Here is a 72,089-nt window from a genome sequence, read left to right on the forward strand (position 1 = left end):
GATGTCATGAGCCACATGACTTTAAACAAGCTAGACAAGGAGAGCATGGCCAGAAAGAAGGAGGCTTGAATCAGTGGTTTGGGGCAGAGAGATGTGGATGATGGAAAGGCACAACTATGACTGTGTGTGTGAGTGGCTAAGGTGACTGGAGAAGGCTTTAGGGCATTAGGAGATCAACAAACTGAGGTGTGTGTAGATATTACAATCACCTAAGATAATTGCAGGAATTGGCCAGGGTACCCTCTAAGTCTCATGCCAGGAGCTTTATGAATGAGGGAGAATGGCATGGAGGTAATTCCTCTGCAGTAATAATATTTCAATAATTATAAGGAAAACTATAATATGAATATGTAAGATCTACTGATCACTTTTTCTCTGCCAGGAGTTAATAGCTTTATATGCATTATCTCCATTAACCTTTACAATAAACTAAAGACATTGTTATCCCAAATTTAGAGCTGAGGAAACTTAAGAATGTTAGATCAAAACAAGGATCTGTCTCAATAGGGAACTCACAATATTACCCATTATTTTATACTGCTTATTCAATAAGCTATTGCAAGGATTAATTGTGATATGTTCACGTGAAAAATGTATGTGGTTGTTAAAACTCTAGAGTGAATACAAATGTGAAAATGCAAGGCATTGTTAATATGACTACAGTTTTTGCTTTTACAAGCTAATTTCTCCTCTCCTGAATGCTCAAGTAATTAAACCCATGCTTGGGTAACCAAAATCATGACCTATTAGTCTGCAGTGAGAACATGGGCTTTGGTCAAAACAAATAGAGTGCCTGGATTCATAAAGAGAGTCAATGAGAGTGTCTGTTACATTCACCCCAATAGTGTGCTCACAGGCTTAATTCACATGCTGGGCCTTTTCTTGTGATGCCATACAGCTGGGGAAGATGAACAGACCCTGAGTTCCAGAGAACATTCTCTCTCTCTTAAACAAACGAGCCAGAGAAGCAAAAGTAGCCTCTATGAAAAACTGGAAACCAGTAAGATGCACACTGTGCTCATAAGCTGTAGGCAGGATTGTGATGCAGAGATGGCGGATGGGGGTGGGAAGAAGTCTGGAAAGGCTTCATGGGTAAGATAGATCTTAAGCTGGACCTTGAGGGTAAGAAGGATTTCGGTAAGTCCTGAGAAGCAAACAGGGCTGTTAAGGCCATCAGTGAAATGGTGCTGTGTCTTATCATAGAGTATCTTTAGTATATTCTTACTGCTATATAGATGAAATGAGTACTGTAACAGTTTCTACGGAATATCTAGATGTTCCCTAAGCTCTTGTAGAGATTTAATAAATAAGTGAGACGACATTTCTGTATGATCATTAGAACTCGATAGACATTGGGTCTATAGTGGTATCCTTAGTTTAAATAGTATATGATAATGATATGCATAGTTTTGAAAGTGGAGAATAGACAGAGATGAGCTGAAGCCAATAGGCTTTTTTTTGTGTCTAGACTCTGAAACTATAGGTTATATTTTTCCTTCAGACCGTCATGTATGAGAGGAGATATGAGAGACGGAACAGAAGAATGGCTTGAGAAACATGGAAGTGAGTTCTTACCCACGATTTGCCTATTTCTATTTGATTTTATTTTTTCTTGCTAATTCTACTTTTTATTTTAGTTTAGTTTATTTTTTAAATTGAAGTATATTCAGTTTACAATGTTGTGTCAATTTCTGGTGTACAACATAGTGTTTCAGTCATACAGATACATAGTACATTTGTTTTCAGAAGAGGCTGGGCAAGTCCCATGGCCTCTCTGGTCTCAGGTTCTTCATCAAGCAAATGAAAATTAAATCTGGACACACAGTTACATGGTTTTGATTCTGTGCAGAACATCTGTGAGCCTGGAGTGAGGCTGGGAGGAAGCAACCCCTTTAAATGGTTTCATATAATTTTCCTGGGCTTCTGGGATATTGGACAAGGCATGTCTGAGACATACACATTCCCTCCTTTGTTGAAGACTAATGGACCATAGGTGTATCGGTTTGTTTCTGGGCACTCTATTCTGTTCCATTGATCCATATGTCTGTTTTTGTGCCAGTATCATGCTCTGCTCTTTTGATTACTGTAGCTCTGTAGTATTGTCTGAAGTCTGGGAGGGTTATTCATCCACCTTCATTACTTTTATTCAGTATTGCTTTGAGAATTCTGGATCTTTTGTGATTCCACATAAATTTTAGAATTATTTGTTCTAGTTCTATTTAAAATGTCCTGGGTAATTTGATAGGGATTGCATTGCATTAAATCTGTAGATTGTTTTTGGTAGTGTGGCCATTTTAACAATATTAATTCTTCCAATCCAAGAGTATGGGCTATCTTTTCATTTCTTTAAGTGAATAATCACTCTTATTTAAGTCAACAATCTGACAAGGGTGAATGTACCACCTGATTGACTTTCTGTACAGAAAAGATGTGTTTACTGTGACATTGTTTGCTCATTATTGAAAAGTCTCTTTCATGAATATAGGACAAGATCACTGTGATGTATGATTGTAGCTTTATGGTGACAATTATGCAAGTATTTCCTTTATGTAGCTTATTTTTCAAGGGATTACACCTTTTCAGGTCTACTCTTAGCAAATCTGAGACGTGGGATCTCAGCTAAGGATATTTAATTTTAGAATGTTGACAGAGAGCTGCATGGTACTCTCTCTCACCTTCTCTCTCTCTCTCTGTCTCCGATTCTCTCTCTCTCTCTCACACACACACAGACACACACATACACACTCCTAAACAAATGCAAAACAAAAACATGAACCCATGGAGGATGCAAGAACTAATTCGTTTGTACTACAGCTGCACAAATAATTTAAATTAAACTGAAATTTGCCAAGACCTTACTTCAGAACAGTTTTAATGATGATGGACACATAAATGAATATGACATTTGAAGAATTCAAATTTAAACATTCAGAGGCTTCATTCTCTGAGCTATTACTTTACTGCAATTTGAAGCATGAAACCTAAAAAAAAGAAGTGTTTCTTTCTCCTTAGAAACAGACACATAACTCCCATTAACTCCAGGAGAAATTAGACATGAGAATGAGGACAGACGATAAACAAATAAGAATGCGTGTTCAGTCGCCAGGTTAACCCACGAGCCAATGGTAGATCTCTGAGAGCCTTTAGAGTCTATGAGATCAATAATCCATTAGAGCTTATACTGGTGACTAAATGACTTTGGGGACTGGTAATGGCATCTGAAGTCTTTTACCTTTAAGCCATGGCTTGTAATAAATCCTAAATTCTGAAGCATCACTGCCTGGTTGCAATAAGGGTATCTTAGGTTCTGCACTTCGACACAAATAATGGCAAATAATAGGCACTCAATACATATTTATTGAATGAAAGGATCAACAAAGAAAAAATATTCTTTACTCCACACTCAGATCTCTTCTGATCCTCACCTCTTTCTGGGCTTGGCGTGTTCGAGTTCTGCCTGATACCTGCTTTCCTCTTCTTCTCATCTCTGACCCTATCAGTGCTGGTTACACCTGTTTCTCTTCTACTCTTACTTCTGTCATCATGTTTCTTCTGCTAAAGCTCAATAGACTTTACAGTTATCTGGAATGCTAATCAATGGCTATTTTTGTATATATACATTTTTTTTATTGAAGTATACAGTCAGTTTACAATGTTTTGTCAATTTCTGGTGTACAGCATAATGCTTCAGTCATACATATACATGCATATATTCACTTTCATACTCTTTTTCACCAAAAGTTACTGCAAGATATTGAATATATTTCCCTATGTTGTACAGTATAAACTTGTTGTTTATCTATTTTATATATAGTAGTTGGTATCTGCAAATCTCAAACTCTCAATTTATCCCTTCCCACCCCCTTCCACCCCTGGTAACCATGTTTGCTTTCTATGTCTGTAAGTCTATTTCTGTTTTGTAAATAAGCTCATTTGTCTTTTTCTTTAGATTCCACATATGAGTGATATCATATGGTATTTTTCTTTCTCTTTCTGGCTTACTTCACTTAGAATGACAATCTCCAGGTCCATTCAAATTGCTGCAAATGGCATTATTTTATTCTTTTTTATGGCTGAGTAGTATTCTATTACATAAATATACCACAATTTCTTTATCCAGTCATCTGTTGATGGACATTTAGGTTGCTTCCGTGTCTTGGCTATTGTAAATAGTGCTACTGTGAATACTGGGGTGCATGTATCTTTTTGAATTAAGGTTCCCTCTGGATCTATGCCAAGAAGTGTGACTGCTGGGTTATATATTGAGTCTATTTTTAGTCTTTAGAGGAATCTCCATATTGTTTTCCATAACAGCTGCACCAAACTACATTCCCACCAGCAGTGTAGGAGGGTCCCCTTTTCTCCACACCCTCTCCAGCATTAATCATTTGCAGACTTTTGAATGATGGCCATTCTAACTGGTGTCAAGTGATACCTCATTGTAGTTTTGATTTGCATTTACCTGATAATTAGCGATACTGAGCATTTTTCTTGTGCCTATTGGCCATTTGTATGTGTTCTTTGGAGAATTGCTTGTTTAGGTCTTCTGCTCATTTTTGGATTAGGTTTTTTTTAAATAATTAAGTTGTATGAGCTATTTATATATTCTGGAAATTAAGTCTCATCTTTTGCAAATATTTTCTCCCATTCTGTAGGTTGTCTTTTTGTTTTGCTTATGGTTTCCTTTGCTGTGCAAAAGCTTGTAAGTCTAATTAAGTCCCATTTGTTTAGTTTTGCTTTTATTTCTGTTGCCTGGGTAGACTGTCAGTGGGTATTTTTGAGGGCGAGAGGGTTTGAGGGGTTAAATCATCATACTCTATGGAAGCAGACCATGGATAATGGCTCTTAGCATTTGGAATTATCATTTCTAAAGTATGGGTGAGAGGAGAGGAAAGGCCAGTGTCCCAGTGTGTTGCATGAAATCTGGAAAATAGCAGATGTTAAAATAAGGTTTGATGAATGTATAATTGAATAGAAACAGGAATAATAAACTAATATGCTTAGAACATCTACATATGACACAATGTTAAACATTTCACTCACATTTCTCATTAAGTCCTGTCAAGAGTACTAAAAAGTATGTCTCATCTCCATTTTTAGAGATAAGAAAACTTTGAAAGAAGTTTAAGAACTTTCTCCAGACCACCTATCTCAGGTATCACTGAGCCAGAATTCTGTTTCAGGTCAGTCTGACACAGTTTTGGTTTTGCCGCTGTTATATTGCTCTGGATTTTTTTTCTCACACCGTTTTTGTGTTCTAACCTTGGAACAGTGTTGACACCAACAGCAAGAGGCAGTGCCTGAGCCTTACTTGTACTTTCCTAGTATTTATGATACCAGGCCCAAGCTATGCCAAGTCATAATGGCAATGGCTAACAGGCTTAGAGATACCGTATCCATTAGCTTACATTTATATAGTTTAACATACGTGATACCATTTGATCACCATGACAAGCCTGTGAGGAGTAAGGGATGCATTTCTCATCATCACCCTCTTCACAGTTGCAATGACAAAACTGAGGTCCACAACACTGACAAACAATAATCACCCCAAATTCATAATTTACGCTAGGCTTATTCTTGATATTATAGGTTCTATGGGTTTGGACAAATGCAGAGAGGCATGTATCTATCATGAAAGTATGCAGAATATTTTCACTGCTCTAAAAATCCTCTGTCCTCTGCCAATTCATCCCCTGCCTTCCAAACTCCTAACAACCTCTGATTTTTGTGTCCATCTAGAAGCAGAAAATACTCTTTCCAAAAATTGTACCTCTGAAAAAAAGGGAGATATGAGTACTGAGGTCAATGACAGATCTTTATTTTTCTTTATAATAAGATAAACTATTCTTTGTTTATATGTTAAATAAGAAGAATTTGAATATACAGAAGAAAAAAGCTAATGAGTAGAGAGAGAGTGCAGCAGAAGTAGAAGGTACAGAATTTGTATCAGGAAGTCGAATTATTCTTTATCAGGAGTTTACTATGAAGAAAGAATTTCCATAATAGTCATTTTCCAGACCCCCCCCCCTTTCACACACACACAAACACACACACACGGAGTCACTTGGACCTTCTGTCAGAACATGACATTATGTTGCCACATTTTCTAAAAACATCTGAAGGATTCTTTGACCTTTTTGATCTCACCCCTCATCTGATGATGGAACAAATAAAGCTTGGTTACAAGCTTCCAGCTTTGTTCTCCATTTGATTCCTGTGATTTGCAGAAAGTGACATGTAATCCGGGGAGTCTTATAGATAAATGGATAGATAGATAAATAGACGGAGCGATCGATAGATAATATATATCTATTATCTAGATATTATATATCTCTATCTATTTTCCTTCTCACAACAAAGGAAACCATCACCAAAATGAAAAATCAATCTACTTAATAGGAGGAAATACTTGCAAATCATATATCTGATAAAGAGGATAATATCCAAAATGTATAAAGAACTCATACAACTTAATAGCAAAAACAAAAAATCCAATTAAAAATGAACAGAAAATCTAAATAGATATTTCTCCAAAGGAGACAGACCAATGGTCAAGAGGTAAATGAAAAGTTGATTGACATTGTTAACAGGGAAATGTAAATCAAAACCACAATGAGATATCATGTCATACCTGTTAGAATGGTTGTTATAAAAGAGACAAGAAATAACAAGTGTTGGCAAGGTTATGGAGAAACGGAAACCGTCATTCACTGTGGGTGGGAATTTAAATTGGTGCAGCCAATATAGAAAAAAAGTATGAGGGTTCCTCAAAAAATTAAAAATAGAACTACTATATGATCCAAAGTTTCCTTTTCCTAGGTATTTATCAAAAGAAAAAGAAAATGCTAACTTAAAAAGATGTTCACATCTTCATTATTATAGCATTATTTACAATAGCCAAACTATGGAAACAATAGAAGGGTCCATCAATGAATTAATGGATACAGAAATAGTGGTATGTATCTATATATCTATATCTATATATACAATGGAATATTATTCAGTCATAAAAATAATGAAATCTTGTCATCTGCAACAACGTGGATGGACTTTGAAGGCCTTATGCTAAGAGAAACAAGTCAGGCAAAGAAAGAAAAATACTGCTATGATCTCTTTTTTTATGTGGAATATAAACAAAATAAAACAAAGCAAAAACTAAACTCATGGGTACAGAAAATGGACTGGTAGTTGCCAGAGGTATGGTTAGTGGGGGAGAAATGGGTGAATTTTTTGAGGGGTGGTTACATTAATTGAATAACATTTGTAAAAAGATAAAAAAAATGCAAAATAATACATCCACTTTGGAAAACTGGACATTTATTACAAAATGAAAGATTTACCTACCATATGATCCAGCAATCTTACTTCTAATAGTTTATTCAAGAGCAATGACACCATCTGTCTACACAAAGACCTGTATGTGAATGTGCATAGCACCTATCTGATGGGAAGAATGGGAAACAGCCCAAATGTCCACCAACATATAAATGCTTAACCAAATTTTGTAATATGGATACAATAACTGGTACTCCACAATAAAAACAAAGTAACTATTGATACATAAAATCACATGGATGCTGGCAAATCATTATGCTAAGCAAAAGAGGCTAGAAGTAAAATGCTGTATGCTCTGTGGTCTCTTTTACATGGCATTCTACAAAAAAGAAAAACCGTACAGATGGAACACAGACCAGTGATTGCCTGGGATTGGGTTTGGGAAGAGGAGTTGACTATAAAGGGGCAATGTGAGGGAATTTAGGGGATAATGGAGCTGTTCTATATATGGAACTGTGGTGATGGTACACAACTCACTACATTTATTAAACTTATGGGGGAAGAAGGTGTAGCTCAAGTGGTAGAGCGCATGCTTATTTAGCAGGCACAATGTCTTGGATTCAATCCCTGTCACCTCCTCTAAAAATAAATAAATAAACAAATTCCAACCCCCCCTCAAAAAAAGGTTAAATAATTCCTTTTAAAAACTTATAAAATTGGGTGTCACAATGAGTAAATTTCACTGTATGAAAATCGTAAACTACCATATTGTGGACTCTGAATAGGTACTAAGATGAAATTCAGACTATGACATAGGAATCTAACTATGTTACAAATAACTGACATAACCTCACCTAAGACAGTCAGAAAGAGAGGAACCAACTAAATAACTTTGAAAAACAGTGTTTTGACTGGAAACTGAGGGTTAAAGACAAAAAAGAACTGTCCACAAATGCTGTACTCTAGTTGGTAAATTTATTTTTCAGAGGTGTATGGTTTAGCAATTCTGAAACTACTTTATCTGTGTACTAGGATTGAATGAATGAGTAAATATTGTAGATAATAAGAGCCACATTTCTCACTGTCCGAGAAAGAAATTACAAATAAGGATAGAGGTGAAGGTGAGAAGAACCTTGTGGTGCTGGGTTGGAGTTATCAATAAAGCACATGGATATTTAAAAAATATGTATAAGTTAGATGGAATCAGAGATGAGTATAGATATGCATATATGTCTGCATGAGTTAGTTATCCATACACGTAGTTCCTAGTTCTACCTACTGACAGAGCCTAAAAGCAGTCACTCTCCAGTAGAAAAGAGCACTCCCAGGACACAGACTTTGGTTTTTAAATACCATTATCCATTATAAGAAATCAAGGCTTCTTGGAGAATTGATTGATTCCCTGGAAGAATGGAACCTCTTAAGCACCTCTGGGCTAGGTAGCTCCATCAGCCAAGGGCGATTCTGAAATGGGTGCAAATATGAAAAACAACCACCACCATCACCACTCATCTGTTCTCTGTACCTATGATCTTTTTATTGTCTCCATAGTTTTGCCTTTTCTGTGATGTCATAGTGTTGAAATCATACAGTATGTAGTCATTTCAGATGGGCTTCTTTCACTTAATAATATGCATTTAAGGTATCTTCATGTTTTTCACAGCTTGATAGCTCACTTTTTTAGTGCCTAATTAAATTCCATTTTCTGGATGCACTACAGTTTATCCATTCACCTACTGAGGAGCATCTTGGTTGCTTTCAGGTTTTGGCCATTATGAATTAAGCTGCTATAAACATCCTTGTGTAGGTTTTTGTGGTCATAAGTTTTTAACTCTCTTGAGTAAACACCAAGGAGCCTGATTGCTGTATCATATGGTAAAAGTATGTTTAATTTTGCAAGAAACAGCCAAACTATCTTCTAAAGTGACTATCATTTTACATTCCCACCAACAATGTGTAAGAGGTCCTGTTGCCTACAACCTTGCCAGCTTTTGATGATGTCGGTGTTCTGGAGTTTGTCCATTTTAAGTGTGTAGTGATCAGGGCAGTTTATTTTCTTTTCTGAAATGACAGAGATAAGAAGTGGTCTTCTGACACTAGTTGTTGTGCTCAGTTTACTACACCAGACCTTCCCTCTGGTAGGTCATGGTCACTGGAAGTACTATATCTCTTGATAACCACATTTGCTTCTTCTTTGACTCCTCCCTTTTCTCCCTTCTATAATCCAGAGTTTGAAATAACTTTTCATTATCATATTTCTGAGAAAAGAACATAAGTTAAGTAGCCAGAGACTTTAACTATGACTCCAGATCATGCAGTAATAACCTGTGTGATTCATTTGGAGAATGTAACCCTTCTGAGGCTAGGTTTCTCCATTTGTTAAATTTTAAAAGAGTGTTTGTTCCACCCAGTAGGGGTGCAGCAAAGATAAAATGAGGGGAGACATCAGAATATGCCTTCAGGTACTAGAATCACCATGTCAATGTAAGATATTCTCATTATTTTCAAAGGGCAAGAGCAAAGAACAATGAAATGTTGTTTTAGATGGGATACCCAATATCAACTCTTTGTTATAATTTAGATTTCCTGTTCTTCCAGGCAAAGTCAGGTTGTCTCAGGCTGGAGCTTCTGATGATTCCCAATGTCCAAGGTTTTTAAAGGCAAGGAATGTGTCTGGATCATGCCTGTGTCCTGGACTGTGTCTGTGTACAGAGAGGACTAAGTAAATGTGTGTGGAATGGAAGGAATTTGATTCCCTAGAGGCTGGTTCTATTTTTGCTAAAATAAAACAAATGTTTCTCAACCAGATTCTAATCCAGATAATGGGTGATGTAATAAAAAATGGGAAGAGGGGTAACTCTATGGAATAGAAATGGAGAAAAAAACACAAAAGGAAATAAGCTTCCCCTCCATGTTAACATTTCCATATTGATATCATTCATTTATGCAGGAATTATGGACCTGGTATACACTACTTTCCTACTAAGGGGATTCACATCTCAACAATCAGCCCTTTGATCCTACAGAATTTACAGTTTTGTTACAGAGATAAAATATGATCACATGAAGCCAGGAAAAAAGCAAGATAAATAAAAATTACTGTTTATTGTTTACTGCTGAAATACTGTATGAGCTCTTATATACATGCACACACATATGTATACATGGACACAATTTCCAAGGTAACTACCCTAGTTACACTGATCAATATCACAATTGCCCTAATCATACAGATGGAGAAACAGGGTAAAAAAGGTTAAGTGATTAATCCACAATCACTCAACTAGCAGATGGAAGATCTGAGATTTAAATCCAGGCCTGCCTGCGACCAACTTTGCAAGTTCTGCTACGGTGAATAAGTCTCACATTTTGTGTTCTAATTAAAATAATAGTGACAGTACATGGTCTGAGTCATCAGTGAATGCTTTCAACTTCAGTTTGTCCCTAAAGGAATAATATATTCTGGATAGGCTGGTAAGAACATTCCTATTGTGAGGGAGGGTCATGAGAACATCCTTTCAAAAGAGAAAATTGTCAGACTGTCTAAACATTTTCAAACTAAAGGTACAATTTTCTGAATTTAAATGACATCATTTGAGTTGGCATTCTTTCTTCTTTAATATGTATCCATCCAATCATCAAATCAAGAATCAGCATGTACCAGCCAGGCAGACATCTAGGTGCTTGAAACCCAGCAGTGAATAAAACGTAAAATCCCTGCCCTGACGTAAAGAGGTCCCACTTTGGGGCAACAGATGTGCTGAAAGTGATCAACTGACCTTGGGAGACAGGTGGGAAACATCTGTCTCCCTGACTCTTCACTCCTAGGAAACAGCCTTAAGACTCCTGGGGGCCGGTGTAGCATGACACATCCTTTTACCCCGAAGGCCGTTGGAGAAGGGATAGATGCAAAACTCATGTGCTTCTGGGGACGGACAGAAAACACTCCATGTTATACCTGCTATATTAGAGTGTTCCAAATATAGTTGGTATAAGAGATACAGAGAGGTATTGGACTCATGCCTGCAGAATTGACAGGTCTTAAATGTACCCTCTTACCCCAAAGCAACTTTTGAAGGCACGGTGACAGCTCAGGTGGTGTGACAACACCTTGCAGAACTGTGTTGTTATATAATGTAGTCAGCCACCTATGTGTGGAACCATTTATCCCATCACCAAAATACGAGGATCTAGGGAACAAGAGGTAGAAATGAGAGTGGCTTTTCTCCCTCTTACCTCTAATTGATCCATTTGCACAAGAATTTATGGAATTTAAAGTTGTATTAGGAGAAGCCATTATTTCTCTGAGAAATTACAGGCAGATTTGTGAGCAGCTGCATGAGTTTTTCAGCAGCTGCTTGCCAAGGTCCTGCATATCACTGGTGTCTACACCACTGGGACCCTTAGTGGTTGTTTCCTGGAGACTCTTAACATTTGCAAAGCCTTGTGGGAAATGTTTTGAGAATTGCCCACTTCTGTGCCACAGGCAGCTAGGATCTTCGGGAGCCACTCTTTCAGCCTTTGTTCTCAGCCCTTCCAGTGGCTCTAATTCTGTATCAAATCCCTTCTGCTTGGAATACCTTGAAATGGCTTACATTTTTCACCTGAACTCTAGTTCATATAGGGTCTTTATGATTTGTATGTATTCCCAGTCAGGGAAACAAACTGCCAAAGTGGGTAGAGATTAGGGGATTGGTGTCAAATAGTACATGCAACGAAGTGGGAAAAAGCAAACGTGTTTAGGTAGTCATTAGAAGCCTAGTCCAGTGGAATGACGTCTTAAGGAAATCTTCATATCCTGGATAGGATAACGTCTTTACTTATATGAAAGTTAATAGTAAATTTGGCCTGTAGAGAGCCATTTAGTTTACAGCATACTTTCACACACATTAATCCTCTTGGATCTGGGGAGAGATCTCAGAGTGGGAAGGTGAAATGTGTATCCTCTTTCACCTGAGTCTACCTACCACTTAATTCCAACACCATAGCAACCCTGTGAGTGGCAAGGTAGGCACTGGTATTTGCCCTTTACAGGTGATGAAACTGAGGCTTTGAGCTATTACGTCCATTTCATTCACTTATTTATTGAAAAAAAAATGCACATTAGTCATTTACTGTGTCAGGCATTGTGTTAGGTTCCAGGGATAAAGGAATAAACAAGACAACATCTCTTGGCCCCCATGCTGCTGCTTTTTTTTTTTTCTAATTAAAGTATAGTTGGTTTACAATGTTGTGTTAGTTTCTGGTGTACAGCATAGTGATTCATATATACACACACACACACACATATACACACACACCCGCACACATACATATTCCTTTTCATATTCTTTATTTAGTGAGGAACACTGACATTAAATAAATGACTTCCAGTGCGATAAATGCTTTTACAAAAGGGAAAGCAAAGGGTGCTATGGAGACCTCAGTTTAGTGATACTCAGGGAAGACCTCCCAGGGGAGCTAATACCTAAACTGTTACTAATGTATGAATGATGACTCAGCAGTGGTGACTGGTAGGAAATGGAAGAGCCAGGAATGTAATTTGGATCCCCTGACTTTTGCTCCAGTGTTCTCTTCACTGCATAGGGTTTGGGTTTGACTGCTCTCCTAACTTGGAGGAGGGAGGTTGGACAGTATTTGTACCAATCTGAAAATAAATAACTTACCTAATCCTCTATGGTTCTGTTGGTTTAACTGTTGCTTCCTTATAGGGTATGTATCTCAACAGAATATTTAAAATCCATGTGGCAGGGCCTAGGCAGTCCTAATACTTCATAAACTCTCATTTCTTTTCTAGGGTATATAGAGAAACACTAAACTATTAGACTGAATCCTATGGAATTGCTGATGTTTAATCATTTTGACTTTAAAAATGACAGTTTCATATGGCTCTTACCCAATGCTGACCTACAGACCCAGTGCACGGTTGGAGTGTTCTAGCTAATTCTTTCAGCTCCTTTGCAAACACAAGAGATTCATCAATAAAACATAATTGCTGTAGACAAAAACAGTGTAAGACCCAGATAACCATAAAATCTGGGAGAACTCACAGCAGTTCAAAAGCTACCACTATAGATATGGAGAGAAAGCACTTTTTAAAAGTTGTCTAATTACAAATTGACTTTACCAGATCAATAATTTGAGAACTGAAGAAGATCTGCAGAATATAATTGACTATTCTGGTTGAATTAATAGCAAATTGACTTAAAAACAGTCTAAATTATAGTGAGAACCATGATGACACTTAGAAGCACACTTTCTAAATGTAAATTGCTTGAAAGTTTTGAAATGAGCCATTGTCCATTAGTAGTGGGACAAAGTCTGAAATAAGTAAATATTTTCATTCCTAGCATTTGGTGCCAAGGAATATTTATAAGTAACATAAGTAATTTTAAAATTTTCATTGAGAAACTTCTGTTTAAAAAATTTTATGTAGTTATTTTACAAACACTATGGTTGCTTTGGAGTGAAGAAACTTACTTCTGCCTGTCACTAATGAACCTTGAAATTGATAACGACTTTGAGGAGGAGACTTTGATGATGTGTACTAAAAACCAACAAATGTTTACATCATGTGTTTATTTTTAAAATTTTTTGTTTTAATTTTTTTGTTTTAATTTTAATTTTTAATTGAATTATAGTCAGTTATGAAGTGTCAATTTCTGGTGTACAGCATAGTGTCCCAGTTGTGCATGTATATACATATATTCATTTTCAATAATACATCATGTATTTTCAGTAAGGGTGATAACACCTCGAAGGGGGAAACAAATTGGTTGAGGAGGCATCTTATTCTTTTAGTGTATAAAGTATATTGATACCCAGGTTCCAAAAACAGAATATGATTAAATAAATTGTGGTATATTCCTACAGTGGAATGATGTGCACTCACTGCTAATGTGGAAGAAACTTGTTTGCTATAGAATATTTTCATAAGTTTATAATTGGAAAAATTGGATACTGTTATCACTTTCTCAAAATGTACATTAGCATTTATATATAGAACAAAATTGACCAAAAGAATTCACACCAAAATATACTGATTATCAATGAGTGGAAAACTACAAGTAATTTTTTCCTTTGCTTTTCTCATTCTGTTTTCTTTTCACTAAATATTTATTTCTGTCAATTCAATACCTGTCCATAGCTTAAAATTTCAAACAATACTAGATTAATTAAAAATTTTAAAAAAAGATTTACCTTACCCACTCCGTTAATCGATTTCCCTGAGGCAACAAATTTCAACTATTTTTTCTCACGGTGACCTCCATGTAACCTGCCTAACTTACTGTATCTTATCTTGATACCTTGATTTTTTTATTTTGCTGATTCCAGGTGTTATCTATTGACTTCTATAATATATTAGGATTTACCCTTTTTATGTTTCCCTCAACAATGAGAAATATTTCCCCTTCCATCAATCATATCAGTATATTTATATTATATTATAAATTTTGAATGCTCAGTATTCTGTTTAATGTATTATATTTAAAAATATTTGATAAATTGCATACTTTACTATGATTATATTTTCTTCCTTATTTATATATTTTTCTTAATGCTAATAGTTGTTTGTTTTATTAATTTTTCTTGAGCCTAATCATTGAAATTCTCTGATAGAAATATAAAACTTCACTTTATATGATCAGATATGATTACATATCAGTTTTACTTTTTTCTTGCAGACATCACTCTGGAATCAGCCATCTTCCTGTATTAATTGCTATTTACCACGTGGCAATTATTCATGGCTGTTGTCTTGGAACTTCTCATTATTGGTATCATCGAAATTCTCTTTATTTTCTCCTACTTTAGTTTTTTTCTCTCCTTTCTTACCTTGCTGTTTGTGTTAGTAAAGCACAAACTTTAGTTGTTTTACATCAAAGGACACATAGGAGGTAAAACAATTTAACTCTGACAGTGCTGCGATTCTGCTCATATACTTGATTGATAGTTTGTCTGGGTATAGAATTTCAGATTTTCAAATAATTTTTCCTCAGAAGTTTGAAGACAATGCTTAAGTTTCTTTCATCTTCCATTATTGGGATTGAAAAATCCAATGGTATTATAATTTCTTATATGTTGCCTGTAATATTTTTTTCTCTCAGGAATCTTTGGAATATTTTTTTTTTCCTTAAATGAAGATGTATTAAGAAAGAGATTAGATGTCAGGTAGCCACAGAGCCTTCATACTTTCAAAACATAATAAAAATACCTGATTATGGACAAATTAGGGAAAATAGTACAAAGGGTCCCATAACCCCATCAACTAGTTCAACAACCATCAATGTATGACCCACAGTGCTCACATATGAATTGTCCTAAGAAAATTCCAGGCAACATGTTGTCTCAAAATTTCAGTATTTATCACTGAAATACGGGCATTTTAAAAAGTTTGCCCACAGTACTGTTATGATAGCTAAAACAATTACTTTTTATATCATCTAACTGCTAGCAATGATCAAATTCATTTTCATATTCTTTTTCACCATGAGCTACTACAAGATAGATACGACTTTCTTTGATCATTTCTGTTCTAACAATGAGTCTGTTTTCCTCTGTAATTAAATAATTGTATTTATCTTAAACTTTGAGAGGTACACAACTTGAATTTACTGTCTGTCAGATCAGCTGGAAAAGGAAACAAAACAAATTTCTTCCTCACTATCTTTAGCAAGAAGCAGGGGTAAAAGTTCATGGCAAAAGTTGTTGCCTGGTCAGAAAATTTGGAATATTTCTTTTGTCTCTTATATTCTGGAATTTCATAGTTGTATATCTGGATGAGAATCTTTGTGCTGTTGTTTTCATTTACTGTGTTGGGTACTTTGTGGTCCTCTCAGTCTGAAAAACATGTCTCAGTTAAAAGAAATTTTCTTGTATCTACCTTCTCTCTTTCTGAAATTGTTATATGACTTAGATGATGAACCTCTTGAATTGAGTCTTTAATTTTCTCCTCTAATTTTCATCTCTTTTTATTTTTTCTGACTTCTGGTAGGTTTCTTCAAGTTTATCTTCTAATCCTCTATTGACTATTTTAGTTTGCTCTTATAATTCTTAATTCAAGAGCTCCCTTTTTATGCTGTGTTTCTTAAAAACAGTATTTTCTTTTTAATTCATATATGTCTTTCTGGATATATACAGAAAATAACTTTGGAAATTATCTCCTACTCTCTGTATTTTCTTTTTCTTCCTTTCTTTTCATTTTTGTTTCAATCTGTCATATGTTAAAGACTTTCAGATATTTAGGCAATATGCCTATTTATAATTAAGAATTATTTTCTTAAAAAAGGTCATTGTAAGATCTCTACACTTTGACAGAGCTTCTAGATTCATAGGCTTCCCAGTGAATAAATGCATGGAGAACTGGCCATTTGTGAAATCACTTCTAAATGTATGGGTGGGTAACTTTTCTTGATAGGAATCCTCCAACTTTTTCCATAGGGGAAAGTAGTAGCCAGAGATCTTGGAGGAAGGAAACTCTCTGTTCTTTATTCAGGTGGGAAAAGGGATCTGGTTTCTAACAACTCCTTATACAAATTTTCAATCTGTTCTCCTATTTATGATCTCATGAATTTCCATTGCATTGGGAAATAACTGAGTTTCAGTTTCTGAGTTTTTTCTAGTATTTAGCAGAAAGAAGTTAACTTGTTTCTTGCTGGCTTCCCCACTGCTTATAGCAAATCCAAGAAAGTGAAATGCTAACTATACACTGGTTTCATTTCTTTTCTTTCAAAATTTTATTTAAAGTTCTGCTTTGCTATTCCATTCTTTTCTGTTCTCTTTACCATTGTGGAGTTATACTGTTGAAGTGTCTTTGTAATTTTAGTGAGGTTTAGAGTGAAACAAAGATAAGATGCTGTGTTTATCGTACTACATTCAAGTTCTTCATAAATATTTTCTTTATGTTTTCCCCAAGAAACTTGTTCTACTTTGGTAATCATGATTATAATAAGCATAAAGAAATATTATCCTGTTTCCCTTTTTATAGCCCCTACTACCACCCCATGATGTCAGTGAAGCCATAAATAAAGATTCTCTGAACATGGATTCTATAATGACCAGTTTCTTTCTCCATCAGAACCAGACCCTTCTCTTCATTCACCCTACCCTGTTTATGTCTCTCCTACCAGAACAATTAGCTATCCTTGAATTTATGAGCAGGTCCACTCTCTACCTCTGCCTCTCCTAAACTCTCTGTAGTTGCTAACCTTCTATTATCACTGTCTAATGATGTCCTCCCTTTCATCACTTTTCTTTTCTTCATCTCAGATCCCTCCCTACTTACAATAACTCTGTCACTTCCCTTGCATTACAATAGGATGTCTGTTAGTGAAATTTCTACTAATGTAGAGTAATAGGAGGCTAATGAATATAAGTGCAACATAGAAAGTCAATTTCCCATGATGTTGCTTTATGAGAACAGTTATATACCACTAAATAATTGTTCAGGAACACACATACAATCACATGTTCAGGAAAGTAGCATAATTATATCATTAAACTCTGTATCACTTTTGTTGTCATATGTACTACTTGTTAAGATGTAGTATTTTATTTGTATATGTTTTCAGTACAGTTAGGAAGATTACTCATTCACCCACTTTTCATGAAGTATAGGCTTATTAGAAACAACTATGAACTAAGTTTTATAAAAGTATTTTATTTGAAATACATTAAAATATTAAACTTCTTTCAGTGAGCACAGTTGGGCATGCTTTAAATTTATTTCCAAGGATTCCAAATGCAAGAATATCTTTGTATCTGCCTAAGTTCAATAAGAAAAAAAAATCCCAATATCATTTATTAAAGAGAACATCTTTTCTTCATTGCATGTTCTTTGCTCCTTGTTATAAATTAATTGTCTGTATATGGATCGGTTTTTCACTGGGCTCTCAATTTTGTTCCATTGAGCTGTGTGCCTGTTTTTCCATCAATGCCATACTATTTTGAATATTATAGCTTTACAGTATAATTTGAAATCAGGGAGTGTGATACCTTCAGCTTTGTTCTTCTCTCTCAAGATTGCTTTGGCTAGTCAAGGTCCTTCTTGGTTTTATATAAATTTTATGATTTTTTTTTCTTCTGTTAAAACTGTTAATTGGGATTTTGATTAGAATTGTATTGAACCTGTAGATTGCTTTAGGTAATATGAATAGTTTAACAATGTTAATTTTTCCAATCCATGAGAATGAAATACCTTTCTGCTTTCTTGTGTTTTCTTCAATTTCTTTCAACAATGTCTTATAGTTTTGGTGTATACATCTTTCACTTCCTTGGGTAAAATTTTTCCTTGGTATTTTATTCTTTCTTTTGTGAATATAAGGTGGGATTTTTCCCCTTAATTTCTCTTTCTGCTAGTTCACTCATACTATATAGAAACACAACTAATTTTATATTGATTTTGTACACTGTAAATGTACTGCATTTGCTTATTACTTTTAATAGTTTTTTATGGAAACTTTAGGGTATATAAAAATCATGTCATCTGCAAATAGTGACAGTCTTACTTCTTCCTTTCCAATTTGGATGACTTTTATTTCTTTTTCTTGCCTAATTGCTCTGGCTAGGAGTTCCAATACTATCTTGAGTAAGAGTGGAGACAGTGGGCATCTTTGTGGGGTTCCTGATCTTAGAGGAATACCTTTCAGTTTTTCACTGTTGAGCTTGATGTTAGCTATGAGTTTGTCACATGTGGCCATTATGTTAAAGTTCCTTCTATACACATTTTATTGAGAGTTTTTATTATTAACTGGTGTTGCATTTTGTCAAATGAGTCTTCTGCATCTATTTAGATGATCATATGACTTTTATCTTTCATTTTGTTAATGTAGTATATCATAATTGATTTGTGACTATTGAAACATCCTTACACCTGGGGATAAATCTTATTTGATTATGGGGTAAAATCCATTTAATGCATTGTTGTTTTTGGTTTGCTAATATTGCATTGAGGGTTTTTGCATCTATAATCTTCAGATTGTAATTTCCTATAATTTCCTTTTTCGTATTGTCCTTGTCTGGTTTTGATTTCCCGCTCTTTGAACTTTTGGAAGAATTTGAGAAGTATAGATACAGACAGGTAACAGGGACATGAAAAGATGTTCAACATCACCAATTACCAGGGAAATAAAAATCACACCTCATGCCTGATAGAATGGCTATTATTAAGAAGGCAAGGAATAATAAGAGGGGATGTAAGGAAAAGGGAACCCTTGTATACAGCTGGTGGGAACATAAATTGCTACAGCCACGGTGGAGAACAGTATGGTGGTTCCTCAAAAAATTAAGAATAGAATTATCATATGATTTAGCAATTCCACTTTTGGGTATTTATGTGAAGAATATAAAAATACTAATTCAAAAAGACATATGCAGCTTTATGTTCATTGTAGCACCATTTATAATAGATAAATGGATAAAGAAGATGTGAGATATAGATATAGATATAGATATAGATATAGATATAGATATAGATATAGATACCATGCCATTTGCAACAACACAGATGAACCTTGAGGATATTATGCTAGGTGAAATAATTCAGATGGAGAAAGAGAAATACCATGTGATCTTACCCATAAGTGGAATGAAAAAAAAGAAAACCTAAATGAACAAAGAAAACCAAAAAAATGAACAAATAGATACAGAGAACAGAGTAGTGATTACCAGAGGGGATAGGGCTGGGAGAGGGCAAAGGGGTAAAAAGGGTTGGTCCACTCTTTGTGAAGAATGAAAACGAAACTTTTGGTATGACCACACTGCACTGTATACAGAATATACTGTACACATGGAACTTATATAATGTTATAAATCAGTGTTATCTCAATTAAGGAAAAGAATTCACAGTAGGCATTTCAAGTAAAAATTAGCTATTGAAAGTTGTTGGAAGGAAAAGGGAAAGTCTACAGCAGATTTCAGAAAATCAGGAAATTTCAGGGGTCCATTTTGTACAATATTGAAGAGGATAATACACAGAAGAGTGCCCAGGAGACACAGTCAAGACTCCATGTCTACATTTTGTGAAGCCTACAAATCTGCTACTGTTGTCAGATGAGCAGGAACTTTTGTTTCCAGTTGTCTCTTAGGTAACTGTCTGTGGAGGAACCCTTAACTCCACAGTGTTCCTTGTACTACCTTAGGGAATTGCCTATCGTACAAGGTTGGGAACTTAGATTTTCATATCCAAAACTTGTTTCTATCACAGTGTTCCAGAAGTGGTCCCCCTGTGGGACAGTGGCTTTTGATAACAAAGCTCTCAGAAGACTGATGTATCAATCAGAATGCCAGACTCTTAAATTACAATGAAAAGCTATCTGCTCAGGAGACTAGATAATAGCACCACACTGAGCTTCACCTTCAATCCCCATGAGCAAGCCACTCAGAAAGCCGAATTATCAGAAGGTTACTGGTTGAGCATGAAGTCAACAAGGGGAGTTAATTACAGGATTTGCATGTTCTAATGGCAGGAGGCTGAGATAGTCTGATGTATCTATTTTAACAGTAAAGATAGATATATGCCTTCCACAAAAATCTAATAATCAAACTGACTCCTTTGAATAGTGCCTGTAAGAGGCCCTGCCAACGTTAAGTCTCAGAAGCAGCTTAAAAGTCTCATCAAGCCTCTGTCTGATTGACACATTATTTTAATGTTAATCCATTGAGTAGGTTGATGTCAAGTAGGTTTGATGAGAATGTATTTGGGACAATTACTTTATTTCATTCTCATTTCCTCCCTTTCTTAATTAAAAGAGAGAATCCTCGTATCATCTGCATCTACAAGAGATACTAAAAATGAAGTTTTATATCTAGTATCCCCCATAATCTTTAATAATGGCTTTTGTTACAAAATTTAACTTTTAACCACTTTATAGGCCTCTCTTCTCTTGACTGGATATTTGATGAGGAAAAGGTCCTGTTTATTTTCATTTAGCACATATAGGTGTTAAAAAAAAGTTAATTCAATGAATGAATAGTGGCTGAGTAACACTCAACATCAGTAGTTCTCACCAGCTAATATGGTCCTATCTTTGCCTTGCAAGTTTTCTAAGTAGAAGCTAGCTGAACACTTGTTAAAGATGCTGTAGGGACAATCCCAATGTCCATCCATATTCATGTCTAAATTTTTAAAATTTTCTCAAAATTTTTACTTAGGAAGTTCAATAAGATCTAATAGTCTTTATAGTTTAGTTGGGGATGGTGGCTGGCAAGGGACAGTGACACAGAGAATAGCTAGTAGGAGAGAAGGAGGTGACTAAGATTCCCAAACAGTAAGTAACTACTTCTTTTTTTAAATTTATTTTAAACTTTTTCCAGTTTTTTTGGTATATAGTTGACATATAGTATTTTGTAATTTTAAGGCATACAATGTGATGATTTGATACAAATATCACATTGTGGGGAAATAATTACCACAATAAAGTGAGTTAATCTATCCATCCTCTCATACCATTTAAAAACATTGTCATTGTTTTGTATGTTTGGTAAGAACATTTAGGATCCACTTTGTTAGTAACTTTCAAGTATACATTATAGTATTCGTAACTGTAGTCGCCATGCCATACATTAGAGCACCAGAGCTCACTCATCTTATAACTGAAACTTTGTACCCTTTAACCAGCATCTCACCATTTCCCCCACTCTCCAGCCCCTGAAACCACTGTTCTACTCTCTGTTCTGAGAGTTTGGCTGTTTTAGATTCCACATAGAAGTAAAATCACACAAAACTTGTCTTTCTCTAACTTATTTCACTTAGCATAATGCCCTAAAGTTTCATTCATGTTGTCACAAATGGCAGGATTTCCTTCTTTTGGGGGGCCAGATAATATTCCATTGTATAACTAAATAACATTTTCTCTATCTATTCATCCACTGATGAACCTTTAAGTTGTTTCCATGTCTTGGTGACTGTGAATAATTCTGCAATAACATGAAAGTGCACATAGAGATTCCATTTCCTTCACGTATAGGCCCCGAAGTGGGATTGCTGGATATTCTGATAATTCTCTTTTAATTTTTTGAGAAGCTTCCATACCCCCTTCCATAGTGGCTATATTAATTTACATGCCCACCAATTGTGTAGTGTTCCTTTTTCTCTACCTCCTCACCAGCATTGATCTCTTGTCTTTTTGATATAACCATCTCACAGGTGTGAGATCATGTTATTGTTTTGATATGCATTCCCCTGATAATTAGTGATGTGGAGCATCTTCTCACATATTTGTTGGCCACTGGTATGTTTCCTTTTGAAAAAGTTCTCTTCAGGTTGTTTGCCCATTTTTAAATCAGATTATGTATTTTTGTTTTGTTTTTGCTGTTGAGTTGTATGAGATCCTTAGATACTTTGAATATTAACTGCTCATCAAATTATTATTATTATTATTATTATTGTCATTATTTTCAGGTTTGGAAATAATTTGTCTCTTTCTGTAGGTTGTGGGCTTTTTCTTTTTTCTTTGATTGTTTCTTTTGTTGTGCAAAGCTTTTTAGCTTGAGCTAGTTTCACTTTTTGAGTTTTGCTTTTGCTGCCTATGCTTTTGGTGTTAACTGCAAAGACCAATGTCAACAATCCCTGTTTTCTTCCAGGACGTTTATGGTTTCTAGTCTGACATTTAAGTCTTTAGTCCATTTCAAATTAATTTCTGTGAATGATGTAACATAGAGATCTAGTTTCATTCTTTTGCATGTGAATATAGTTTTATGAACGTCATTTATTGAAGAGGCTATCTTGTCCACATTGTGTGTTCTTGGATCTCTTGTAAAATATTTGTTGATCATGTATGTTGGAGGGTGGGGCAGATCATGCAGGGGTTATTTTTAGTCTATTATAAAAAATAGGGAACGTTAAAGTGACATGATTTATGCTTTAAAAGATTTATGAATTATGGTTTAAAAGTAGAAGTTATTAGAGTTTAATTCTTGTTTGATGAAACTCTCCTAGTCACATATAGGCATACACTCATACCCACATATGTATATTCACTGTTCACTGGGTCTCTGAAATTTTGAACTTCCTGTTTTACCACATTGACTTTTTTTTTTGCCTCTGCCTCCTAAACAGCTATAACCAGCATTCTCTGAATGCTGCCATCCAGACCCCATAGATTCAGTAGCATCATCATTTACATAATGTCAATGGCCATTTTGACAACAAGAGCTCAGTAGATACAACAGAGACCATATGGAGTATAAAACTGAAAATATTTACTCTCTAGTCCTTCACAGAAAAAGTGTACTGACTCCTGAACTAAAGCAAAGTGATAATTTCAGTTCTTACCCTCAAGGTGAGATTACTAGAAGGATAAATGGTTACAGAAACAAGGAGTAGGTTGAGTTAGTGACTATATGCCTGAGGGGAGATGGAGCTGGCTTCATTAAGCAGACCAGTGTCCTGAAACACAGTTCTACAGAAGAGTATGCCTCGGGAGATGGTGACTTTCCAAATAGATGATAGGTCACTGGAATGGTTTAGATGTTTTTATAATGGAGCATGCAAACTCTAAGAGTGGTGGCTTAAGGAGTTAACTTAGGAGAAAAAGGGAATCAGAGAAGGTCTGAAGTCTGCAATTCAGGTTTTTTGGGAGTCTTTTGAAGATGCATTTGCACATTTGAAACAGTGAAAGACCCAATCAAGAGAGGATAACAAGCTCAGTTAGACGTGAAAGCTGCATGGACTTCAGGCTGGAATAATGGTGTTGAAACTTACTGTGAGACCCTGAGCAAATTATTTAACCTTTCTGAAGGTCAGTGTGCCTGTCTGTAAAGTGAAGACAATTACAGAACTTCATAAGGTTATGATGAGGACAAAATGATATAGAAAAAAAAAATCAGCGAATTTATTCCTCTCACGTCCTGCCTCTCTTTCTCCACCCTCCTCTCCTACATCTTTCTTGCCCCTCCTTTTTATCTATACTTTTCCCCATCTGTTGGGGCTGGGAGAGCAGTGTAGACACCAAAACGGTGTCGGATGCTTTATGAAATGGAGATCCAGAGGGGATAGCAAGAAAAAGAGGTGCTGGCTGACCCAGGGCCATTGTGGAGGGGAGGAGTGGCTGTAGAGCCTAACTCAAATGTCACATTTCCCTGCAGCTCTGCAGTTTCTCCTAACTGACTTTCTGCAGACTCTGTATAGTCTTACTGCTAAGTCCTATCAGTTTATTCCCCGTTACTAACTGCAGGTTTTATTCCCTGATACTGTTTGTAAGTTTCTTTACAGCAATTTACTAGCTCTGTTTTAGATTACTTCCCCTACCCTCAGGTACATCAACTCTCATCATTCCCCAAGTTGAAGCTTGTTATTGTAAGGTATGCTGAGGATAAAATGTACATTCTTTCTTAGATAAATGGTTTTGTTTCTCTTGTGAAACAGTATTTGGGCCCAAGACAGTATTTCAAATAAACAATCTTGCTATTTCTTCTGATTTTGGACAACATCCAAATTGACAACTTTGTCACTGAACTACAAAGAAACCAAAAGAAGTTACCTGGATCTTAGCTTTATCCTTTGGCATTTGCTGCTGCATCTGCGAAGTGTGGTGGGTCTGGCAGAGTTGCAAAGACTTCCACTGGGGTTTTGATGAGAATGAGGACCAGGGGGTTATTTTTAGAGTCTAAAATTAATTTAGTCATCAAATGATTACTGTTTTTAAAAACAGTATTTAGAGTCATACTAAGATACAAGGAAGGAAAACGTGTCCTTGTTGTGTATTTACACAAAGTGTGAAATATGTATACAGAAGCAGCGTAGTGTTTCAGTCTGTTTATGGAAAAATGCAGCACTAGCCTTCTTTTTCAGCTATTTACTGTGGGCTAACTTCAGAAGCATTTTCTTTCACCACAAAACCCACTGGGGACTTTTTTTTAAGGTCCTTAAAAATAAAAGAGTTATGTTGGAGAACAAGGATATTCTGGCTTTTCTCCTTAACATCTTCTTTTACTTTATTTATTACCAGATTATACGATGGCTCCCAGTCAATAATTTTTTTTTAGTTCCTACTATGTGCAGGACAAAGTGAACACAGATCTCACTTTCAGAGTATTTGAAGTCCGGCAGAGTAGACAGGCATGACGCATAACTCATTCTAAACATAGCCTAAGTACAGTAGATAGGGGGCACATAACAGGGAACACCTACCTCTTCCTGATTGAAAGAAAGCTTCCCTGAGGATATGGTGTTTGAGTGGAGCCTGAAGAATAAGCAGTTGGTGATAAGGACATTTGCTGGGAAGCAGCTTTGCAAGCAATGGAAAGAGTAACATGTTCACGGGCCCACTGGAAGCCTGATGTGTTCCACAGTGGGGAGAGTGGCAAAGGAAGAGGCCAGAGAGGTGTGGATGGCTACGCAGGGAATTTGGGTTATTTGTTATTTTGTCATTACCTTCCATGTCCGTAGTGCTTTGCCACTTTCAGAGTACTTTCACACAAAATGCCATTTGGTTGACCCGGATCTTGTGCATTCCAATGGGATGATTGGAGGAGAGACTAGAAGCAATCTATATTTGCAACATAAATCTACTTACTTGAAAGAACTTCCTGGTTGCCAATTTATTTTTAATATTGAAATTATTTGTTCTAGAATATGTAGAATCTGGTTTAAGTCCTAAATTAGTGCTCTATTCTCTACGATAATAGCTAACATTTATGTCTAAGTACTTTATGTCTATTAATGCATTGAATCCTCTTTTCCTTACAAAGGAGTTACTATTATTATCTCACATTTGGAAGAATAGAAAAAGGAGGCAGATGTTTGGCTCTAGAGCTCTCATACTAAACTATAATGTGATATAGCCCTATGTACGTTTTTGGTTTTTGCTCCTGTTTAAACTCCAATTCTTTGTTTTTTTTTATTAGAAGCCCTGTTTTTCTGTCTTGATAAAAACAAAGGATTATTCTAGGCACTCCTGTAAAAGTCTCAGATTTCCTTTTAGAATGTAGTTTTCAATTAACCCAAAGAAAGAGAAGTTGACATATAATGGATATATGCATATGTGTATATATGCATAGTCACATTAGTATCAAGGTGAATTATAGTTGGTTTATTTATTGAAAACAAAATGTATTTTTGTCAGTGCCAAGGTTAAGTACTAGAGATCTGTACTTACAAATTTAAAATTGATTATTCTCCCTTCTGAACTGTTCTTTTATGTATAGAACCACAATATTCTTTTGTTCCACGGGTCTCTCTGAGTCAGAGGTAAGTCAGATATGTCATGGATTTTCTATTTTGGGACACTTTAGAACATACTTCTGAATAGTAATAAATCATTCTTCCCACCTTCAAGTGACTTCTTCCAAACCTGCCAATTTTTGTATGTATAAAGGTCAAAAGAATATATGTTTTTGTTAAGAGTTCACCAGATTAGAAAAAGTGTGTGATTGAAAATATGTATTATTATGGGTCTCCGAAATTATAGACACTATTTTTATGTTTATGTGGTCAGTCATTCTTTGATCAATAGATATTTATGTATTAAGCAACTACTATGTTACAGTGTACTTTGAAGATATTGGAGAATTAATGATGATCAAAATAGTTATGGTCTATCACATTATGAAGATTTAAATGCAGTAGAAAAGATAGACATTAAACAATTATAATAACCAGTAAACAGAAATATACAGGAACACATTAAATACATTGATCTCCAGGTTTTTTTTTGTTTTTTGTTTTTTTTAGCCCTCACATTCTGTCATTCTACACCTCAGCTGAGAAGAGTATAAAGAGATAAGAGTTTTCATCCTGGGTCTGTTAGTGTGTATTTGTACAACCTGAGGAAAGCCAAGGAGTCAGACTATTCAAGACATAAGTGATTGTAATATCTCTCTGTATGTCATTTTCCCCCAATTAAAAAAAAAAATAGACAGGGAGTGTGGAGGACGGCTTAGACTCTAAGGGTTCCTAACCTTGAGTGCATCAGAATCACATGGGAGAGTGTTAAAATTAACGAAGGTTGATGGATTGCCTTACCTTCCCCTTGGAATTTCTGATTGAGTGGGTCATCTGGGGATGCTACGAATTTGTCTTTCTAACAAGTTCTCATGCTAGTCTTGCGACCATACTTTGTGAACCATTGGCCTAGACAATCTGGAATTGATACTTTTATCTCTGAAAAGAATTCTGAAAATAATACTCTTCTCTCTGAAGTACTATGTACTACAAGAAATAGGACTATCTGAAGAAGCTTCCCGAAGCTAATTAGTATTTTGGTAACTTTTTTTTTTTTGGTGAAGTGAGTTTATTGTGAATTATTCTTGTGTAATTCCATTCATATTTTAAAATATTAGAAATAATTACAGAAAGCCATGTAACTCAATGCCATTAACACCTCCCCCTCAAAGCCTTGAACTCCTAAGTTCTTGAAGAGGTATTTTGGAGGCACTCCGACTAGAGTAGGGTCAACATAGATGAATTATAATTATAATGTGAAAATTGTTGTCATAATCGTTCATGCTAATGACAATGAACAAAAACCCAACATCTGTCAGATTCATGGAAAGGGAAGCAGTTAAATTAAGGAAAAACTTTTCCAAATTGATTCGGAAAATAATTTTTAAAATCTTTGAGTCAGAGAGTATTCCCAGTGTCTCAGTATAAGTTTTTGAATCTTTCTTAAAATGTATGCCAGGATGCTATACTAAAAATTGTGAAGCAGAAACAAAAACAAGCTCTTATAATGCAAAATATACAGTTTGGCTAAAATAGTGAAAAGGAGCCACACATCTACATAGACCTAAGGTAAACGTTCAATGGTAGGTTCTAGGTAAAGGAATTCATGATCAGTGCATATTTATTAGAAGCATACTATGTTAAAAACAAATAATATGGTAAATCGCCCTTTCTTTGGATTCTAATTTTGTTTTTAAAATAAGAAGTCTGGAATTGATGACTTCTAGTTTCTTTTTTCTGGCTTTAAATTTCTACTTCTATTTATGCTAGACATCAGAGCACTATTATTTATTTATTGAATTCTGTCCTATTTGATGATAAGCGTGCTGGCCAGCAGCCTTTGAATGAAACGTATTTGGCCAGAAGGCAGGCAATGGTGTACAAACTGTTGTAAATTGCCTTCTCCTGCTGAGATAAAGGCATCATCCCTGCCCTTGTTTCCTTCACGTTGAACTTTCTTTCTGTTTCTACTTAGCTATTATATGATCCAAAGGTTTTGTAGGACAGATCAAAATCCAAGCCAGATTTCAGCTAGGGTATTTTGTTTGCATGACTACGATGAAAGCCGCAGTTGTAAAAAAATAACTGTTTTTTGTAATTTCCGAAGAATAGCATGGACCTCTGATCTCTCTTTCCATTTTGGGTCATAGAGTTGCTTGGAATATCGGGGCATTTACATTATTTCACAGGCTAGCCTAATGCAAGTTAGAGTAAACGAAGGACTTGGGCATAGTACAAAGCTAAATAGAAGAAGTGGGGGACCATAGAATTAGTGATCATCATAATCACACACTTATCTGAGGCAACTGAGGTTCATGAAAGTTTTATTATCTTTCTAGAACCACAATTATATGTTTTATTGGATTGACTTGCTTTACTTATGCACATAGATTGGAGGCAGAATTGTAATAGTTTAAATCACACTAGCCAAAAGAAAGATGGTACAGTTTAATTAATTTCCAGACAATAGCCTTTAAGACAAAGTTGATTCCTAAGTATTGTGTCACCATGAAGTTACATGATTTTTAAATTATACACAGCAAATAATATAATTTTAAAATGAATAAAAACCTTGCCAAATATACACAGAGAGAATGACAAATCTACCACCATACTGGGAGATTTTAATATTCCTTTCTCAACAATTGATAGATCAAGTAGATAAAATCATTAATAAGAGTAAGAAAAATTAAAACAAAGTATCTTATTCAAAAGGACATACATAGAACATTTTACACATTTTTTCAAATTTAATAGAAAATTACATAAGTATGCCACCCATGTTCTATGCCATAAAGCAAGATTCACCAAGATTTAAAAATTGCTGTTTTAACACTTTGTTTTCTGACCTCAAAGCTATTAAGTTGTAAATCAATAATAAAAAAAGGTAACACAAAAGCATACATGGGAAGATTATAAAAGCTTACTTTAAAATTACACATGGATACAGAAGTTTTCTACCAATTTTTTAATGATTAATCTCCATGTAATACAAATACTTTCAGAGAATAGAAAAACTGAGAACATTCATGTTTTAACAGAATCATGAGACCTTCAAAGCTAAATCAAAAAATTAGAGGACAAGTAGGAAAAATGCAGGTCAATCTCATTTAACAAACATATATAGAAATCCTAAAAAAGAATCAGCAAAAATATATCAAAATATGCCATTATTATATTGAGTTTATTTGAGGGATGTAAGAATAGTTACATATTAAAAAAATCTGTTATTTTAATTTTCTACTCTAAAATCCTCTTATCTTAATACATATCTAAAATACAAATTGACATTTATTAATGATTAAGTACTCTTTACAAACTAGGATAAGAAGGAAAAAATCCTTACCTTGATAATGGACATCTATCATAGCCCATAACAAGAATCATAGTCAATGACAAAATACAAGGAGCGTTCTCTTTAAAATCAGAAAGTGACCTGCTGTTACTATAACTAGTCATGGTAATGGAGGAACTAGACATTGCAGTTAGACAAGAAAAACTGAAACACAGAATTGAAAGGAAGAGACAATGGAATCTATAGATAAACTCTAGAAATAGAGAGCTCAGCATTGTTCCTGGCATACATTCATTATACAAAAATCAGTGCCAATGCTACACACCAGAAATAACCAATTTATGGCAGGAAAAATTCCATCCATAATAACAACAGACAAGCCTTAGGGTTAAGGAATTCGTCTAACAAGGACACATTATTTTGGAGAAAGTTATGAAATAGTACTGAGATCATGAAAGACAGAACAAAATGAAAAGATAATTAATACCCATGATTGAGAATACTCGATATGTCAGAAGATGACAGTTCTCCCAAAATTGATCTATACATTCAGTGCAATGAAATTAAAACATTAACAGGTTCTGCTTTTGTGGAATTGGACAAAATGATGGCAAAATCAGTATGGATGAGGAAATAGTCAAGAACAAGAGTTATTCAAGAAAAACAAGAGAAATGTGTCCTATGAGACACCATGCTTATTATACATTTTAGAATTCAAACCATATGGTATATTTGTTCATATATGTTCACTTATACACAGATTTGTTAGCAGGACAGAAAAGAACAATATATAAATATAAACCAAAATGGGGGACAGGAGCAATGGGAGCAGTTCATCCTGGCAGGTAGCAGTATTTGTGACGTTGCTTAGAATTGCTGGTGCGTAATAAAAATAAAAAGCAGAATAAATTATAGTCAGTTTTAGTTTTAAACATTTTCTATAGACGATACTATCTCTTACTGCCTTCTCCTAGGGAAGGCTGTGCCCACTGTCTCATTCTGGTACAATCAGAAATATAGTACTTATACCTACGTAGGGAGGTTTGGTATAAAGTCAACTTGGTCTGGTGAAATCTTGCCCAAGAAGGCCACCTGCAGAAAGAACTAGAGAGATAAGGTTTTAGAGAGACAAGGAGTCAATAGCAAGGAAGTCAATAGCAGGGAATTGTTGGTCAGTGAACAAGTACGGTGACACAAATGGGAGGCAAAACAGTCACAGTTTTGAAGGGTAGAATGTGGAAGTTCAGAGTCGGAGTAATGTCAGAAATTAAGATACACAGTCCAAGACTCTCCCTGAGAACAGGACTTAGCTACTCTGTGAGTTCTGTGAAGAGGTAGGCTTTGTTAAGAGATCCTGGGCTGGGGCAGGTAGAGATTCAACGTCATGTTTTCATCCTGAGTCAAGTGGTTTCTGTCAGAGCTTCTCAGAAATACTTTGTTCAGCAACCAAGTTGCCATTCTTAGGGGGATAATTAAGATGGATGCTCAGTGATTCTCACATGTTCAGAGCTCTAAGAAAAAGTGGCAGTGACGTGATTTTCTGTCTACTTGAGACATAGGTCACTTGTTCCCGTCAGACAGAATTGGCAACAGTGCGTCGGGGTAATCATGTTAGTTTGTCAGCTGCCTCTTGTGGACTCTGAGACTCCGCCAGTCTACTTGTGGTTGCCTGTGCTTTCCTGACATGTTTAGTCTTACTCCCAGGTAAGAGTGAGGTCATTTAGTGAGCAGAATCTGAGTGAAGGCTGGAGGCTGAAAGGAAGTTGTCCATTTTCTCTCTCTCTCCAGATTTTTCTGAGGATTATGTTGATCCCAAGAGGTATGCCCAAGGGAATGTGAATTATTGGTGAATTACCAATCAAGGTGAAGAAAGAGAAAATGTCAGACAAATGTTATCTGTGTGTTGTTGACTTAGACTTTTCCCTGAGGGAAGAGGGCTAAATCATTGAAATGCAGTGAGTGGTTTGCAGGTCTGTAATTCCTCTCTGCTGACAACTGTCATTGTAACCTTGCATTTGACATTTACAAAGCAGAGTGCTGGAGAAACAGAGTGAAGGTTCTAGAATGACTAGTGCTGCTTTGCCCTATGGACTGCCTCTACCTGAATTTATCATTAATGCAACATGTCTTCTTTTCTGCTGTGATCCAAGTTTTTTTCCCCCAATTTGTGATTTTCCCCTGTGGTTTCTCACTAATGTTTTTATTGTCATTTTATTAAGGTATGCAGCCTCAAGCATGTTTGTGAAGCAAAGTTCCCATGTCCTAATCCTGGATATTATTTTGGTGGTAGCAGGGAGAGACAATTCTCTGTCAGCAGTGTTCTTTTCTTGTGGGCTGGGAAAAATTAGTGGCTTAAATAGCTATCCAAAAAAGTGCTGTGACCTACCTGTGGGTTCTTCTATGCTAGTTTTCATTCACTAATGTATTAATTCATGTATTTATTTGTTCCAGATTTATTGAATAACTATTACAACTGAGAATGTCACTGTAGTATGAATAGACACTGATTTTCCATACAAAATACATATACATGAAAAATGAAACTACCTTTTTTTTACAACTCAAAATCTGGGGAGGAGAAATGTTTAATAACTCTAATCTATAAACCCTTTCAGATTAGAGTACCTTAGATTAGATTTCAGATTAGCTGGAAGTTGCTTTCATAAAGAACAGATGCCCAGGATGAAGGAAGCCTGGGAGAGGTACGCCTGGCATCTCCAGATCTGTGGCATTTGCCATGTAGGCTATCTTTATAAGTTAAAAATATAAAATTCAACATAGGAAACTTCAGCTTCTAAGAAGATGATGTAGATCCCTTTTCCCTATTCCTCTTACTGAGTAAAACTAAAACCCTGGCTATTTTATACAAAACAAGCACAAGTAGACCCTGAAAAGTGGTTAAAAAAAGGCAGACTGGCTGGGTACATGGGGACCCAAGGGAAACATGGTGGTGAGTTCTCTGGGTCTTCTTTTTGTCTCCTGTATCATAGGCTTGGGGCTGAAGAAGCTAGCACCTCAGAGTCACCTATGGGTGCAGACACAAGCAGTCCCAACCAAAGCCTACTCTTCCAGCCAAAGGGGCACCTTAGCAAGACAAAACTTTTAACCACTAACTTCTACTGCAGCCAAACACCAAAAAATAAACTTGCCCCTTCTCCACCCCACCCCATGCATGCCAGCAAAACGCAAGTGGAAAACCTAGAATTCCATCCTTTTAGACTGTAATGCGATTGCTAAAAAATGACATGGGTCTTTCCCTGTGAGTCCAGATGTAGCCTCAAATTGCTCAACATCACACTGCCAGGTAATAATGGAGTATCAATGGAGAGCGTTTGGGGAGCCTGGATTTTTACCCCAACTTGGCAGTAAGAAGTGAGAAGATTCTCTCTCTGCCTCCTGGGTGGTATCAGAAGAGACCTAGAGTCAGGACTTTCACCGAAGCCCAGTGGTAATGCGTCAGCCTGGGAAGTGTCATGGGGCCTATGGGCCAAGTGTCATTTAGCATGCTCATGCATTACAGTGAGCCGATAATGAGGCTCAGGGTCTACCAGAAGATGAACCTTCCACCATCTTGGGCTGAGTTGTTTCTAAGCAGTTAATGTGCTATCCTCAACTGCTGTGTCACTTTTTTCTTTAATGGCTGTGCCCTGCCTTCTTCCCTCCTGTCTCAGAGGCTGCAGGGAGCACGGTGACAAGTCAGTCCTACCCCGGTGAGCCGGAGCACTATCGGTGGAGGCCCACTGTGGGGCCAGGACTCCTAATGCAGCCCGGAACACTGTGCTATGCCAGGTTCCCGGTTTCGGTATTTTACTGTAGTTTTATAAAATGTGTTCACTGAGGAGAAGTGGATAAAGCGTACAGGGACCTCTCTGTACTGTTTCTAATTTCTCATGAATTTGTAATTCCTTCAAAATACAAAGTTAAAAAGGAGAGAAATAGATGTATTGCAAATTTAAATTTTTGTCCTCAACTTGACTTCCAATGAATCATTTCCACTTTTAAATGAGAAATCAAGGCTGACTACATAATAAAATTTCAAGGCAAAAAGTATGTGCATTTTTATATCTGTTTTTCTTACTACCCTGAACTTCTAGTAAAAGATTGATCCAAAATACACATGCATATGCACACAGAAACTAATTAGTGACCATTTCCCAGTAAAGATTCTGCAAGATGATTGACTTTTTGTGGCAAAGTCAGGCTAATTATTTACTTAACCCATATTTCCTTTCCTTCTGGATAATGTATTGCTAAACCATATTGCTCAGGCTTTCTTGTAGTTATGTGTGATCATATGACTGAGGTCTTGGCAAGTGGAATATTATTGAAAGTGATATATGTCTCTTACAACCCTGGCCATTAAATATCTCCCAGGTGATCCTTCACTCTTCTCCATCTGTGGTTGAATGGAGGGCACTCCAGATGTCCTAGAGGAGACCTGAGCCTCAAGGTAAAGGAGCTTGCATACCAGAATAACTCTGAGGAACAGAGCATCTTTTTCCCCTGCAACCAACTGGACTTTAAGTAAATGACTAATAAATTCCAGTTCTTAAATCCATTTAGACCTTGGGAACTTAGAGTTTATCTGTTACTGCACTTTTTAGTGATATTGGGAAGGAATGGTAGTGGCGTATAGGAACTTCTCTAGCGACCAACGAGGTTGAGATTCCAAGTAATTTTTCAAACTTGGTGCCTGACACCTCTTTTGGAGTTCACAAGGAAGTGAAGGCAGGGGACCAGGTGGTTCTAGCTTAACCTGTCTCTTCCTCTTGAAAGTGAGATAACTGGACAAGGTCATCTCCAAGCTTCAGTTCCAACAGTCTTGAATCGATTAGTTTATATGAGATACAGCAAACACTTGACACCCTTGTGCTTGCTCCTCCTCTACTCATGAGAAATATTGCTAAAAAATTATGTAGGTGTTTCCTTAGGGGTCTAGATGTAGCCTCAGATTCCTCGATGCAGGGCTGCACGCAGCTGTTGTGAATCTGTGTGTACTGACCCAAGTGGTGGAACCTGTTGATCAGTGCTGCTCTGTATACCAACCTAAAATCGGCTCTTGGTTTTAGCAACTACACCTATCCCATCTAGGAAAGCAGGCCATATAGGTGGCATAGCTAGTATCCTCTAGTGTGCACACCCTGTACCCCACTGTCTTGGTCTGTCTCTCACACCTGTTCTCATTTGTGACTGAAGTTATGTTTTCAGGGAAAATACCTAGATTTTAATATTACAAGGCTGGAGAATTCATGTCCCAGAGGCACTGAAGGAAAAAACAATCTTTAGGATACTTTAGTATTAGGTTCATGTGAGCTGGTGTTGAGATGAGTTAAGACCGTGGGACCCAAGGCCACGATCAGAGCATGTTTGTAGTATGCAGTAAATAATTGCTCCACACATGCATCAATTATATAAGATTTAGAACAAAGAAAATAGACGTACGCATGTGCTAGAGATATTCTGTAAGCCTAATGAACAAAGAAACTCAGACCACGCACGTGCTGACAGGAAAACAGATAAAAGCAGGACAGGTGCATCATAGGCGCACCTCCCTGTGGCAATAAAGTGGCGTTAACCCCACGGTGTCTCCGGCTGAAGTCTGTCTGCCGGTATGGCAACTCCTCATGCATTTTTTCGTTTGGGCCGCTCACCTCCTAGAACCCCACATCAGCCTCCCTCGGCTGGCAGTTAATTTTAATTTTTGTTATTACAAAGAGATACCTCATTTTTCATGATTTTAATGGGGACTTTAGAGTCAGAGAAATCAATTTTGACATTTATTTATTTAAAAACGTGTTGTGAGAGGCCCCTATTTCTTGATTATTCTCTAACTCCTGTTGGCTGTATGAAAACTGTCCCTGCCTCATTTGTGCAGAAAAAGTAGTAGTGGTTATAATATCTATTTATTCCTCCTCTTCCTTACCAACAGAAATAAAATCTATCTGAGTTGGTAATGAATGAGTCAAACTGAAAATCCTTGCTCTCCCAGTCCTCCTAGCATGCAGCCTACAGGGTGAGCAGGGGATACAGTCACCTCTGATGAGCTGTAAATAGGCTTACACTGATTCTTCTGAGAAAGATTGTTCTTTCTGATGCAGGTACTGGCCCTTCTTCTCCCTCTTCTTCTTGCCTTGCATGCAGTCATGGTGGCCTCATCTGCAGCTACCGCTTAGAAATCATGATGGAAAAGACAAAAAAACCCTGAATTACAGACATATTTGCCCAAATACAGAGGCACTGGGCCAATACCAGCATTCACTTGTCTCTAGATTTCATTTTATGAGAAAAACAAACCCATAATTTTTAAGCCAATGGAGTCAGATTTTTTTGTAGCTTGCAGCCAGATAATAGGCTGGGTTTACCATAAATAGCCACAGAAGAATATACTCTTTTCAAAAGAAGAAAGACTATATTACTTTAGTAAGAATTGGGAAAAACTTTAACAAGAGAACTTTAAGAATATAATTATGAAGTTGGAAGAAAGATCTAAAATAACCCTAGGTCAGAAGTCTGTAGACTGACTCAGAAAGTTATGTAAATCATGTTATGTATATGAGTGTATAACCTCTCTCCCATCCCTAGGAGAGATTCTAAAGTTTTTGTCAAATTTCAAAGAGTTTTGGGTCTCAATAAATTTTAAGAACTGGAGTTTGGGTTATACACCTTTAGAAATAATTGATTATTTATTCAATATTAAGTCCTTTAAATTAATATGTATTGAGTATTTACTCCCTTTAAGCACAGTGCTGAGGGTAGCATTTGTCTCTCTGTTATCTCACTTACTCCTCACAACAACCCTATGAGGAAAGGATGTTTTTACTCTCATTTTATAGATGAGGACAGACATTTTAAGGAATTAAATAACTTGCCTCTAATCTTCAAACACTTCTATTTTGTCTTATTCATGACACCTAGAATGATGATACCTGGTAAATAGTAGGTAGTAAACAATATTTCCAATGAATACGAAATGCATACTTCTGCTCATTCTGTCCTGCTTTATTGAGCACCTACTATATTACAGACTCATTTTGAGGTCTTAGAACATAAAATATCCATAAGAGATTCCTCTTATTATCAAGGAGATGACAGTTTTGTGCATACAATTTCATGTAAATAGGTAATTTCAATGCTACAAGCAACATTTTCTTTCTAAGGTAATCAAGAATGAATTCAAAGTTGATGAACTTGGAGCTATGAGCATAATAAACAAAGAAACGAACAACTGGAAAGGCACAAGCCTATTAAAAAAGAAGGATAAATAAGAATGTGAGAGTGGTTAATATAAAAATATTAGGAGAATGATGGCAGGAGATGAGTTAGGTTTAGATTAAATTTTAAAGGATATTACATAGCAGCTGAGAAGGCTGGATTTTAAGATTTGTTCTAAGGTTAATGAGAAATTAACATAGATAGATAAGTAGTGAAGCAAAAGCTCAGGTTTGTTTTTGGCAAGATAACTCTGGAATCACTGTGGAAACAGAAAACAGAGGATGGCTGTAGCTGTCTAGGCATAAAAGCTGAAGGCATTTGGCTTGAGTGGTTAGATACAGAAGAGTCCCAAAAAGGGACAGTGCATAGAATTCAATGAGGAATATAAAAGGAAACAAAATATGGTTGTTGGACACAGAGATTTGTAATAACTTTAATTATAATTACAGTCATTCTTTATTATTTGCAGATTCTGTATTTGCAAATTCGCTTACTCATTCAATTTGTTTATAAGCCCAAAATCAAAATTTGCAGCACTTTTGGTTCATTCGCAGACATGCACTGAGTGGCAAAAATTGAGTCCCTCAGTAAGCACAGTCCCAGCTGAAGTGCCACACGGTGATGCTCCGCCTTCCTTTCTCAGCTCTCATACTGTAAATGAGTGTCCCATTCACAGTGTAGTTAGTGCCATGTTTCTCACATTTGGTGCTTTCTGTTGTTGATTTCACTGTTTAAAATGGCAACCAAGCATAAATAATGCTGAAGTGCTCTCTAGTGCTCATTTAGGCCTTAGGGAGAAACTGTGTGTTAGGAAAGCTTTGTTCACACATGAGCTTTAATGCTTTTGGCCATAAATTCAATGCTAATAAATTAATACTATTTATTAAATATAGTGTTTTTAAACAGAAAGACACATAAAACAAGGTTATGCATTTGATGAGTTGACAAAAACATTGTAACCAGAGGCTCTAAGGAACCTAACCCTGTTTTTCTCCTAGGAGCAATAGTTTAGCACTTGCTAATTTACTGTCTGTAGCAATTTTATAGAACATAAGTAATAAAGATAATGAAAATGATTTGTACATGTCATAAAATGTTTGACATGGAGGAGACATATGAAATAATCAATTCAATGCTGTTATTGCACAGAAGAAACTCACGTCCAAAGGTAATACAATGAAGTGCCCAAGATTACATACTTATTTATTACTGAGACAGGACCAAGATTAGGAATCTTTTTTTTCCCAGTGCTTTTCACACTTCCCAAAAATATAAACCTTTAAACAGGGTACTGTCATGATGGAATATTTAAGCTAAATTATTAGGTAATTAGGTTTCCTCTTTTTAATTAGAATAAGTGTCTGTGATGGACACACATGATGAATTGTACGTATGTTGCATAGTTTCTGTTCTGCTTTCCATCCCTCATCAAGGCTGATCCTAAACTTCTGTGACTCCAGTCTAAGCCTACTGACACTCAGAACCCAAAGATGACTAGAAGGATCTCTCATAAACACACCTGTGCTGATGGGAATACCACCCTTCTCACACCAACCCTCAACTTCCTGGGAGGTCATAAACTAGCACAGAGGTCAAGAATCTATGACCTACAGGTCAAATTTATCCCACTGCCTGTTTCTGTAAATAAAATTTTATTGGAACTCATCCATGCTTCTTAGTTTAGGTACTGTCTATGGCTACTTTCACACTACAAGTATCGAGTTGAGTAGCTGCAGCAGAGATTGTATGGATTATTACATTTTCTGTCTTGTCCTTTGTAGAAAATATTTGCTGACCCCTGGTCTAGCATCCTGCATGAACTTCGTTGCCAGGGTTCCATGTAAATAGTCATGATGACAGTCTTTGAAAACATTTCATTAGTTGTTCCACCCTTAACTTGTGATTTAAGATACTGCACTGAGGAGCCTTATCAGAGTGTCTGGGTGACATGAAAGGATTATGTTTTGCTATTTGATGTCAACCAAAAATCTGAATCAATTTTACAAAGTGATCCATAACTCATTTTAGCACTTACTGAATTACATGTCACCTAGGTTTCCCCACTCAAGGACTAGCGTTAAGATTCTGAATCAACAATGCATTGCCTGCTCCAGCCCATCCTCACCAGCTGTCAACATTACCTGAACCAATTTTTATTGCAGCTGTCAAAGCTAACTGACATTCGAAATCAGCAACAGACCAAATTAACTTCCCAAGTGTCTTTCCTGTTGCACAGGCATGTGTAAGAAATGTTTTTATTTAGCTTAGTGACATTTGCTACCCAAGTACTGACAAAACATCGTGTCTAAACAAATGCTGATTGCACAGATTCATTTTCCCATGATAATGAATGTTAAATGCATAGAGGCAATTATACAATAATCTCAAAACCACACACAGTGACTTTTGCTTAATGGAATTACTTGGGAAAGAACGTTTTAATTTTACAACCTGACACTTCAGTGGAAAGAATACTGTGGTAAACATTTTAGCAGAACTTCTGCTGTATTTTCATTCTTGTTGAATTGGGCACTGTATGGAGGCTTCATTAATTTTTTAAAATTTCTTTTCGTGATTAGTATATTATAGCTGAATTAAGACATCATTGCAGTTTTTCTAGTCTCATAAACATCTTTAGTAAAGAAGATTTAGTGCCCCAATTAAGAATTTCATAAATTCTTTGTCTCAAAATTTGCTAGATGTGGTGTAGAGAGAAGTAGTAGGGTTTGGAGGAATCAGAGAAGGTATGAATAAGTGTGATTCCCTCCTGGATATAGACCAGAAACTATTTTTTTCATGGACTCTTTCTAAGGAGAATAGGGTTAATATAGCAGAAATGAAAAGAAAATCATAATCACGGATGAGGAATGTAGAAAGATAAGGACAGAAGTATTTAGAGTATGAGTTACACATACATCTAACTTCCATAATTTTATCTTGGGTCAACTGGCCTATGGTTCTAGTCTCAATAGGAAAAATCGCTGTGAGATGTGTAAAGACATGAGTGGTGATCAGAAAGCACTGGCCACTTCACTGTTGTTCTTTGCTTTGTGGTCTCAGCTGACCTTAGCTAAGCCTAAACCTTTTCACCTATTCAGAGCCCAGTTGTGAGACCAGTGGCAATCCTGACGGGGATCTGTGGTTTGGGGCTTATTAGCATCTTGTATTTGACCGTTCGATTCAACTAGCCCAGAGTATAAAGGTAACAGAGCACTGATCTTCCAGAGATCCATTACTCAGTCCCAACAGCATGGACTTTAAAGTCAGAAAGATGTGAATTTTATATCCATCTTTGCCATGTTAGGTGTGTGACTTTGGACTCTTAAATTAACTCTTTCCAAAATACTTTAATACTTTAATTATGTTACAATGGGAATAGTAATTAACAGGATTGGTATTTTTATTAAATGAAAAAATAGCATCAAACAAGTTATATAAACAGTTTCACTCTTTGAATGTGATCATGGGCTATATTAAAAGCTAAATATTCTGTATTGTATAAGCAATATGAGATAGGCAAAAATGACCAGAACCACCTGACTCTATCAAAGTGCTGTTTGCAGGCAGAATGGAACAAACATTTATTTCTTAGGTTCTTATATTAAAGTGATGTTCTCCTGGCTTTAGCAGAGATGCATTGCTTACATACCATAGCATTTCACCAGATACAGATTTAAAATCCGTGGGAAAACCCAAACAATGGCTTTGCAAGGTGCAGATTCCCAAGGAATTCTTAAGTTTTTTTTCTAACAGTTTACAAATAGAACCGAGTGGAAGCCTCTGACATAGTATTTTGCTCAAGTGAGCTTTAAAACCAACGTTCATCACTCCTCAGTGACAATACACTAATGCATTAATTTAATATTGCTCCATTTGAGGAAACAAAATCTGTAAAGTTCAGCTGGAAGGTTGGGACTCAGTCTCACAAGAGTAACGTCTATAAAGTAATTCCTTGAAAAGAAAATAAATAAAAAGACTTTACAGTCAAGGATAGCACCAGGTTTCTAGCAGATTAGAACTCTGTCTGGATTCCCAAATATTTTTAGAAAATGTTCATATCTACATTGAGTGAAAAACAATTTCCATCTCGGCAGTCCTTTGTTTGCCTTAGTCTTTCAGAGCTGCTTAATAATGTTGCCTTCCCTCTGTTTCCTTAAGAAGAATCTGCTCCAAACCTTCACGGTTGAGTGAAACGATGATTTTCTATGATTTTTTCAAAAGGAGAAGCTATAGGGTCTGAGGAAGATGTCTTCTCAGACCCCCTTCTAGGACAGAGATTTGCCTACACCAGGATTTTCAGAATTGATCTCTACAGAGCTCTAGATGCTCCTTATGTGCCCCTCAAGAAAAAAGCTGTCATCATCAAATTTAAGTTAGCGATTGTGTTAGAGATTCCTGTACAATCTCATAAAAATTGTGAGAAGATTCACGACAGAGAAACTTATTTACTATTGTTTAACCCAACGTTTCCCCAACATAACCTTTTCCCCCAGCTTCAATACATTGTCATCTGCGGAGCTGTTCTGTGGACAGCACCTTGGGAAACACTAATATACCATCAATGACAAATGGTCGCAGGAATCTGACACTCGGTGTTTAATTAATGACCTGATCACTTCCAATGGGCCAACACCCTTAATTGATGTTAATTTTATATTTACTTCTGATATCGTTGAAATCCTCCTCTCTGTGCCGTGTGCTGCATTTTCTATTGATGACCCTTCAGAAAGGGTGTGCCTTGTTCTAGTCTTCCTTGTAATAACCCTTTTTACACAGGGAGACAGAGGAGAGTTGTGCTTTTAGGCTGTCTCTAGGCAACTGTCCATAACTCTTCCATCTCCTTAAGATTTCCCTTTAGTTTTTTTTTTTTCTTTCCATCTCCCATGATTTTCTCCAGATCATTTTTCAGCAGGTACTGAAGTTCTCTATTTTTTCAATATCCAGGCCCATCTAGGTTATTTTGCATATTGTTTCCAATATTATATTTAGATGGTTGTTTTTAATTTCCAGACTGTATCTTATGCTACTATTAGCGTGTTTGAATAGATAATTACTTTATCAAGCCTGCTTTGCATTTCGTTTCTCTCTTTTCTGGATTAATTAATTTTTTTAAATTGCCACTTTCTGCAAACTTCATGAAGGCATCCTTCATCTAAGACACTGATAAAATTTTCAAACAACCATACCCCAGATTCCTTTCTCTATCTCCACTCACGTTTCTGAAAAATTTCCACAAAATGGTCCCACTCACCCACGAACCAGTTCTTAAGGTCCATCCAGATACTGAGGTTCTTGAGTGCAAGTTGTGAATATTACTCTTCCTGCACCTGCGATCCAAGCACAGTGTCTACATGTGGTATCTTTTCAACAAATGTGTAAGGAGAGCATCACGCCGTTCAGTAAGCTGTATCAGAATTGTGTTGTTTGCTTACTAGTGAAAATATCACTTGGGAAATAAACAAATGCCTTACGCAGATCCCTCAAATTACATCTATAGTTTCTTTTTTATTTACAGGGTTTGTTTTCCTATGATAACAAGAAATTCAATTAGCTTGTCACATACTTCCATTTCCTAAGGTCATGTTATCTCCATACCGAATGTGTACTCAGCTAGATTAATGCTAGCTCACAGTTTTATAAAATGTATTTACTTTTTCATATTTTCACATTTCTGAAGTCAGGGTGAATCTTCCAATTGTTGGTTTTCTAGCATTGTGTTGTAGTTTAATTGGCAGAAGATTGTCTTTGTTAGTGATGCATATAATAATGATGAATCAGATTCATTGAAGAAACTGCTAAGTATATATTTAAATGTTCCCAATATGTAGATTATAAGGCTCTGTGACTGGAGATGGTGAGAATCTTAGTGGAGCATTAAAATAATGTGATATATCCATTGTATCATGTTTATAAAAAGTTCCCGTGTGTGTTGTATCACTTGATTACCGTAATAGCAGTGTACTTGTCATTAGCCTTAATTTATATCCGAAGAAAAACCACAACGAAGTGACTTGCCCAAGGACACAGATTCACAAGACAAGGAACTGTGTTTATTATATTTACAGAGCATAATATGGTGCTTGGCATATAATAGGAACTTAATACATATTTGTAGAAAGAAAAGAAGAATGAAGTTGTGCTGAAGTTTAACTTATTTTCATGTAAATCCTTTTCCCTCTGGTTATAACATTGGTCCATCCTTGTCATCTCTTTCCAGTACTTTACTGTTTTTCCTGGATAGTAAACACATTAAGGGACAAGACCAAGTGAAAATTCATTTTAAAAAATGATTGTGGCAATATATAGAACCTCTAGAATTAGAAGGATTTTAGAGCTCACATAAACCTTTCTTCTTCATCTTAAAAAAATAAACCAAGAACCAGAGAGATTAAATGTCGTACTTGCTGACCTGTGTGTCTTTCCAACTAGACTGAGTTCCTTGAGGGCAGCAACCATGACTCTTAACTGTATTCTGGAGTCCAGCATGGTGTCTGGCACAGAGAAGGCATTTGATAAATATTTATTGAAATACTCTAAAGACCATGAGGGCAGGATAACACTACTGTATCCCCAGAGCCTGACTTGCATAGAGTAAGCAAGTTGATAAATATCTGTTGAGTGGATGAATTAGTGAATGTAAAGATGAATGTGCCCTTGGCCAATTTTCTTTTTCCATATGTAGGGGAGGAAGAGGTTTTCCTTGACCCTCTTAGGGTCCTTGTCTGGGCCTGGAAGTTAACCTGGCAAAGACAGATTAACAGGAGAAAATCATGTAAGTTTTACATGGCATGGGAGCCTTTGCAAGGAAATGAAGACTGGAGCTTTTGTTTACTGGGTTTGATGAAGAATGGTTAAGTCATGGAAAAATGTGATAGGAGAAAAGAATCTGAGCTGAGAATAGTAAACTGAAGGAAGCTTAACAAAGACCTGTTGGTTCATCTTCCTCTCCGTGTCCTTCCATCTTCAGAGATAAAGATGCTACTTTCCTCCTGGTGAAGGGAGTACTTCTCTCACATGAGGTTCTTGGGACCTGCTTCCAGGGAGAAGGGAGGGGTCAGACAGTCCTTCCTGCACCTGCTGCTTCTCAGAGTCCTTCAGCTCATGATATTCCACATTGCCAAGGTGCCATATTTTGAGGTAGTTTGTTCCTGACCCCTTCAAAGGACATCTCAAAAAAAATCACTCTGCTATCAGTCTCTGACCATCCACATTCTCCACTTCATGGCAAAATTGTTGTACAGGTGGTTTCTGGGATCTTCGATTACTCATATTTTAGGAAGTGACTGACATTTCTGCCTGTGACGTTACGGCAACCACCTTGTGTCCTTCTTACATAAAGACAGGACTGCTACATCAGGAACTCTTGGATGTGCACATGAGACACTCCTTCTCACAGAACAGTTCCTCCTGTCACTGCACTGTGTTTCCTGCCATGCCTTTGTGTTTTCCCTGTGACCTCATCAAATTAGCATTCCACCTCCCTGATTCTTCAGCGCTCCTTGAACTGCTCCCAGGCTCTACCAGATGTTGCTTTCCGTGCTACGCCGTTCTAGAAGCTGGCTCCATCTGCCAGAACTCCTTCTGTGAAAACCTGCAGGTCAGGTTATTTACATGAAAATATGCTAGAAGTACAACTGGGATATTCAATATCAAAGAATGATTTGATGCTGTAGCATGGCGTGGTCTGTGATAGCCACCCAGGACCAGTGACCTCCTCTGGTCCTGCAGGATTGTGTGTCAGTCTCTCTCTTCCCCAAATCATTAGATCTCTTCATACCTGCCTGGTTTTCGCAGTCCATTATTTTCATGAATATTTGTGTTTTTGTCTTTTTTTTTTTCCTTCTCTGGCTCTGAGTCTGTCTCTTCCCTTCTGTTTCTTACCCGGGGTGACTGTCAGGAGGTTTTTTTGTGTGTGTGTGTGCCACTTAGGGTATCACGGGTGACATATTACAGCTTGCATCCAGATTTAGATCCTTTTATAAATGCATGTATAGGAACTGGGGCCAAAATTGTAAAATCCCTGGAAACTTGAGATGACAGGTTATCTCAAAACACACGTTAAAACAGTAAATTTGCAACATTAATTTCTTTTCTGCTGTGATTCTATAACATTTCTTTTTTTATTAACCCTCATTTGGTAACCTGCTAAGTTCTGCCTTGAATTACAAAAAAACATGAGAAACTACTGAGTGTGAGGCACTGGGCTGCACAGCTCAAGAAGGTGGTGGAAAGTTTTGCATTAATATTTGCAGATGATTGACTTTATGAAATAACACCAAACCACACATTCCATCTTTCTCTGCCTTCTTTCAGCCATGCAAACACCAAGCTCTTCATGATCTCAAGGCCTGTGTATGCACTGCTATTCCCCCGGCAGGCAGGGAGTTTCTCTCTGCCACTCTTAACTGATAATCAGTCACTTTCTTGACTGTTATCATCCCAGAGATTTCCCTGGGTGCTCTATCTAAACAAATTGCCCTTTATCATTTTCTATCACAACTCCTTTTCCTCTCTCCTTCATGAGCCCCCTTGTAACATGTGGCTTTTTTATTTGCCTGTGTTATTGCGGTTTCCGGTCTGTCTCTTTAAATACAATATAAGCTTCATATATTCTGCTGAGGAAGACACTGTGAAGTAAGAAGACATATATAGATACAGGTACACATATAGATACAGATATAGATATAATGTCTCTGCCCCAGTTCCAGCCACTGTTTGGTCTTTGAATCTGGTTCTTGACCAAAAGCTCCTAAACCCTTGTGATTTCCCAAGTGATAAGGGGTCTGACACAGAGCTTCTAAATCCCTGGGAATTTCCTGGGTGGTATAGGTATAGAGCATCTTTTGTTCTAATGAGGCAGCTCTTGGTGGGCTCCTGGCTGGGGGCTGGTCATCAGGAAGACCAAGCCATAGTTAGAAGCTTGAAACTTTTATCCCCACACCTTATTCTCCAGAAAGGAGAGGGAGACTGGACACAGTAATAGATTATGCCTGTGTGATGAAGCCTCCATGAAAAACCCCCGAAGCACAAGGTTCGGAAAGCTTCTGAGTTGGTGAACACATCCATGTGCAAGGAGAGTGGGGCAGTCCGATTCCACGGGGACAGAAGTTCCTGCACTCAGGACCGTTCTGGACCTTGCTGTATGCATCTCTTCATCTGGCTGTTCATCTGTATCTTTTATCACATCCCTTACTATAAAATAAACTAATAACCGTAAGTAAGTGTTTCACTGGGTTCTGTGAGCTTTTACAGCAAAGGATCAAATCCAAAGAGGGAGCTGTAGGAACCCTGATTTAGAGCTGGTCAGTCAGAAGCACCAGGGGACAACCTGGGACTGCCAGTTTACATCTGCAGTGGAGGCAGTTCTGTGAGAGTTGAGCCCTTAACCTGCAAAATTTGATGCTAACTCCAGGTAGATAGTGTCAGAACTGAACTGAATTGTAGGACACTCAGCTGGTGTCAGAGAATTGGTCATTATGAGAATAAACCCCCATTTATTTAAATAGTAGTGTTAAAAAAAGTGTATTTTTCCCTTTGCAGGATCCAAATCTCTTTTTCTCTCCATTGTATTCCTAGTGCCCAGTCCATAAAATAAGCTCAATAAATAATATTTAATGTGCCATATACTGTTCCAAGTGCTTTACACGTATTAACTCACTCTTACAACAACCCTGTTGGTGGATATTATTATTATCTCTATGTTGCAGCTAAGGAAACAGAGGCAGAAGGATCAAATAATTTGTCCAGGGTCACACAGCTAGTATGTGAATTAGTTGGAATTCAACCCTAGGAAATCTGGCTCTGGAATCCCTACTTTTAATGAACACAGTCACAAAGTTACATATAAGAAGTTAAGTAATAAAGGAAAATATTCTAAGGCCAAAGTAGACGACACACTAAAGTAATGGTAAAGTGTTCCCTAATAACTTGGAAACACAAGCAATAATGTTGTCCCCGAATGTCCTCTGAAAGAGAAGAATGGTTTTCCAGGCCAGCTGAACTATACTGTTGTGAGCTTTAAGGTATTGTTAAGATATTAACATATCTAAAGAAAGAATGTGTCAATCATAAGGGAGATTATTCTGCAGTGGAAATAAACAACACAAAAAGGAGAATTAAAGGGGTGTTACTAGGCTAAGGAGACTGTCATCTTTCCCCTCTTCTCAGTCTGGGATGGAAGATAGCAACTTGATAAACACCCTACAGGTGTTCTTTTTCTTTCTTTCTTTCTTTCTTTTATTGTGGTAAGATATACATAATATCAGGTCTACATTTTAACCATTTTTCAGTGTTCATTTTAAAAGCCTCAGCCTCAGATTTTTGTGTAGCTAATGAGCAGCCATTAGGATGTGTATATACCAGTCATATGCTTATTTCTTAATTTCTTGTTCTATCTAGGTTTCAGCAAGCATAATTTGAAAGATGGAGGTTGGAACAAGGATTGGGTGGAGAGGTAGAAAAAAGAAACTAAGACAGCTCTGCATCGCTCTGCATGGTAATCATACAGGCTAACTCCCGTGCAGAAGCCAGCAGGGCTTGCAAATAACAGAAGAGTTAGCACCATGCTTATCTTCCTAGAATGAATGAATACTTCTTTTTGCGAGGAGTCACATATGTCCTATCCAACAGTGAACTTTTGTGAGAATCAGAAGGCATTTTGTGCCCATGTTAGTATAGAGATTTTTTAAGTAAACATTAAATATGTTTGTATGTATTAGAGTTTCACTTCCTCCCTGGACTAGCTTGCTTAGTATCTTTAAGGTAAAATAACAGACTTGAAGAAATAAATACACTGCAGGGGAGAAAGATGCACGATGAATTCTGGAAAAGAGGTGTGAGGTTTTCTAACAGTCATCATGGGAGACCTATATAGCTTTTAAAGAATAAGAATGGATCCAAGAACAAGAAAGCAGGGGGAGGGAAAAACTGAGATGCCAGGCAACTTTAAATGGTATAGCTTTGCAAAAGAAAGTGAGGAACAAACCACAAAACTAAAGGCTCATCACCACCTGGAATCTCCCCGAAATCTTGAAGTATCACCTTGAGAAGGTATTTCAGGCCTTGAACTCCAGGATAAAAGCAAGCAGCCTGGAGATACATTTAACTTAAAAGCCAAGGGGATGACTTAGAGTAGATGAACTAAAAACTATCTGTAAATATTAGGATGAGCGCTTTGCAGAAGAAGGTGTAACGACCCACTGGGGCTCCGGTCTTCCAAACATGGTCCAAGAGAGGCTGCACTTCCCAACATTCCGTCTGTCTGCTCCCCAGGGAGAGTGGATCAGGATACCCAAGCCTGAATCAATCAGCATTAAAACTGCAACCATGTCTTTTGTTTCAAGACTCTGATACACAAGCAAGCATCTGATTATCGACTAGGTTGCCGTGTAGTTTGTGTATATGAAGGCAGTGTGCTGCCAAAGAATTTTTATGTTTGGCCCACATGGCAATTAGAATTCTTTATCAATTAATAAACTGGCATTTTGATAGTAATTTGACTTGTTATGTAACTTGCCTGCTAGGAGAGGCTGTACTGGCTGTGATCTCCGTATGTATGTCTGTTCTCTTTGGATATTGAAGTTCTCATTCCATGCTAAGCAACTACCATTTTATACCTCGGCACATATGGATCTGGTTAATAGGAGTCATCTCTGAAAGATGGTTTCATTCTTAACGTGCTCAACAAATCTAGTTTCTGAGACAGGCGGTAAGGGCAGACATGGACTGTGATTAATTTATCATCACCCTGGCTTTGGTGTCTTGGTTGTCAGTAAAACTGAGCTCCCCAGCTGAATTTCCCTCTGTATTACCGTGACTTGCCATTCCGGTGAACCTTCTATTTCTCGTACATTGGAAATATTTCACGTGCAGGTTCATATGTTGTATTTCCACATTGAGGTTTCCTGAACTGCAACAGCTTTCGAGGACCCATTTCTGACATTTACAAATAAAACCACTGAGGACTGTGCTGCTGCCTCACTAATTGTAACTGTTTGAGTGGGATGGATTCAGTGTAGTTTTCTCCATGACACACAGGGTGGGGTGTTCCATAAGCAGCAGAACCTCACTGATGCTAAACAAAGGAGCCGTCATCTTGTCAGTCTCTCAAGCTATTCTTTTTGCTCTGCTCCCGCAAGCTGTTGGCTTTGCCAGAGCATGTGACTCACTTGCCATAAAACCTGTGCTCTTGTCATTGCCCTGCACACATGTCCATTTGAAATTGAGTTTGAGAATATAGGAATCAGGATCTTAGAGTGCCACTCTTAGCTTTGAACTCCAGTCATTTTTCTTGTTGTTTTTTGGTTTTTTCCCCTGGGTGGGGAGGTAATTAGATTTTTTTTTTTTTGAACTGAGGTGCTGGGGATTGAACCCAGGACCTTGTGCATGCTAAGCATACACTCTACCACTGAGCTATACCCTCCACCTACGAACTCTAGTCATTTTTGATTTTGGGTAATTTATCTTCATAATAGAATTTCTAATTCACTATGAAGAATCTCTATGATAGGAATATATTTTCATGACTTTGTAATTTAAATTCAGAGGAATAATATATGAAGAAACATTGGGCTGATACTCTTTGAACACCTGCTGTTAAATTTGCTTGTGACATTTGTGGGACAGAATAACACAGCAACTTCACCGGAATTACTTGTATATTTTAGTCATCGTTTATGCATTGATGCATTCAAGTTAACTGCAATTCCAATATCTCATGGGCAGGCAGAACAGAGTTATTTAGTCATTAGAGTGCCTTGTCAATTCAGAGTTCTTGAAAAATTAGACTTTTTGTTTTTTGGTGTTTTTTTTTGCAGGAAATCCTTTATAAAACTTTAAAAAGTTATATAGAAGACTTAGTTGGGAAATTATCCTGCGCCATGCTTGTAAATATATAAAAAAAAACATTTTGAGTATGTACATAAATATCTGTAAGTTAATGCTCTGAGGTCCTGAGGTGAAATGGGGAAAGAAGCATAAAAAGGAAATGTGTTTAGTCTAATTATGAAAATCTATTTTTTCAAAGCTATGTATTTACAGCCCATGACACAAGTTCCTATTTGGAATGAAAAAAAAAATCTTGAAATGAGGTAAAATAAAACGGTTCCTGGTATATTTTGATTAGTCAGGTATATGAGGTATATGAGGTATATGAGGAGGTCATGGAAACGCCTTAGAGTAAGTTGGTGCACCCATGAAGGATCTCAGAGCAAAAACGTCCCTTCACAGTCTAACTTGTGTTCCAGATATTTATGTGCTTGTTTTCTCTTTATTACTAGTATTTTTCAGGAAAACTGGTTCTGCTTCATTTCTACGTCTTGCACGGAGTCTTAGACAATACCTTGCGTTGAGCTGATTTGGAATGTGTGGGATTGCACAGAACCTCATTCATATGCTTATGCCACCTTTAGAGCACAGCTGGGGACCAGGCTCTGCGGATATTGTCACAGGAAGGTGACAGCTGCTTTTCAAAGGGAATACTTCTTGTTAGTAGTAGTAATTAGAATGAAGGAGTATTTTCATATCTAACGTGTTCTCCCAGTCAAAAACCACAAGATTGGTTTTTCATGTGTGAAAAACTAATTTTAATGACAGATAGTGTATCTACATGAGTACTTGAATAAACATTTTTTTTTAATGTTCCTGGTTGGGTGGGGTCTCAGGCTGTACTCCCAGGTTGGATGGTGCTGTTGGCTGGACTTGGGTTTGGGTGTGGCTGCTGGCAGTGCTTTTCCATAAACAGAGCCTCAGGCTGGTTTCCACCATCAGCTGGGGCCACAAAATGTGTCTGAAGTTGGGTAGGGCTGCAGGCTAGTCTTGGTAGTTACTTAGGCCACTGGCTGGTCTCTGCTCTGGAGGAAGGGTGCTGTCGGGGCTCCCTGGCTCCGTGGGGTTGTGACTATGCTTTGTGGTTGGGCAGAGCCACTGGCTGGGCTCCCTGCCTGGGCAAGGCCGCAGACCTTGTTCAGCAGTAGGACAGGGCTGCAGGCTGGGCTCTACTGCTGAGGGGTCCCACAGCTGGGCTGGGGATCCCTGGGGTTCCTTGTCAGGCTCCCTGGTTATGTGGTGCCAGAGGCTGTCCTCGGCTGCTGGCGTGGCTCTCAGCCTGAGTACGGCCGTGGGATGGGCTCCAGTGCTGTCCAGGTTCTCTAATCAGGCAGGACTGCAGGCTACACTCCGAGCTGGGCAGGACTGCAGATCAGCATCCTTTCCCACGTATGGAGGTAACAGTCTCCATGGCCAGTACGGCCTGTTGACTGGGGACCCATATTAGGCAGAACTGAACTCCCTGGCCAGACAAGGCCACCCTCAGCCATGCAGATGGGCAGAGCCAGTGGCTGGGATTTTTGCTCGGGTACTGCTGTTAGCAAGAACGTGGTCCACCAAGATCTGAGTGCTGGCTGCTGCAAGCCCCCTTCTCCATCACCATCTAATCCTCTAGATTAGATAGTGGTCAAGTCCCACAGATTCCCCCAGTGATCTCCATGGGACGAGACCTGATGGGCCTCTCAGGAAGCTTCCCACAATGCAGGGCACCTGGGAGCCCACTTGGGCTCTCTCTTCTCTCTGAAGAAACCATAAACTCCGGGGACCTTCTCAGTGTGGTACTGTGCTGGCCTGGGGGAGGGGCGATGGGGCCAGAGTGTAGCTGCTCCTCTGACCTGTGTAGGGCTCCTTCTCGATCTCTGTGGTCCGGGGGGTGCTTCAGCATCGTTCCCAGCTCTGGGATTTTCACAGTGGTGTCTTGTTTATGAATATTTACCTGTTGTTCTTCTTATGAAAGAAATGAAGTCAGGAACAAACTATGTCACCATCTTGATTGATAAGATTTATCTTAAGGAAAGCAGTATTCCCTGGGCTTTCTATATTAGCTGCAGAAATCACACCTCTCACTTTGACAGAATAATTCTGGGTGAGCCCAGGCAGCATTTGTAAATGCTCATGGACCAATTCTCTCAACTGTCTACCATGTCCTCCTCTTTCATTAAACTGCAGCAGTCCTTGGCTTTCCCTATGATGGAAGCTCGAAGAACAGTGTTCTCTTTTGTTTCGGATCAGCTCCAACTTTTGGGTGCCTAGGCTGCACTGCAATCTCAGGAAGTTCTTCAGAACCTCAAGCAAATAAGTTCTTGGTGGCATTTCCGTATCCCCTTTTGAGAAAGGCCCAGGCACATCTAAGGCAATTATGCTAGTGGTTTACTAGGAAACTCTCTTTTTTACAAAAATTAATTTTTTTTAACAAAAAAGTATTAGATACCTACTACACAGCAGAAATTTTAACAGACCCTGACAATACTAAAAGAAATATGATACAGTTCCTATCTTAGGGGAAGTACAGTGCAATGGCAGAGACAGGTAGACACATTAATTTAAGATCTGTTTATAAGTTCTATCTAGATTTTTTCAGAATTTTATATGTGCTGAATATAAAAAGATATTAAAAAAAAAGATATTTAGCTCTTTTTTCCAATTCCCTCTAGTAGTTATTTCATTTCACCAATCTCTATCACTTACCTCCATACTGACTCTTGGCAGATAATTTACTGCTTTTTTTCAAATGTAAAATTGGAAACTTAAGTCAGGAAATCTCACAGTTTCATGCTGTCTCTCCATCTCCTCGCTCCCACTCCCAGTCCTGCCTTTGCCCCTATCTTGACTCATCTTCACTCCTATTTTAGTTCAAGACATGTTCTTGCTCCAGGCTAATCCTTTTATTCTACTTTCTCATTTCTCTTCACATCTCCTCAGACTCTTGCTCTGTCAAGTACTTCCTTTCTTCTCTCCAGTTTCAGCCTCTCTGTATCCATGAATTTTCTGCCAATTTTCTGCCACTGCACCATGGTTTCCCTCAAAAAAATACATCTCACCCCACTCAATTCCTTTCTCTATCCACCACAGCTTCTAGAACATATAGGGACATTCAGATTATACCACAATTAAATATTATTACACAACCATCAAATGGCTGCAATTATAAATGTGAATAGCACAGATATTAAGAGGCATATGGAGAAAAAGGGACTCCCAGACACTGCTGGTGGTACATTCATGTTGGAGAGAAACTTTTAGCTTTCTATTACATTAAAGATAAATACACTCTATGACAGTGTAATTCCGCTCCTGAGAATGAACATACCCACAGAAATGTGTGTATATATTCACAGAGAGACACGGCAAATGTTGTTATGAAAGCACATTTATAGAACCACAAAACTGAAAAATAATAAAATTGCCATTAGCTTTGGAATAAACCATTGTGATATATTTATATAATGGAGTATCATATAGTGATGCAAACAAATGAACGAAAATAACCACAGCAGGAGTGAGGCTCACAGACATCGTTGTGAGCAAGAAAGGAAAACGTAAAAGGCTACATGTGGCATAATCCCATTTACATAGCTGGGAAAACAAACAAAACTAAAATTCTCTTTAGGAATGCATGATTTGGAAATGAAACTCCAAGGAAAAAGAAGGAAGTGATTATCATAAAAACCAAAATAGTGGTTACCTTTAGAGGATAAATGAGAAAATTATTGAGAATGGGCATCTAGGGCCTAGTTCTTAGTAAAAACAAATTAAGTTGTAGCGGCAAAAATAATTTTCAGATAGTGAATAGTATTTTCATAATAAAAAGAAGCATCTTGCTCATCTTGGCTCTCCGTGGAAGACCACAAGGTTCATGGCCTTGTCTGCCGGTAGCCATTCTTCCGAACAGCAACCACAGGCCCTTTTAAGAGGTCCAGGGACTGATCACCAGCCCATGCTTGTGCAGGACACCTAAAACTAATCTGAGCTTTTCCCTCAGACTCCTCAGTGCAGAGGAAGCTTTACTTGTATTGATTAAAACATTTCTTTGGCATTAAAGCAAATTAAATGCCACTCAATTTTACTTATCTAGAATCTCGCTTAACTCTCAGCTGTTTTGCAAATATTAACTCATTTTAAGCTCAAAACAATACTCGAGTCAGATATTATTGTTATTTCACTTTTTATTGAAGAGTAAACAGGCAAAAAGAGACTTGCTCTGTATCACGTATCTTGTATTGCTGAAGGCTGGTTTCAAAGCCAGGTAGACTAGGACCAAAATGGGAACTCTTAAGTAATATATCATATTATGCTGCTGGAGTATGTGTAACTATTTAGATAAAGAGACATCAAAGGTAAAAATACACAAAGAAACAAACTTCAGAGGCCTGGAAATGAAGCACTGGTGTGGACAGCTCTGCTGCAAAATAGAGCTATTTATTTCCATCACCCCCACTCCACACCCCTCTGCCAAAATTTTTTATTTCCACTCCCCCACAACCGTTTTTCCTGTTTCCATCCAATTACTTTGGTTAAAAATTTGAACCATCTTCAATTTTTCTCTTTTCTTTATTTGTTCCATCCATCCAATCCTTCGCTGAGACTTTCTGCTCTACTTCCAAAATATATTCTAAAAAGCACACAGAAAACATACAATGGAAGCTTTTACTCCAAGGGTCAGCAACATTCTCTGCAAAGGGCCAGGTAGGGAATATTCTTGACTTTGTGAGCATGTGGTCTCTGTCACAGTGACTCAGCTTTGCTGCTGTGATGTAGAAGCAGCCCTATTTAATACACCAACAAACGAGTGCGGCTATGTTCCAATATAACTTTATTTATAAAAGCAGGCAGTAGTTTGCTGATCCCGATGCTATTTTAATAATGTTAGGTGACAAAATTTTGTCCTCTGTTAACTTACCTGCTGTGGGGTTCACTGTACATAATTAATGCTCAATACAAAATATCTGAATAAAAGACTTAAATTATTGTATCACATTCATTTCAGTCAAACTACATGTAATGCAAGGAGGAGGCAAACATTATTTCAGGATAAATTGCTAACCACTGGGTTTCATGGTTTTTCCATTTTTTTTTTTCCATTTGTTGTGAACGTTTCCTAAGTCTGAATCTGGAAGCACACAACTCTGATTGTCTTTATTTGGAGTGAATAGAAACGGCTATGCCTTCTAATCTCTACCATAAATTGTAGATGTAGTTATTTTTAAGAGTGTGGATAATATAAAGAGAGAAAACCAGCTTTTGACGTCTCATCTCTGTTTCTTTTTTCTCCAAAGGAAAATTGGTTCTGGGTCAACCAGTGGTAGAAAGTTCTGTTTTTCTGCCGTAAACTAGTAGTGATTTAATCACCCTATTTGAATTATTATGTGACTGATTCATGCACTGACATACTGATGTGTGTGTGTGTGTGTTTGTAGGATGGAGTGGGAAGAGGCAGTGATTATTCATAATAGAAGGCCGTGCTGGGTACCCAGAGATTTAATTAATCAATTATTGATTACCTTACTGGTTAAAAAATACTCTCTTCTTTGAAATTTCTAATTACTTAACTTGAAGTGTACAATTTAATACTCTTATAGGCTTGTTAGTTTATGTTCTGTGCATGTTTTATGTGTAAGGTTTTGTTTATTCAGTACTGTTTTCTGAAAGAGTTTTTAGTTGTCACCTCGAATTCCTCTCCTTGCCATTACTCAGAATACTCTAATCTGATTGCTGACTTTGCCTGTCCACTGGAATTTCTCACATACATTTACACAAAAATGTGTAATAAGTAAGTCTCAAACTGCATTGGCTAAGAACATGGTGAGAAATTAAGAAACCCTGGAGGGACAGTCTACAGCTCAGAAGGCTGGCTTAGGGCTGTTTGGGTTGCTCGCAGGGGTAGGTGAAGAAGGAATGATCCAAGTTTGTGTCCAGCAAGATCTGGAAGAGGAAACAAATGGAATGATTATTGAAGACACTGATGCCAGTTGTCTCCTTCTCTCCCTTGTGAGATCTCTCTTAGATAAAATCTAGTTAGCGCATTGTTTTTAGGGGAATGGACTTTTTCAGGACAGTGGAAGCTGTAATGAGCCTTGCTTTAAGACTGACTTAAAAACAAGGGAGGATGAAGACAACACAAGCTGACAACACCTTGTACCTGAGTTAGACAAACAACTAGGGTTATTCACTAACGTGGGCAAAGCTTAAACCCTGATATTTAAAAAATAGGCTTACCTAACTGATAACGATATTCATGGTGTTAGAGTGTACATTACAAGCCTACAGTCTGGAGAGAACATACTTTTTGACAAGGGTGGGCAGAAAAAAAACTTGTTTAAAATCACAGTGAAGCTCTGTGGGGCAATCAGAACACATCTAAGTTGAAAACATTAAATTGGTCCCTACCATCAAAAAAATATGAATTTATATCCAGTAAAATTTACTTTCTGGTGCATGGTGATACAAATTTTGAAAAGTGAATATAGTCATATAGCTATCCCCATAATCAAGGTACAGGGCAGTACCATCAGACTCCAGTTCTCTCTTGCTGTCCCTTCCTACGCAAAGCATATTCCAGGCTCAATACCCTGGCAACCCGTGATCTGTTCTCTGACCTTTAACTTTTGCTTTTTCCAGAATGTTCTATATGTATAGAATTGGACAATACATTGCCTGTTGAGTCTGGCTTTTTTTCTTTAGCACAAGGCATTTGATGCATCCTTATTTTGCATGTTTCAATAATTGATCCAATTATGTTTATTACTGAGTAAGAGTCCTATTGATGGTTGTGTCACAAATCTTAAAAAAATCTATTCACTGGTTGAAAGACCATTTGGTTGCTTCTACTTTCTGGAGATGGTAAAATAACAAAAAAAAATGAATAAAGATGCCATTAATATTTGCATTCAGTTTTTGTGTGGACATGAATTGTCAGTTCTCTTGGGTAAATACCTCAGCATGGAAATTCTGGGTCATGTGATAGGCGCATGATTTATTTTAGAAGAAACTGCCAAACGATCTTCCAAAGTAGCTGTATTAGGCTGCAGCCATGTGTGATTGTTCTAGGTGCTCAACAACTTCATCAGCACTTGGTATTGTTAGGTTTTATTTCTTTTTGACTTCTAGTATCTGTGTGGTGGTATTTCATTGTGGTTTTAGTTCGCATTTCCCAACTGGTAATGATGTTGATGATTTTTTTCATTTAAGTACTTGCCATCCGTATTCGTTTTGAATACGTTTCTATATATTGTTGCTAAAACAAATTACCATAAATGTAGTGGCTTATAAAGCAACTCAGATTTACTATCTGACAGTTCCAGAGGTCAGACGTTTAAAATCAGTCTCACTAAAATCAGCAACTAAAATCAAGGAGCTGTCAGATCTGTGCTCCTTCTGAAATCTAGGAAAGAATCGATTTTGTTGACTCTTCCAGCTTTTAGAGCCTGCTTGCATTCCTTGGCTTGTGACACCTAGTGACATCTTCCAAGCAAGGTGTATAACATCTCCTGTCCTCTGTGACCTCTGCTTCCCAACATATCTTCTATCTCAGACTCTGATCCTCCTGCTCCCCTCTTATCAGGACCACGTGATTACATGAAACTTACCTGGGTAATCCAAAAACCAATCTCCTCATCTCAAAATCTTTCATGTAATCACAGCTTCAAAGTCTGTTTTACTGTAAATAAAGTAATATAGTCACAGTTTGGGGGGATTAGGTTGTAGACATTTTGGAGAGTCATTACAGCTTCCCAAACCATCCATATATCTGTTTTGGTGAAGTTACCATTTAAATTTCTTGACCACTTTTTACATTGGGTTGTTTGTTTTTTATTGTGTTTTGAGAATTCTTCATGTACTCTGGATGCTAGTACTTTGACTGATAGGTGATTTGCAGATATTTTCTCCCAGTCTGTGCCTTGTCTTTCCATTCTTAAAAAAGTGACTTTTACAGTCTAAACAAATTTGACTATTTTTCCTTTCAGTTCTATGAAGAGAGAAGAGAGGAGATTTTTGCTTCATTTATTTACAAACTCGGTGTTTAAGAGCATTAATATTTAGAGTTTTATTTCTTGCTGGAAGTACCTTTCTAAAACCATTAAGTGTTGTCTCTGGCAATTTTGTTTGTTACAATATCTAATTTGTCTTATATTAATGTAGCTACTGTGGCTTTCTTTTGATTAATATTTGCATAATATTTTTTCCATTGCTGTACTATTTATATCATTGTATTTAAAGCATGATTCTTATAGACAACATGTAGTTGGCTATTGATATTTTCTGTCCAATATGACAATGATTTTTGTTTAATTTGTATTCATTACATTTAATGAAAAAGACTGATGCATTTATTGGATCAATAAATGATCCAATATAAATAGATTTTGGTCAATGATTTTCTTTCTGTTTCTTCCTCTGTCTCCCTTTTTCCTACCTTCTTTTGGATAATTTAAATATTTTAATATTCCTTTTCAGCTTATTTACTGACTTTTTAGCTATATCTCGTGATATTTTTAGAGGTTACTTTAAGGATTAAAATATACACATCTTACTTTTAACTGTATAATTAGAGTTAGTATTTTATCACCTTGAAGCAAATATAGAAGACTTATACCCATATTTCATTAACTCCCTTGTTTTATAATTTTCATATGTAACATATGTATGTTCCTTGAACTAACCATCAGACAACAGTATTTTTTTTTTTTTGCTTTCAATAGTCATTTGTATTTTAAAGAAACCAAAGGGAAAAGAGTCATCTTGCATTTTCTCTCATCTTTACCATTTCTTTAGTTCTTCCTTCATTCCTGAAGTTTCAGATTTCCCTCTGATGTCATTTCCTTTCTGCCTGAAAAAATTTCCTTTAGTATTTCATTTGGAATAAGTATTAAGACAAATGCTCTCTTTGTTTTCCTTCATTTAGAAAAAATTTTGTCTTTATTCTGTAGAAGATTTTTATTCATCATAGAATTCTAAGTTGACAGTTTTCTTTAAAGGTATTGTTCCACTGTCTTCTGGTCTCCATGGTTTCTGATATGACGTCCACATACATTTGAATCATTGTTCCTATATATATATATATAAAACAACATATAATATCATTAACATATATATGTATATATGTACATATATGGTTATTTGTTTTCAGCAGCTTACTTATTTTATCGTGTATTTCTTTGAGTCTATCTTGTTTGGCATTTATGGACCTTTAAAAATGTATACATTTATATCTTTCAGCAAATTTGGGAAATTTTAAGCTATTGTCTCTACAAATATATATTTCAAATGTGTCAGTGTTCTTCTTATTTGGGGGACCTTTTTTGGGACTCCAGTGATATTAATATTAGCCCTTTTAATATTTCTCACAGGTTCCTGAGGCTGTGTTCTCATTTCATATAGACATTTCTTGTCATTGATTTTTAGGTTGGATTATTTCCATTGCTCTATCTTCAAGTGCGCTGATTCTCTTCTCTGACCTCTTCATTGTTCTGTTTATCTCATCCAGTGGATTTTTAATGTTTCAAATGTTATATTTTTCAGTTCTAAATTCTCTATTTGTTTTCTTTTTATACTTTTTTATTTTTGTAGTGAGAACTTCTGTCTTTCAAATTTGTTTTTAGAGTGCTTATTTTTACCTCAAAGAGTCTGCTTATAATAGCTGATTTAAAGTTATGTATCTCAGGGTTGGCATCTGTTAATTATCTATTTTAATTGGTCACATATTCGTGGTTCTTTGTATACCAATTCATTTTGGATTGTATCCTAGACATTTTGAATATTACATGCCAAATTCTGAGCCCTGTTAAAATCCTCTGAAAAATATTTTTTGTTTGTTTTAGCAGTCAATCATTAAAGGGGGGTTCAAATAACAAGTTCCATCTACTCTTCAATGTTAGTTTAGTTTTCAAATCCTTTGCTCTGCTGTTTTAGGTCTGCTTTCTGTGTGTGCCCTTCAGGTCTTAGTTTGGGAGATGAGTGGTGGTTTATAGTGTTGTTTAATTCTCATAGCTTTAACTGTGTTTCTTTGGGCCCACTCCATGCACACAGAGGCTGGAGATGAGTCTGGTACGTGTGTCAGTTCACACGCAGGATTAAGCGATCTTCTCTCCAGTTTTTCATTTTGGAGAATCTACCCCCCCAGCATGCAGGGCACCTCCTTCCCCAGTTTCACTGGTCAGAAAAGTGGGGTTAACCTCTGGTGTTAGCCTTCTGTTCTGTCACACAGTGCTACGTGATTGTGGCAGTCCCGAGGGAGAAATGGCAAGAGGAAAAAAAAGGAAAAGTAACAAATTTTATTGGACTTTATATACACAGGCCCCATTTTCTGAGTTTCTCTGGACATTTTTTTTTAATTAAAGTATAATTGATTTACAATGTTGTGTTAGTTTGTGGTATACAAGCATAGTGATTCAGTTATACATATATACATTCCTTTTCATAATCTTTTTTATTATAGGTTTTACAAGATATTGAGTATAGTTCCCTGTGCTATACAGTAGAATATTGTTGCTTATCCATTTCATATGTAGTAATTTGTTATCTGTTAATCCCAAACTCCTAATTTATCCCTCTCACCACCCCTTTGGTAACCATAAGTTTGTTTTCTATGTCTGTGAGTCTCTTTCTGTTTTGTAAATACATTCATTTCTCTCATTTTTTAAGATTCCACTTATAAGTGATATCACATGATATTTGTCTTCTCTGTCTGACTTACTTCACTTAGTATGATAACCTCCAGGTCCTTCCATGTTGCTGCAAATGGCATTTCATTCTTTTTTATTGCTGAGTAGTATTCCAGTGTGTGTGTGTGTATGAACCACAACTACTTTTTCCATTCACCTGTTGATGGACATTTAGGTTGCTTCCATGTCTTGGCGATCCTAAAATATCTGGAATTTTCTGTCTTTTTTTCTTTTTTTTTCTTTTGGAGTTTTGAATGCCCATACTAATGCTACAGCAGTGAAGCATGGTGACTAGGGCTGCCCATGAGCAGGACATGGAGAGAAAAAAAAATTAAGAAACAAAATGTGACTGCTGCCCACACTCTTCAGCCCATATGGGTATCCTTTCCTGGTCCTCTGGGCAGAAATGAGGAGTTTCTCTCTGGTGCTTCGGTACTGCTGTGCTATTCCACATCTGGGGTGGTCAAGCTGGTAGACAAAGGAGGGAAACAAATTTGAAAAATTATGCCCTGATGGGTTCTTTTTCATGTTTTGATTTTCTTCCCCACTTTTCTTAGTGTTATTTATTCTTCAGCTTTCTCAGGTCACTAAGCTTTAAATTCTGTCAAAGTTTTTCATTGTATTCAGTTGGAAAAATAGATAGGGTGCATCTTGAATTGCATTGTTAAGTCTGGTTACTACTGTTTTACTCTGTTTCCCTCGTTTTCTTCCCACAGAAGTAGCAGAGTGCAGGGGTTATAAGCAGATTCTAGGACCAGAAAGCCCTGCTTTGAATTACGGTGCTATCCCTTACTCTGTAAAGTAGGACTTAGCCTTTTTAAAAAATAATTTTCAGATTGGGACATAATAGCTACTTCTTCACAAAGTTGCTGAGGATTCAGTGAGTTAACATATAAAAAGTGATTCGACCGGTACCTGGCACTGGGATCATGATGTTGCACAATTCTAAGAGGCAACATTTATAGTATGGATGCTCACAGTGGTCGGTGAGCCTACAGTTACACAATGTGATGGTGGTTTCTGAGTCAGCTATTAATATTATTAATTGTTATGTCTTTTCTTTAATTCCTGTGTTGTCTTATACTTCTAACTGGAAACTGTACCTTTACTTATTTAATTTTTACACAGTTGTCCTCTGAGATGGAAGATAGAGATTGAATAGACGTGGTTAAAAAGATCATCCCCTAAGTGCCAAAAAAGAAAGTGCATAAACATTCTTCAGAGAGATGAACACTTCTACACACTTGTGTTTGACTGATTCAGTCACCGGCAAAAGAGGAAGAAATGTTGATTCTCCTCTTGGCCTGAGGCCTCCCGCCATGCCGGCTGAGGCAGGGTGTTCTTTGGAAGGTTGCCTCTGCAACGTGCTGCCTCTCGTCACTGATCCTTTCTCTTCCTAGAGTGACTTATCACCAAACATCCCTAAGCCGGAGCCCAGTCTCTGAGGAGGGTTTACATGCCATGTTCCCCAGGAGAATTTTATACCCAAGACATAATTACACATTGATCTGGTCACAAATCCTTATGTCAGTGCTCATTTCCATCTCAGATTCTTTCAAAACCCAAGAGAACAGGACAGAGTGATGGAATTCAATGTTGATTTCTGGTGGGAATTGTTTTTTTTCAGATTAGAGAATGAAGGAATTTGAAATGCCTAATTCTAGAATTGTTTTAAATTGTTTGATCTTCAGGAAAGATTTATGTATCATCTCCCTATATACTGCAGTCTTTTGATGATTTCCTTCTTTATACTTCAAAATATAGCATCATGACTAAGAAGGCAAGTTTAAGAATCCTGGATTTGGATTCTGGCTTTGCCACTTACTAAGTGTGACTTCTCATTTTTGTACCTCAGTTACCTCTTCTGTAAAATTGGGATAATAATATTATTTTCCTCATAGAATAGTTCTATGAACAAAATAATTTAATAGGGCCCAGAACATCTTCTGATGTATAAATATGTCCTACTTTATTCCTATTTTACAGATGAGGAAGCTGATATATGGAAGAGTTAAGAAACTATTGATCTGTATGCTCTTTGGCCTCTCCATTCATTTATTCATACATCTTAAATATAATGTTAATAAAAATTTTAATTCTCTTTCCTTGGTGATTGCATTATGAGAAAACTGGTCTTCCAGGAAAATGAGACATCAATCATAGCAATTTTTTGGCAGTGAATTAAATGTGACAGAATACCACAATGTTAAGTACTTACCCATAGTCTCTTTTCTGTGTGTACTTAAAACACTAGTGGATAAAGGAAAAAACAAAGGGGGAACTCAAACATTTGAAGAAAGTAATGTTTGCAGCAATAATGCCTTCTAAAATGCTATTCTTAGAGAAATTGGACCTGAATATCAGGAAAGCTTATTTTATTAATTGTTTGTAAAGTCACTAAAAATTTATGAACTGACTTTTGTTAGCAAAAAATGAAGTGATATTTTTAACAAAAATTACCTTTCCTGAGATTTATTACTGCAATATTTGAAATTCTACTTAGAATACTTAGCCGGAGGATTCTAGGTAAAACAAATATTGTAGGGAAGGAATTCACAATTCCTTGCTGGGTCATGTTAGTTAGGACCTTATTTTCATCTCTTATCAAATACACATTATTATATATAAAATAGATAAACAAAAGGACCTACTACTGTATCGCACAGGGAATTCTATTCAGTTTCTTATAATAACATATAATGGAAGAGAATTTGAAAAGAGAAAATATATATAGCATGTGTATGAATAGCTGAATCACTTTGCTGTACACCTGAAACTAACATTGTAAGTCAACTTCACTTCAATAAAAAAATAAAATTAAAAAAGGTATCCCATAGTATGTAAGTCCTCCATTTCTCCATTCCTCTCTCTGGCTACGTCTTTGCTGGGAATGCAGCCAAGTAACTGAAAACCACTAGAGCAGCAGGACTGTTGGAACATCTGCACCTGCGCTCCTGCGCTTCCCGTCCCCCCATGCCAAGCCGTAACCAGGCCTAAGTGAGGCCGCAGGAGGAAATTGTTCCTTTACTTACACTGAGATGTTTCTATGCTTATAAGCATTTTTAAAGACAGTCCTGAGATTCTTCTTAGCCTTTGCTATTCTTACCTTTACCTGCTTGCCATTTGTGTTAGGCTGCCTGATCTCTTACTGAGGCTGTATCTGAAAAATAAAAAAAAGAAAAAGAAAGAAAGAAGAAGAAGAAAGAAATCCATGCCAATTTTCAGATTACAAGAGTTTTCCATTGTGGTCAGTTGCAATTGACTTATCAAATGAGTCACGTGGACTCATCATTTTAGCCAACTAAATTGTACTGCTTAGTGTTTGGTGTGAGCCATGAACTGTGCTAAGTGCTTTGTGGACTCATTTAATTCTCACAATGGATCTGTGAGTAGATACTGTTATTATTATGATGATGATGTTCATCATCACTATTCCCATTTATAGGTGAGGAAACAGCAGTAAGAGTGGTTGCATAACCGAGGGCGCCCAGCTACTAAGTGTAGTGCTGGGAGCTGAACTCTGAGGTCTGACCCAGAAGCCTGTGCTCTCACTCACTCAGCTCAAATCTCCAGCTCTGCCTCGCCGCAACCCCTGCCTCTGTTTACTTTGTTAAGTCAGTTGACATTCTATATCACGAGTCATCTTTTGGAGCCCAATGTATCTGACACGAGAAACTTGTGATAGAATGAGTAGATATGTGAACACTGCTTCAGGTTTTTCCTGCTATGAATATTTCCTATTTATATCTATAAATAACCTTGGAACAAACTCTTTATGCAGAAACCATTTCATGAATAATTGATATGATATGTAGGTAAATCCCAGTGCTACCTTTGGGGTCAGAATAGTTTAGTTATTTTTGAGAGTCTGAGGAAGATTAGTTTTTCAGTGGAAATTCCTTGATCCAGGCACAACGTGTCCTAGTCGTTGTGTGATCTTGGAGGCACGTGCCTGTGACTGGCAATTTACTTAGTTTGGTGCTACAATTATACTCTGCCTGATCTGGATTAAACAACTGGTACAACACACATGAATGTAATTGCAGTGTGTGTACCACTCCATATTCCTTTAAATCTGGAAGTCACAAGACTGTCAATGCTCTTTTAAGAGCTCAGCGGTTTTCCACTCTCTGGCATCCTCTGCAGGCAGGATTCAGGGCTAGTGGGACTGAGCTGGGAGCTCAGGAGAGGCAGGTACTGATAGCATGGCAGGTTGTGTGTGCGTGTGTGTGTGTGTGTGTGTGTGTGTGTAACTTTTGTCATATTGTTTAAGAATTTTGGAAATTATCTGCTCATTTATATCATAGAGGCTTTTTGAAAATTCAGCCAGTATTGTGGCTTAACAAGAACACATTGTATCTAGCCTTATACCTGCTGAACCAAATGGAAAGGAAAGGAAAATGCTTTTCACCCAGACAACGCATTGAATTTCGAAGGGTATTTTTGAGCCCAGGTTTTACCTAATATTAATTGCTTTCCGTTGCACCATTTTGTGTCACAAAACACAGAAAGTAACAGATGTAGATACCATTCAGGGAAACAACTTTCTAAAGACATACACACATTTATGTGCTCACTTATTTAGTCACCCGCTTTATTCTTCAGCAACACATGGAACCCGAATTAGATTAGTGTTCTAATTACTCCTGATAAGAAAGATAAATAAGACAAGATACTAGACTGTGAAGAGATTATGGTTTTATAAGAGACCAGACATGTAAGGAAACAATTGCAATGGGATGTGATTAGTTACAATGCCTGTCTGTACAAGATACATATGTGAACATTTTTCCCTGTCAGTATGAATATTTCATAAACGTCATTTTCCATGGTGGCATAATACACTTTTAAGTAAATATTTCATCATATTCCCTACCATTTCTAAACTTTTGGAAAATAATGTTTTTACCCTAATTTTCTACTGTTCTAAATGGTGGTCCAGTGAATATTTTTATGTTTTTTCCCCTGCATCTTTTCTTTGCAGAGATAATTAGAAGTTGCTGAGTCTCAATGGTTATCAAAATTTCAAGACTCATGATTCATGTTATAAATTGTTTGTCTTAAATGTTATGAATTTATGTTCTTCTAGAAATGTATAAATCTGCCCATTTTACTGAATCCTTGACCAACTTAATATACTGTATTATATATATTATATATGATAGTGTGGTTTGGAAAAATCTTTGCAAATTAGGTAAATGAAAAATGGGATTTTGCATAATTTTCTGTTTCTTGGATTATTGACGTTTTCACATTTGCTGTTATTCAGCTACATTTCCTCTTTGCTGAATTGTCTGTTTTCCTTTGCTATATATAACATCCCTCAAAGTGGTAGTCATTTTCTTATCGGTTGCATGAATTTTTTACGCATTAGCAAAATTAATCTTTGACCATCATATGTGCTTCAAATGTGCTTTTGTTTTCTATAAACCCCCACAAACAAAAGCACACCAAGCAACATACTTATTTCACCCCTAAAATGTGCCAAGAATACAAAGAAAGATTAAGGCATGTGCTACAGCAAAGTCCTGTTGGAGGAGGGCAGACCTCATCACTATCCGTATTAAAATGTGATACATGTTCATGAGACAATTTTGAATATAGTGTTCTGAGGGGAAAAAAGAAGAACACACTGCAGTGTGTTGAAAATATGCTTTTGTACTCAACTGTCATTTCAATTTGACTTAAATACTTCACCATATCTGAATGGTGTCCTTTGTGTGGGTAAGTGTGACATAAAACGGGAGGGAGGTTCTTCATGTCTGCATCAGGCTCACTTTTTGTCTACTTAGCATATGAACCCTCTTTTGTGTTTGGGGATTCCCCTGTCTTTAAGTCTGGGGATGGGTGAGGAAGGAAGCATGCATTTCCCATTCAGTAACCTCCCCATCTTTACATGGTGCTGTACTGTGGCTTCTAACCCAGGCTTGGCCCCTGGGGCTCCTGCTCCCAGGAAGATGGGTTAGTTAGTGTGGAAGCTCGTTAGGCAGCGAGAGTGACAGGGGCCCCGGCGTGTCCCCGGAACCATCAGCACTGTCCAGCGTCCACTGAAGACTGTGCAGTAACCCAAGCTGTGGAATCCCAGGATCAGTGGTAGCAGCAGATTCTCTGCCACGATTTAGGCTGTAATTCAGGTGTCATGGCTTTTTCTCCCTCCTCCCCCTTTTCCGTCTGTTTCCTTCTGGTAATTCCAAAAGATGCTCAATAGCCTTTGCTTAAATTTCTTTTTCATGATTTAATTTGAATCGCCAGGTGTTGATTTTTTGTTGCCTTTGAGCATCTTGACCAGCACAGTTACTATTGCGAGCTCTGAAATAAATATAGATGAGAAGCAAGTATGACTCGGAAAGACTTGTCCAACTTAGAGGCTTACTGGCTTGCTCAGATCTGTTTTCCAGAGGTGGCAAGAGAGGTCTAGAGAAAGCTAGCTGGTAACCCAGTGCTCTCCTGGAGCAGCATGGTGGCAGAGCCAGGGCTGGAACCCTGTCTCTTCATGGCCAGCATTCCCCTCCTTGCATGTTTCCTCAGTCCTGGCACATCGATCTGTGTGTTTCTGTGACTGGTCCCTGTCTGCTTATGTCACATCAATCACATCTTGTGCTTCTTAGGGACAGATCCTTTGTCCTCTCTTAACCTCTATCCCCACCTCAGACAATGTGGTCGTGCACAATCAGAAACACAAAGGGTACCTGACTAAGCACCTATGGGACTGAAGTGAACTTCAAAGGAGTGCGTGAAAAATAAGCACAAAGTAAAGCCAAGGCAATTCAATTAATCACATATACGGTATATTACACTAGACCACAGAGATAAATGAGACATCATTCCTACTATTCAAGGACATATATGGGTAAATATATAGTTTGTATATTTATATACATACACAGTTTATTTATTATCTATTATCTGACATCTAGTTTTATGGCATGGATAAGTAAGACTTACATATAAAGCAGATAACAAATGAAACCACTGAACTTTTTTCTCCAGTTTAATATACTTCATACGGGTTAGTTCATTAGAAGGTAGTGAGTTTGGTGAGTCCCTTTACATTCCTCTTTCTAAAAATCATTAAAAACATGATTTGTGATGCCTTTAAGAAGAAAATCAATCAGGTTTTTAATCGTGCCGTAGGATTGATATATGCAACATTTCTGTCTAAACGTAACATTAGCTCAGTCCGACTGACCATTTGGGTAATAACTCAAACTGAGAGAAGGAATACTAAGGTTAATTATACACTTTTTCTACATCTCTGTAATTGCTTCATTCATTTTAATTTTGCACCAGTAGGTATGCTTCTGGCAATCTGAATCCCATGGCTTCCTACTGGGTGTCAGGAATGACTCATACTTCTTTGGCTTCCCCTGGAGAAGCCAGCCCAGGATTTAAGCCTAGGAGGCACACCAGGACGCCATGAGTACTTGCTTGATTAATACTAAAGAAAAAGCAGCTGGGGATGTCTTTATCTGATAGATTCCCTTCTGGGCATGTAGTCTTTTATGGCTATGAAAATGCCAGCAACATTTTTAGTATAGATTTCAGTATTCCTGTTATATGAAAATATCAAATATGAATTGATGAGTGCTTTGAGGTATATACAAATTTACACTTAACATTTTTCTACCTTCTAAAACTTTAATATATGGAGAACATTGACAAAATTCACATAATATGTGTCCTAATATCTTCTTTTTATATTAATCCTGAGATCCACAATCTAAATATTTACTAGCCTGAGTTTTGGATCACATGTGAATTCATTTGAATAGCTGACTCAGTGTATCTTCTTGGTATGAAATTTCAATATACAGAAGACGTATAAGAAAATATTACTTACTAATGGCTGTTAATGACCCCTAACTACAGTCTTTAGAGGAATAATTACTGCCTTGTTTTGAAGAGTAAACAGAAGATTATCCTTTCGTATGTAAGTTGGCATTTTCTGCTTTGACCTAGGTAGTCTTCAATTTGTGACATTCTACAGTTCTCATTCTTCCCAGGTCATCATATTAGGACTCAGTAGGCCAACAGGCAAGTGTGGAAATGGACTGACTCCAGGCTGTTGGTTTTCTGGCCATGCCTGTAAGAGTTCTTTGCCCCTGTTGAGTTGATGAGTAGCAGTTGAAAGCCAAGGGCAACAGCAGATTAGCTTAGTGGTTCTTTTACACTTGTCTGTTAGGTCGAGGGAAGAGGTCTGTGTGTACAAATAAGCTACTTTAAAAAAAGAAAAAGAAACAATTTTTAAAAAGAAGCAGGAAGAAAGGCACCCAGAATCATCAGTCCAAGAAGCAGTGCCTGTACATAACCAAGAGACACTATGTATCTATTAAAAGGCCCAAACATATATTGAAAAAAAAAAGCAGCTTAATGAGATAAACACATGGCTTCCAAAGGTGGCCACTATGAGAGAATCAGAGCTTACCTGGTTGTATAAATTAGCATGGAGTGATGGTTATGAGTGCAGGATTTGGAGTGAGACTGTCTGGAATGGAATCCTTAGCTTCACCATTTACTGTCTAAGTGACCTTGGGTACGTTACTTAATGACTTGTCGTCACAACTTGCTCACTTTGTGACTCTCATAATTATTGTACCTAACTCATAGGCTGGTTGTAAAAACTAGATGAAGTAATCCATGTCGGGCCTTTGAAAAGAACCTGACTTAGTAAGTGCTGGTAGTTATTCTCTTTATTGCATATAATACAAAATGTCATCACTATAATTAACCACATAAACTCCTTAATAGTCTTTTAAAATAATTAGATATTAAAAATAAACAAATAGACCTTGCAATGACAGCAACCAAGAGCTATGATTAGGTTTGCTTTGGTTCACATCTTTCCTTCTCTGTGTGGTGTGTTGGAAAGAAAATGGAACTTGGGTTTGAATCCTGGTTTTGTCTTACTGCTTACTAGCTGTGTAAACTTGACTGAGTTACTTGGCCTTTCTTAGCATTGGTTTCCTCATTATAACTACAGTTATGATTCTATTTTTCTCAGTGTTTTGATATGAAATCCAACTGAGCATATTATACGTTTGTAGACCAGAATGGCAACTTAACAGGTACTTGTTCTTTTCTCTCTGGATCAGAGCCAATACAATTTGACCTTAGTTTGACACAATAAATACCAAAATTATGCACTGTAAAAAATTAGTTTTAGGTTTATTAAATTAAAAAATTTCAATGTAAATATTCAATGTAAAAAGTAAGAAAATTATATAAAGATGTAAAAGTTACCTAAAATTCTTCAAATTTTTAAAAAATTTTAGTTTCTTTTTCTGGGGGGTAGTAATTAAGTTTTTGTTTATTTATTTATAATGGAGTTACTGGGGATTGAACCCAGGACCTTGTGCATGCTAAGCATGCACTCTACCACTGAGCTATACAGTCCCCTCCAAAAGTTACCAAAAATTCTAATATTCAAAGAGAATCATTTCTCACATTTGGAAAATAATATTTCTTCCAGATATTGCTCTATTCACCTATAAATATTTATAATTTATGTGTAGACTTTTATATAAATAGATTCATAAAAGACATGTTGTTCTGTAACCTCATGTACATATTTGTGGACAGCTTTCTCATACAATACCTCCAGATACACTATATTGTTTTTAATGACTGTATAGATTCCGTTTTAAATTTCTTACAGAATTTACTTAATTAGCATCAAACCGATGTTTACTCTATTTCCCATTTATCTCTTTTAAAACAGTACTGCAATGCTGCATGTATATGTAACACACATGTACATATATTTTCTTCCGCTTGAACAATTTTCTATAAGTAAGTTATGAAAAGTAGAATTATTACATCATGGTGAACACACAGTTTATATTTTGATGCATTTTTAAATTGTATTGCTATGTTTCTTGGATAATTAGAACAAACATCATATTTTATGAAAATGTTTTTCTTTGTGTCATGAAGAGTTAAAGGGCTTAGGGAGGAGTCAAAGGACCATGTCCCATGCTTAGTGTCCACTGCCCCATGGAAGAAGGTTGAAGGTGCCATCGTGCTAAGGTAGCCTCATGAGAGTGTGTCCCAAGGGAGCCGAAGGACAGGTACTGTGGTTTCTTCCTAGTGTAGATGCTGGCTATGAGGGGTTATACAGAAAGAAAAAGGAGGCTACATTTTCTCGAAATATTTCTTAAAATTTTTTCGAAGTGTTTCCAGATTTCTCAAGTACCTGCAATCTTTTTCAAAGACAACCTGAAAAAAACTCCAGAGAATTTCTTTTCAACTTCAATTTTTTATGACTGTGCTTTTTAACGTTCTGATTACTTCAGAAAATAATGCCAAGGATTATAAATAATACACAGTTCATATCATATTCTAGAACTGTATATACACATTAAATAGTTAAAGCCGTAATTATTAGGCCTTTATTATGAGGCAGTAGTGTAATTAGTTTAATTATCTCAACAATCTTACAAGCTTAAATTCATATTTACAGATGAAAACACTGAGGCTCCAGAGAGTTTGAGCAACTTGACCAAACTCACACTAAATGGTCCAGTCACTTCTTCATAGCACACAACAACTTCCATGTAATTTGATTACATCAAATTGTGACTTTATTTGTCTATTTATTAAAGTTCTCTGTCATAGAGTAGCAGAGTCGATTAAATGTGACATTTGTAGAAATTTTTATTTGAAATTTTGCCATAGGGCTTTGATATGGCATGTAACCACTTCTATGCCATGTTTTGAGGCAAAAGCAGATTCAACTGAAATTGTTAGGCTTTGTTTCTTCCTTTGTAGATGTTGCCCAGTGTATGTAAAAGGGTAAAGGGATAAAAAACAAACTTATGATTGCCAAAGGGGAAAGCAGGGGCGATGATAAATTAGGAGTTTGGGACCTACTGTATAGCACAGGGAACTATATTCAGTGTCTTATAATAACCTATAGTGGAAAAGAATCTGAAAATAAAATATGTGTGTATAACTGAATCACTTTTCTGCACACCTGCAACTAACATAAGATTATAAATTAACTGTACTTCAATTAAAAAGGGTTTAAAAGAAGGTAAAGAAAATTATACTTGTGTGGGTAAATATGTGTATATTTTTATGTGTACATATGAACATGCATATGTGTGTATATGGACATACACACAGATATTAATAAAATATACTGTGTAAAAATAACCCATCTTATGATATGAATGACAGACTTCAACTAGCTTTATAGGCTCTGTATTTGGTAAAGGCAGGAACACAGCAGAGTCGCTGAATAAACATATTGAATTAAACTGTACTGCACTGCCAGTGAGTGAGTTGTCAAAGAGATGTCTTCTGTTCTCTATTTAGGTAAAGTTTAACCTTTAGTTATAACATACTAACTCTTAGAATTGTCCTTTTTCTGTCAAAAAAAAGTCTAATTGATAGTGTGTAAAATTGGAAATTCCAAATGAAGTATTTTGAAAAATGAATTTCTATAAGCCATCTATAAACAATAAAAATGAGTTTGACTTGTATACGCAAATATCAGACTGAGATCTGTGTCACCATGTTCACTGATTTCTTGTCGCTGATGTTCTTAAACTTACTGTCACTTGTGTGTAGTCATATGGGAGGCAATATCGGGTGTATGCTCTGGAGTTAGACTTCCTGGATTCAGATCTTAGTCCTGCAAAAAGGTTGTATGGAT

The sequence above is a fragment of the Vicugna pacos genome, chromosome 10, assembly GCF_048564905.1.
Source record: "Vicugna pacos chromosome 10, VicPac4, whole genome shotgun sequence".
Classification (NCBI taxonomy): Eukaryota; Metazoa; Chordata; class Mammalia; order Artiodactyla; family Camelidae; genus Vicugna; species Vicugna pacos.